This window comes from Pyrus communis, chromosome 1 (genome assembly GCF_963583255.1).
Source record: "Pyrus communis chromosome 1, drPyrComm1.1, whole genome shotgun sequence".
In the NCBI taxonomy this organism is placed as follows: domain Eukaryota; kingdom Viridiplantae; phylum Streptophyta; class Magnoliopsida; order Rosales; family Rosaceae; genus Pyrus; species Pyrus communis.
This window is the reverse complement of record NC_084803.1, coordinates 14,638,331-14,702,927: the sequence shown is the minus strand read 5'-3', so window position 1 is coordinate 14,702,927 and position 64,597 is coordinate 14,638,331. Positions and strand designations below refer to the sequence as shown.

The window sequence follows — 64,597 nt, the reverse complement described above, 5'->3', positions numbered from 1 at the left end:
AGTAGTACCTATTAGGATCCCGAACCCATCCAACACCAAATTTTCCCATTTTCATCTAGTTGCAGGTCTGTTGTTTCCGTTTTTGTCTCTTTTCTAATTGTTTGACACATGTCCCACCTATTAACTTAGAAATTAACACACTTTAAAAATCAAAATAATAAGAAAAACTAACAATAAAAGATCACATTAGCCGCATCCAACCCCACTCCCCGGTCCAACTTTCCTTCAACCACCATCACCGCCACCACCTCCTCATCCGTCTCCTCCTCTCCTTGATCACCCGTCAAACTTTAGTTTGATAATTGTGGCTTGTGGGCTTCAATTTTGATAGTTTTTCAATCTGATTTTTCTCCTTTTTAATGCATAAGATACATGAATAACCCATCTTCCAACTTTATCGTTCTGGGGGGAGGGGTACAGGGAATATTGTATCCATTCTCGGAATAAAAAATTTGGAGCAACAAGGACACAATGTTTGAATATTCAATGACAAGTAATATGGTGTAGCCTATAGGAGAGGATTGGTGTGGTGGATTGTAACTACGATAGGAGCTCCTGGGATGGCGGATGGAGGAGGACGAGAGTGGTGGCGGTGGCAGTGGCTATTGATGTTGCATAATCTATTCAATTCAACCAAATTTTAACCACTTAGTACTATGGTCTAATGATATTCACTTAGTACTATGGTCTAATGATATTCCTCTCGACTTGTGAGTGAAAGGTCTTAAGTTCAATCCTCGCCAAAGACGAGTTTGAACAACATTATTGCTAGCTCATTGTGAGGTTAAGCCCACCCATTCTCCCTTGCGTATATAATATCGTTTGCTCAAAAAATAAAAAATAAAAATCAACCAAATTTTGGATGCCAAATAACGAAAAATTACTAAATCTTCAAGCCATTTTTCTATCCATCCTAAGCATACAAAGCACACGATCTCTTCGTTCCCAGATGCCATGCCATGAACATGTTCATATGCGAATTATGAACGAATCCTACAACACTAACACTGTAAAACAAATAAAATACTTGAATAATTACTGCAAATCTTCGGTTCCAACATTCCGTGATTTTCTAGATCATTTTCTTGCAACCAAATGATAAACATTTATTGGTTCCAAATCGAGTTTTTTTCTTTATCCTGCTGTTGATTAAAATTTGCTTCTAACCGAGCATCGCTTAGATTCCTCGCCAATCGAAGGTAGTCAATCACTCTTACCCTCCTGGGATCCAATCTCTTGCAAGTAATGTTCTGCTTCCAAGGCTGCCATGCATCCTGCGCCATTACAGGAATGAAAGAAATCAAGTCTCAGAGATTGCAAAAACTAAACGTCTTATAATGCACTTAAAAACACAGTTTGAATATATGAAGAAGACTACATTTAATGTTCTCTGCGTGCTCATTTACACGCATGAAGAAATATAAAGTTGACCAAAATTATCTAGACGAGCTTGATAACGGTGCCAGGCAAAGTCATCAACTAAATAGTTTTATGCGAAAGGCCAGCCAAATCTCAGAAAACACAACAGGCAGGCAACCATCCATCCAACTCAACTTCATGCATCCTTATGAATTTATCTGGTTGTGTAAGCAAGCTTGCTGAATTGGAGAAAAAGTTGTGCAAATGCATCATTCCGTGTCCAAGCTCAATTCACCAAGCCTCGAAACAACCTTGAGTAACTTAGAAAGTCTTTGGAAATTAAAATTTGGCAAACCTTTACCTGGTGCACTTAGGTGAAGCTCAGCAAGGGGCAGGATGAAATCAAGTCCCCCGCATGGATAAACCTAACTTAGAAGGGTGGGTTCAGCTGAAGCTCGAAGTCAATCTATTTGTATATTTCCGACAGCTTCTTAGCTATTCAGCGTCAGGAAGCTGGCTATGAATAGCATAGCTCAAGATCCCCTACCCCTATAGTAGGAGTTTAATTCATGAAAAAAACTTAAGTAGGACACCCCAACCACTTCAAATGTACGGCATCTCTCATGAAAGCATGAAATCCCCCCATAGTTTGGTCCTCTAAACCAAACACTAGTTCTACTCAATATAAGAGTTACCCTAGTAAGATAGCCCTACTGAAGTTTGTTGTCATTGTGGTAACATCAAGCATGAGAAAAGAAAAATGAATAAACAAATAAGAGTTCATGAATAAACAAATAAGAGTTCAATGCAACACATAAAAGATAACTGATCATACTACCAAATAAAAGCAAAAATTTTCAGTAGTCATTTCAACCAGATAACGAAACAGATTTATGCACAAAAGTCAGCTGGCAAATGAGGAACAATGTTTAATCCAAATCTGTCCACACAAAGTTACCAATACATGTGTACAAGCAGAAATCACCGAAATGCCTCCAGTCCATCAGGGAAAGGGAAGAACAAATTGCATCCTGACAATTATCTAATAAATTGATAGAATAAGCAAATCACAAAATGCAAGGGAAAGGAAATGTGTAATTGCCAAAATGCCTTGCAAGAAGATTACTATCTATTCGAAATTTCAAACGATCAAGTGAAATGAATGTTTGAACGTGAATGACAGTTTGGCAACACGTAACATAGACTGTAAAACATGTCAATTTGAAGTTCAACCTCTCGGTAAGTGAGCATTTCCTTAGCATGTAGTGATTTTGTCTCTGTTAGCAATTCGATCTTAACATGCAACTCAATTAGTAGGGCTTCTTAATTGAAATACAAGCAACACAAAAGCTGATAAATCATAAACTAAACATTTCACAGAGCAATTTCAAATTGCATTTCAAAGTAGACATCTTTGTTTAGTACTTAGAAAAGGAAGAAGAGTTACCACTTCCGGCGGCAGTGATAGCCTGCCTGTACTTCTTGTCCTGAACATCTCCGGCGGCAAAAACCCCTTTTACGCTGGTCTGCGTAGTCCCCAGCTTCGTGGCAACATACCCATCAGCATGGAGCTCCAATTGCCCGTCCAAAAACTTGGTCGCCGGTTCGTGCCCAATTGCGAAAAACAGTCCCGAAACCTTCAAATCCGATACCTCCCCAGTCACCACGTTTTTCACCTTGAGCCCCGCCAGAGGCCCTTTCCCTTCGCCGTAAGCCTCCACCACCTCCGAGTTCCACACCACCCGGATTTTCGGGTTGCTCAGCGCCCGATTCTGCATAATTTTCGAAGCCCTAAACGTGTCCCTCCGGTGAATTATGTGCACTTCTGATCCGTACTTGGTCAGAAAATTCGCCTCCTCCATCGCCGAGTCACCACCTCCGATCACCGCCAGCGGCTTGTTACGAAATATCGGGGCGGCGCCGTCGCACACCGCGCAAGCCGAAATCCCGCGGTTCCAGTACTCCTCGGAGCCAGGAAATGGAAGGCGCTTGGCGACGGCTCCGGTGGCGACGACGACGGAATCGGCCAGGACGGTCCTTTCATCGGCGAAGATCTTGAACGGAGTGGTCGAGAAGTCGACCTTGTTGACCGTTTCAGTGAACACCTCAGTGCCGAAACGGATGGACTGCTTTCGGCACCGGTCCATGAGATCGTACCCAAGGATTCCGTCGGGAAAACCCGGAAAGTTCTCGACGTCGGTGGTGGTGGTGAGCTGGCCACCGGGGGCGATGTCGTTGGCCATCATGCCCTCAAACAGAATCGGCTTAAGCTCTGCCCGGGCGGCGTAGATGGCGGCGGTGTGCCCCGCCGGGCCGCTGCCGATTATGCAGACCTTGGTCCTTAGGGTATTGAGGCCGTCCATGGCAGAGGCTAGCTTCGGTGCTGTTGACGTGGAAGCGGAAGACGACGAAGGCGACGAGGAGAGAGAGGCGGCTGCGGCTACTCCAACTGCGCTGCAAGCTCTTCTCAGCAGGCTCAGCACCTCCTGTGGGTTTGAGCAAAATCTCATCTCTAAAAAACGACACGTCGTATTGCGCCCCAGTCAATGGAACGGGTCAAACAAAATAAACGAGACAAAAGAGAAACGTGTTTTATTTCAACAGCACGAGCCTTCTGCCGCAAAAAACAATTTGTGACGAGAAAAATCCGTTGCTATTAATAATTGGATATTGATTTTGTTTGTCGTTTATTTATAGACCAGTGCTTTGGAGGGGAATATGGAGACACGGTTACTTGGTAAGCAAGAATTGAGCGTCTTGTGAACAGGGCAAGTAACCTTTGTTCTTTGCTTTGCTACTTCACCAAAACACAAGCCCATACTCCAACTTATTGTTCTTCTAACAATTTCATACGGTTTAAGTGAGCATGAAAATGCGAGTTTAATTCTAAGAAGTTGGAATGATACACATACGGTGGGCGAGAAAAATTGAGTCACTTAAGAGTGAGTTCAATTGTAGAGTGGAATGAATGAGTCTCGTGAGTCTGAGATATACAGAATTATCGCTCTCAGACTTTTAAAATCACACCATTGCATCAGTAGTGTTTTCCTAAACCACAGGGCTCCATTCTTCATTTAATTTCACTTGTCGTTAGAGAACTATAGGCTTATGTTTTTGGTCCACTGGGCTCCATTCTTCATTTTTTTGGGTCGAAAACTCGGGATTTATTAGTGATAATCTTGTAATTAAAGCCCAAATGATACTATTTTGGGCCTCTGGGGACTGGAGTCCAATTCACAGATAACCGAGGCCTCTTTACCATTTTAAAACCAAAAAAAAGTGGTCAATTAGTGGGTTATTCAACATCAATTAGTGCTGTTAATATTGGACTTTTGCTTTAATCCTCGATTTAAACAATTAGATGGTGGGCAGGGGACACCCTTTTTCAAATATGAATCCCACAACTTTTCTTTTTCTCGTCTTAATTTCAACAAAGAAATTTCCTTTTGTTTTCTTTTTGCCCTGTTGTTTTTATTTTCTTCCGTCAGCAAAATACAGATAATATAAAAACATGTTAGGTGTTAATTGAATCTGCATTCAACCTACTATGAACCTTCCCAAAAGGTTGCCACCCACCATAGAATCTCACTACCAAATTAATCCTCAATAGAGGTGGTATTTCTTCGACATGAACACAATTAGAATCAGCCAGAACACGATACAAAATCGAGATAGAAAACAAAAAATAAAAATCTTCTAATTTTGACATTAATTTATCAAACTTTTTACACTAAATTCATGTCACCTCCAAAAAAAACCAAAACTCCTGACCAAGATCAGATGTACAGAGAGACCGAGAAAAAACAAAAGCAAGTTTCCGGCGCAAGCAAATAATATAAATATATATATATATATATATATATATATATGTTGTAGCACAAAGCATAACATAAAAAAAAAAACTAGGGGTTTTGATCAACAGAAACAGAAGACCTTTTGATGAACTCCAAACAGTCAGCAATGGCTTCTGCATAGAAAGAATTGGACCGTCCATATGATCTCAGTCTGCAGCAATCAGCTGATCCCGACCGTCCCTTCTTTTGTTTCATCTCTTTAGTGACCAAACTCCTTCTGCTACTGCTGCTGCTGCTGCTGTTCCTCTTGATACTACTAGGGCCATAATTAGTACCGGGACTACTAGTCCCAGGAATATTTCTTCCCATACTTTTCTTTAGACACTGCAGAGCTTGCCCATATGAACACCTTAAGAATCTGAACGAACACCTTAAGAATCTGAACAAACACACGAACCGGGCACGTAGGAGCCTGGAGACGGAAAATCTTCTATGGTTTAGCCGGAATCCTCTGTTTGGTCTGCTATTTCCGACTCTGTTGTAGCTCATGTGTCCCATGTTTGTCATTTGGTTTTGGGTTGGGGAGGGGGTTTGTGAAGTTTTTCCAGAAGCAATGTGAATATGTTTTGTGGTGTAGGGGTATATATATATATATAAATAAGGTTGAAGGACGACTTTTTGGATGGTGAGGGTGATGATTAAGGAGGAGGGGTTTGGTTTGGAGGGAAGGGCCTTGGAAATGTCGATGGAGTGCTTAGATTTTTGGACGGCACTGTCAAGTGGGTGGACTGTGGAATCACATCATTATTAAATACATAAAATGACACCGTCTGGCTTCATACCCGACAAGGAAATGACAAACGAGCTGTAACTATTTAAGATATTTTAGGCATCTGATTTGGTATGTCGGATTGAATTATAATGAATAACTCGTTATATTCAAAATATAGTGAAGTTTAAGGTGAATAGCTTTTTCTTTTTAGATGAATAGCTCGTGGATTATATACATTTGTTTAAGAGAAAGCTTAGTTTTGAATAATTGATATGAATGGAGGCCATAAGGGGGACAAAAGAAAGAGGAAATCCAAGTGTCCCTTTTCAAATTAGGTGAGTAAAGTAGCCAAATTATTAGACAAAGTTGATTCGATTCAGTGATCCGTGGGGACAAAGCCCTCGCAAACTGGTAATCTAATATAATCCTACGTTTTAGGGTGGTCTAAATTCTAACATTGTTTGACTTGTGAATTGGCTTTTTTGGTAGAGTGGTTAACTTTTTTTTATTAGGGTTTTGATAAATAATTAAGAGTAATAACATCTTTCAAGGATACATTAGGGTTTTGATAGACTTATGATTTGGCTTTTTGGTAGAGTGGTTAACTTTTTTATTGGGGTTTTGATAAATAAGAGTAATATATCTTTTAAGGATACATTAGGGTCATGATAGATGTATGAATTGGTTTTTTTTGGTAGAGTGATTAACTTTTTTACTAGGGTTTTAATAAATAAATAAGAGTAATAATATCTTCCAAGGATACATTAGGGTTTTTATAGACTTACGAACTTGCTTTTTTGGTAAAGTGATTAACTTTTTTAATTAGGGTTTTGATAAATAAGAGTAATAATATCTTTCAAGGATACATTAGGGTTTCGATGGACTTATGAATTGGCTTTTTTGGTAGAGTGATTCACTTTTTAATAGGGTTTTGATAAATAATAGTAACAGTATCTTTCAATTTTCAAACACAATAAAAAAAAAAAGTCACTAGCTAGGCTGCTTTAGTGAAATAAATATTAATCGTTAATCTCAGTTTTAGCATATTAAAATTGTTATTTATTTTATTAAATATTGTATAAATATTGAGGGAACTTTATTAAATCCATCCAAACAAATCTATCATAGACAAAACCAAGGAAAATTACAAACCGATAAATCAGTAGATGAGTAAAAGGTGAAAAGATGTGACAAAATAAATGACATTTTCCTTGTTGGTTATCAACTTTCTCAACGTTTTTTACGGACGTTGTCGTTATGGTAGGAAGAAGAGTGCCGGGGATGGCCAGCTCCGGCCACCGATGCAGAACTCACTCTATCATAAATGATTCGTGAGGAGATATTTTGCTTAATTTGTCAAACGTATGCATTATGGAGTCGTTAAAGTGTCTCACCAATCTTGTGTGTTCATGCAAGGTTCTAAACACGCTACCTAGGGCTTAAGTGGCTAGGCAGAGACCCAAGTGGATTAGGCGAATTTAAGTAATTTTATTATATATCATATAAATAAGTGCATGTTTATATTTGAAAATATATATATACTTGTATTAGAATAATAAAATGAAAAATAAAATGACATATAGGTTATAAAGTATCAGAATATATTGAAAACATATGAAACACCAGTCTTCATCCAAGTATTTAATATGTCTCTTACATTTTATTAAAAAAATAAATTATCAATTTTCTGTCTAAAGGAGAATCTCGACCTATGCGGATGCCTAGATGGACACCTAAGCAAGTTTAGGCATCATTTCTTAATTTTCAAATGTCTAAGTATTAAGTGAGTAGTGGCTAGCCGCTTAGAATCTAGGTGGGGTCTAGGCACAGTGTTTGACAAATTTTTTTAGAACAATGATTATGTGTATCCATCTTATGATGACACCCAAGATGACACCCAAGAACAATGATTATGTGTATCCATCTTATGATGACACCCAGAAACTTTCCCTGCAATTATCAAGTAACTAGGAGTCTACCACGCTAGTATTTGGAAGCCACCCACGTACATGTGTATTTTTTTTTTTTTGTCAAAATATATGCATTATGAACGGTGGATAGATTTTTCAATATATCCGAAATATGAACAGATAAATCTTGCATTGAAAAGTTTTCTTATCTCACACATTATCCGAGATATTCATTGTATCGATCACGATAAATCGGTGAGACTCAAATTTTTTCTGCACGGTTTGACTATCCCTCGCCGAATCGTAATGGGAACTAGTAGGTATGTGAATTTGCGTGATGTGCATGGGAAGTCAAGGCACGAGTTTTAATACAGAAGAAAGTCATTAGAAATTAGGAATTTAATCAAATCACGGTGAAATTGGAATGCAGATTGACATTTGCCACCATAAATTAATCCATTTGTTTATAATAAACGATATATAAACGTAACAATTCAAATGGTTAGAATTCGGTACAATTTTTTAGACACAGAGAGGGTTGTCGTGGCCCTCCCACAACGTTGGAACTTCTAACTTGTAAAAGGGTGGATGTTTGATCAACGTTCGCATCGAAAAATATATTTGTTGGTAACCCATCTTTCAGAAGATTAGAAGAAGCAAAACCCTAAAATATTATCCAGAGTGACGTGGCCGATGATGACGGATTCAAGTGGCAATCCTTAAACCACCATGACGGTAAGAACGTTCTTCCTTCCATTTGGAGGACTATTCCATGAGAAGGAAAAATGAAAACTAATAAAACAAGTACATGTGTTTTATTTGGTCACAATTTTTTAATTACGCGACAATTCTAACATTGAGAAGACTTGTTATGCATGATTATTCTTGAGTAATTTAATTTGGATATTTTCGGATTTTAATTAGGTTAGTGGGAAGACAAATAGAAAATTTACTCGATTAAAGATGTCTCAAATCTTATTGAAAACTACATGTCTAAATATCATTTAAGTAATGTTAGCTCAAGCTTATGTATGTTAATGAAGATTAACACCTTTTATATATATATATATATATATATATATATATATATATATATATAGAATTGCTTTAAGGCTTATTTTTAGCTATGGCTCTGAAATTCGATTTTAATTTCCCTTTACTCTTTATAACTAAAAAATTGCCACTTTACTCCCTGAAATTCAAGGTACGCTCCACTTTGCCTCCTGTAACTCAATTTTGATCCCATTTTGTCCCATGAAACTCGAAATTTGTCTTTTTAAAACTCAAAACCCGCTCAACATTGCCTTAGATCTGTTAATTCTTATGTAGGTTTGATTTAGGTGCGCTAGGCTAATCAATTTAATTTTTGTTTTCACCTCTTCAATTTTATATAAACTTAATATTCTCTAATTGTTGAATGTTAACGCATAATGGAGATTTATAATCAAATTTATTGCAGATATGATATAGTCTTAGTGGGTATTGGATTTCACATATGTTTTAGGAGTTGACTTATAAGTTTTAGGGTGAAGAGAGAGTCCACAAGTCAAAGTGGAGCGAATTTGGAGTTTCAAGGAGTAAAGTGGTGACTTTTGAGTAACAAAAAACAAAATGAGATCAAAATGGAGTTTCAGGGAGTGTAGTTAAAAATAATTAAAGATTCAAGTATCTATCAACGGTTAGTTTCATTCAACCAAATTTTTTTTTTTTTTAAAACCTGCGAATTATTTAAACTTAAAAAAAGGAAAAAAGCGCACAGCGCTGGCATCGAAGAGGAATGTGATATTTAAAAGTATGGTCTAGTGATAATCTTTTTTACTAGTAAGTAAGAGATTTTAAGTTCGATTTTCTTTAATGACAAATTTGAACTAAATTATTATGGTTGACCTCTGTGTAATTTAGCTCAAAGCTCCCACTTTTAGTGTGGATATAACGTTGTAGTGAAAAAAATGTAGAGAAAAAACAAAAATTGGCCAATAAGGGTCGCTTGTTCATTAGTCCAAGTTTGGGCCTTATAAGTTATACAGGGTTACATATTTTTCCCTGGGTTTCAAGAATCGTTTGAGTTCAATGAATCTGACCAGGCTTAGGGCCTGTCTTGGGCCTATGTTTCAAAAGTTGATGTCCGATTAAATTTTAGAAAAACTAATGAAAAATACTTGAAAACTTTGAATTTTGACAATAAGAATAAAATAAAGGGTAAAGTGAATAGTACCGGATTGACTTTTTAGTGTAAAAATATGATTTTTCGTTAAAATGAACAGTACCGTGGGCTTTTCGTTAAAACTTCCTTAAATTTTTGGAATGCTTCCATCATCGGTAAGTTGACTTGTCGTCTTTATTTGTTTAATGTAGTACTCAGATGCTCCCAATTTACTTACATACATAGAAGTACACTAGGTTAAGTGGTTAACAAATGTCTTACGGTTGACCAAGAACAAAGTCTTGTCACAATAAGTAACTTGTTTTTTAGGAAAGAAAATCTTAACCTTATAGAAGTACCAATGGACGGAGAAATGAAAGTTGACATACGTAACATTTATATAACGTTCATGTAACCTCACCTCATGTATAAGAATTAACTTTTAACTTAATAATTTGGACGAATGGAATATTATAATTAATTTGATGTACTAAAGTCTAAAGGACCAATTATGTAGCATTTATAACTTTAAGTCATGTACAAACATTTTCAAAATACGTAGAAAATGAATGATACTTTTGCTTCTTGATTTTCAAGCACGGGCTTTGGACTAAGTTGTTTTGCGTCATTTTTTGTATGATCTTATGTTATTTTGAATAAAACATCTTATCCTAGAAAAAAAATAGACACACAAAATATTATTGTACTTTAAATTATGAGTGAGATTTGCACGTCAACTCAAACATAATCCCTTTCTAAACTAGTAATATAATATTACATAAAAATATAAATATACATAACATTATAGTATTGACGGACAACGTGATCATAGAGATGCAAATGATGCATAATTGGATGTACAATACCAAATTCCAACTCAGCAAAGTTTGGACGTTTCACTTTTGCTTCAACTAGGGCGAGCACTGACGCGGCAATTAATTCTTTTATGACAAATTAGCTGTGAATAATTCAACGGATCCTGATTCTTTTGGTTAGGATTATAAAAATTTATAAATTATGTTTGTTTATCGTATATTGTGTAATCAGTTTTTATCAGTTATTATTTGTATTCAATTTTCAAATAAAATATTTAAAATAATTAATAACCGCACGATATACGATGAACGGACACGATTCACGAATCCCAAAATATCCGAATTCGTGAAAAATTGAAGGAGAAGTGACTGTTGCACTTCCCAAACAATGATTTAAATTAAAAAAAATTGACATATTAATCAAAATTAATTATGTGTATAAACTGGAGCAACAATTAGAAGTACACTGTGTATTACTATGTATTCTGCAAAATTCCCAGACGAATTCATGTATATAAATTCATAAACATGCACATTTAATTCGTATTTTTTTAGGGTTTGGTCAAAGATGTCAAGCAATTCAGATGCAGAGATTGCAGCAGTGGCTCCTGCTCCATCTGCATCTCAAGAAGTTGCAGAAGTATTAGCAGCAGCACCGCCGCCGGTCTCCAATTCGGCGTCTTCCGCTGTCGCCAACTCCGAATCCGAAAACAACCCATCACCGCTGGGGCCTAATCCGGAAACCCCAGTTGGTTGGCCGGCTGACGGAAAGCTCAGTCTCGAATGGGTCCGAAACCTCATGTCCGTTTTTGATTGGGCATCCAGAAATCTGGACCCGACCCAGTTGCCCGACGTGTTTCCCGTAGAGGTTTTCGATAGCTTGGTCCTCTGCGCATCCAAGATCCTCCACAAAGAGGCCAATTGTGTCGCTGTCGATCAGTTAGGCCCCGAATCTACCGTGGTGGTCGTCGGAGACCTTCACGGTCAGCTGCACGACCTCCTTTTTCTCTTAAATGATGCTGGGTTTCCATCAGAAAACCGATTTTTTGTCTTCAATGGCGATTACGTTGACAGAGGGGCTTGGGGTCTAGAAAGCTTCTTAATTTTATTAGCTTGGAAGGTGTTTTTGCCCAGAAGTGTTTATCTTTTAAGAGGAAATCATGAATCGAAATACTGCACTTCGGTTTACGGATTCGAGAAGGAAGTACTGACAAAGTATGGAGATAAAGGGAAGCATGTGTACCGAAAATGTCTTGGGTGCTTTGAAGGTCTTCCCTTAACCTCCATGGTTGGTAAATATGTATATACTGCTCATGGCGGGCTGTTTCGCAGCACACCGGCGACCCCCAAGAGATCGAAAGGAAAGAAGAATAGGAGGATAGCTTTCAATCCTGATCCCAGTAGTACATTGTCTCTTGGATCCTTTGAAGAATTAAATAAGGCTCGAAGATCGGTTCTTGATCCTCCATGGGAAGGTTCGAACTTGATTCCTGGTGATGTGCTGTGGTCGGATCCCTCCATGAAGCCCGGTCTTTCTCCGAATAAAGAGAGAGGCATTGGTCTGCTTTGGGGTCCTGACTGCACTGAGGATTTTCTCAAGAAGTTTCAACTCAAGGTAATAGCAAGATTGGGAATCTACATTTCTAGTCTTAGGCAATTGAGTGTTAGTTTACTTACACAGTACTTATGGAAAAATATTCATTTTAGGATATAATGTTGATACTTTGATTTTTAAGAGTATGTTTTTTCTTGTTTGCTTTATGGTGAATTGCTTCTTCTTCGTTGCTAAGTGATGCGTTCAATTGATAACGTAATACGACTGCAAAGCATTGCATGCTTCAATTGTAATCTAGAGACAAATCGAGACAAATCACGTTTCTTTTTTTGGAACAAAACTTTTAATTTAATTTTGGTACTGCTGTGTTCCAAGTGCAGTGATGGCTGGATAGCAATTAGCCAATAACTATTTTTCCTTTTGAGAATTTAAATTTAGGGTAACATTTTGTTTTCAAATATGGTGGCAAAGGGTCGACAACGCGTTAACTTAGCATTTACTAGCCATGTTAAGCTGGTTAGTCGAAATAATATCAGCCGGATGATCAATTTGCAACCCTAATATAGGGTTGATGACAAATAGGTTATTACCACCGAGTATTTTTGTATGTCCTAGTTACGTGATGACAGTTAAGGCTTGTGTATGAGTATGGAGGTGCTTATGGGTTTGTTGTTGGCTTTGATAATTTTTAACCACCTTGGCCTTGGCTCAATAGGTAGATGGTTGGTAGGGTTCGACTATGTCTTTCGTTAGAATTTTACTAGTTAAGAAAGAAAATACCTAGTTTTTAATTCTCTTTAAAAATGACTAGCAGCTGTAATGTTTCTAAACTGCTCAGAGGCTGTTGCACTTTATGTTTCTCTCCCACAATAAGCATGTGATGATTTCTTTCTACTCTCTTTTTACGTTTAGTTGTGTTATATTTGCATGACTAGCAATCATAGTCGAGATGCAATACTAAGATTTGGGTTATTCTATATTTGTTAAAACGACAGTTGATTATCAGATCGCATGAAGGTCCAGATGCGCGGGAAAAGCGGCCAGGTCTTGGTGGGATGGATAACGGTTACACCATAGATCACATTGTGGAGTCCGGGAAGCTGATTACTTTGTTTAGTGCTCCAGACTACCCACAATTCCAGGTTTGTGTAGCATTCTTTGAGATTGGTATTCACTAACTCGGTTTTTAGTGAATTCTTGGCATAACTGTTCATTTATTGGCTGTTGGCAGTATACGGTTTTCCTTTGCCAAATTGCGCTGCAAAGTTTACTTGATGCATGTATGATTGTGTTGATGGGCTTTTACATGTTTCCTTCTTATATCCATCCCCTTTTAAAGTAGATTGGGTGCTGTTAAACATGTCATTCAAAATGGTGCTTTTGTGCTTTTGTGTATGTCACACAGCACGTGAAATGTGCTTTTGCGTGTTGAAATGTATGGCAATTGATTATTCGTTTAACTGTTCCATCTCCATTGAGGTATGCTGCTATCCTTTCTTTACTCTTGATTGAGTCTTCGAGTTTATTATATTGTGCTTTCGTTGTCACTGGACATTAGAACCTGACTCGTACCAACACGCTAATGTTTTCATATCAATTAATATCACTTTTTTTTTTTTTTTTTTCCTCTGTCACTCAGGGGACAGAAGAGAGGTACAGAAATAAAGGGGCTTACATTGTTCTAGAACCCCCGAACTTCGATAATCCTGTATTTCATAGCTTTGAAGCAATCACTCCAAGACCAAAGGTAGTTTTTAGTTTCGCGTTGGAGTCGAATGTTCATGTTTAAAATATTTTCGTTCTTACTTGGAGCTTCCATTGCAGGCAAACCCCTTTTACAATTTCGAAGAAGTGATTGATTCCGACGAAGAGTTGGACTTGGCATCAATGGCGACTAGCCCGTGAAGGTCCTCGGTCACCTGTTTCCGTCTTTTGTATGATGTCAATCGCCAGTTTTACAACCCGTTCATGATTTTGCTGTGTTACTCAAATTTACGGAATGCATTTTCTTTTGCCTTACGAAATGCCCTTTCAGAATGTACAATTATCTTCAAATGGGGCAGTCTTATAGTAATCATTATTATTTTTTGGCTGTGACATTCATTGATCTGTTATTTATCTTCATCTTTCATCTTTAAAAACTTAGATATGATTGATCTGAAGAGCACAAATTCAACATAGCAGTCGAACATGCGCGCTCAACACGTATCTGAGTGCGTATCTTCCCGAAATAATGTTACATCTTCAAGAAAATGAATGAAGAAGAGGATTCCTAGCCATGTAACTGAACATGTTGGTAAATAAGTACAACGGTTAGGTTATAACCTGTACTGACCTAGTGGATTATAACCAACTAAACTAGCTAACTTGGCCTGATTACGGTTGCTAGAGTCTGTCTAATTTCTACAGAAGAGCCTGATGGTCAAGCATGGACAGGCATCATGAAATGCTACTGATCCGACTGCTCGAACGGAACACGAACAAACAACTGCCCGTGCAGGGTGACCACAGCTGATGTCTGGTGTGGATCAATTCTTGATGGTAAGGTGACAACCTGTTCACGAAGCCAAATACCATATCAATCACCTTTGCTGTTTAAAAATGTTTAAGCCTGTAACATGTCAAGAAAGCTAAAGTGAAAGATATGAAGTCCGATCTTTATGACCGTGGTTTTTTGACATTAGACAGCAGTTTTTTGACATTAGACAGCAGCCACAGAGAAAAAGAAACACACCTTTTTGAAAGCCGTGACACCCCATGGATTATCAGGATGCTCAGGTTCTCCACTTATAACCAGTCGTCCAGCTGGATCTGATTGAACACGCACCTGAGATTGATTTCCAAAAGAATAGGATAAGCAATGTAATTACCGAAACAGAAACCTAATATTTTACACATCAAACAAATATCAAGCAGGACTTCTCAACTCAATTTTAGATTCTAAAGCTTTTTTTCCCCTTTCATGAGTACAAAATCCAAAAACTGATAATAGATGCCTTGATATGCAAACATGTACGTACTCTACCAAGGCATAATTTAGCGACAGCTCTCAAAGAAACAGCCTAGAGAAGTTATCAGCAGGCTACTTGCCGGGTTCCTCCGTTCTCACATTTAAAAAAAAGGGAGATTGATGAAAGTTGGTTCATTTTTAAACAGCAATTTTTTTTTTATCTTTTCCCTTTTTCCCCAGCTCAAAGCAGTTAGTTGAGTGCAGCACAAATTGGCTGTGGTTTTGTGATCCTCCCAAAGGGGCCCAAATTTGTCTGAACATCTTTCAACTATGCTACTTCCTGTTTTTATAACGTGGCTTATGATTTACTGCCATTCCCACCTTAATAAGAACATAACAAAAGAAACGATTGCATCCATGTCTTCTAAAAGAATATACAAATGATCTCTATAAGAATGCAAAGAATCGTACGGTAGCAAAGCAAAAGGAAGGAGAGCGACGGATTCAGGAACATGTAAACTTACCTCCTCACGGAGAAGCCCTGGAACTAAAGCATAGACCTCAAAACAATCTTTCTGCAAAAATGACACATCTCATTATACTGGATGGTGCTCGAAAATTCCACAGATGCAAATTTCCTTGTGTTCAAACATGTATTGGATAAACTTACAGTTCTCTGCACATTGATCTTCACCCAATCCGCTGGAGGTCCAAGATCGACCACATCTACATCCAATCTACCCAAACGGACAAAAAAAAGCCAAGTTAACACTATGATAACATGTCGACTGTGTACTGTCACTGAAAAATTTCCTGATATATTGGATATAGACAAATGAAATAAAAATAGAACATTATCTCAACTGTAACTTAGATTCTTTAGTACGTGCAGCTTTTACCACATGCTCCACAAAAGGTGGCTTCTTTCTTTTAAGTGAACCTGAAGTCAACATACAAAATCTGAGGTGAGAAGTTATATACCAACTATATTATTACAAAAGACACCATATATACCAATTATATTATTACAAAGGACACCAGTTCCACTGAGAGGCCATACCAATGCTTTTAAGCTGTTTTTCACGCTTTTGCAAAGAAATAGCATTTTTATCCTAAAGAAACAGAAGAGATGGTAGTACTATATCAGAACCAACTTCTACATGGAGAGAATGAAAAAAAAAATAAAAATAAAAAATGAGGGCAAAAATCTTTATACTTTCCAGACCTTTATGATAGGGTCACTGACTTCACCACTCCCAGTGATACGTTGTGAGTGCCATCCCTGCATGGCACGTGCCGCGGCATCCCTTCTTGCTCGACCTGACCCTGCAGACTAATTACCACAAGCATGCATTAAGTGTTGGGGTCGTTGAAGAAACTCCTTGTTGAGCAACCAACTGCACCAATTTTCAAGGTTGACATGCCATGGTTCACTGTGTCGAAATTTTTCATGCGAATAACAATGAATGTATACGTTCTCGGCAGTACATGGATACCATTTTCATTCAATGAAACATTTTACCATGAGATGAACAAAATGGCATAAACACCATGCCACCGAATAGGGATAAAAATAAACGCCACAAAATCATCTAATACAGTAATACACAAAACATTACCAAAAGATCCCGGGTCATAAGATCACAACTTACCTGGTTATCAATATTCATAGGCTCTGGCAGGGAAGAGATTGGTGGTTCAGTACCAAATTTATGCCTTTCATAATCTAGGAGTGCCTGAAGTCACACAAGAACAACCAATAATGAATAACATATAAACATTATGTTATACTCCAAGGAAGATATTTAACAAATCACTGTTAAAAGGGGATTTGACATAATGGACTTATAAAAATACTGAGGCGACCACAAGTGACTCGAATAGAAGCTTTTATAATTAATTTCCAGCACAGGCCACTCAAGCACATATCCACATGGTCAACCACCAAGAAGATGGACAGACCCAGATTTGCTCAATCATAGGAGGCAATTGAGTCTACGATTATGGTTGCCCGATCCCATAATTCTTGATCCAGTATCAAATTTGAACAGGTGGGAAATTACAAACACATAGCAACTAATAACCTATGGAGAATCCATAAGAAAGATGCAGCTTGCAATCAAGTGTGTGCACACATACCTTCTCATAGAAACCTCGAAATGTCCATGAAACTGTAGTGCATGTCCTGCAGCAGAAATAGAAAAATAACTTAACTATCTTATAACACATAGTAAACATTATTGGACCTTTTTAATCCACTCCTCACACCACCCCTTTCCCACTTTCTAAGACAGCAAATCATGATGGGGTTAAATAGGAACTAAAGAAATTTCACACCTAGAAACACATTAACTTTACTTCAAGTTTTTATCATGCTTCATAGATCTACGTTTTATGTTCTTTTTAGCAAGGACTTTTTGCACAACAATATGGCAGACATAAACATCTCAAAGTTGACCCTTACGAATAACAAAGGAGAACCAAATGACCAACAACGTATTGCCAATGAAAGAAGTCCCCCAATTTCAGTGTTCATAGATTATATCTATTAGAGAATTAAGGAGGGTGGATTTTCTTCGTTCATGTCCACAAACTACAGCACTTCTAAAATTTCCACATCTCCAAGTAATGGAGCTTGCACTACGTAAATAATAATGGAGTTGAGCAGATGTTGTTCCTTACTTTGGAGGTCTAAACGCTTCTCCCACTTGCCGCCACAACTTATTTGAGGTCACCTTCAATAAGCAGCCAGATTATATATGAGCTTCCAACAAGAAAACACTATAATTCTGGAAATGAAAACTCATATTATATATAAGTGTCTAAACTATATGAATAAAAATGCAGACTCCACACCTTATCATAGCCACCCAATCTTGTCACACCTCTCCAAAGCCTTATCCCAGTAAAAAGTTGAAATGCATTAGCCAAAATAATTAACATTCATATAATTAGTAAACAATACAGAACCAGTAAAAATGATGAGAATAGACTTACTTAAGGCAATTCAAACCCTCTCCATAAAACTTAGGAGGTTTAAATTCCATGTTCCTCTCCTTAAAGAAATTTTCCACCTCCTTCATGAAAACTGATTGCTCCTCTTCTGTTCCAGAACCATTACCTTCATACATGTCACTGTCATCTAAAAGGAACATGCCCTTTGAGTTTGGGGTTCCATTACTTTTGGGTGTAGTAATATCATTTTCATCCACCTTATTCTTCAATTCTTCCCCGCTCCCAGAATCAGCCTTTATATCAGAAGATCCGGCATGAGCCGTAACAGGTTCCTTATGACTCACAGTTCCACTTTCTTCCACGGGATCACCAGATTCCTGCTCCGGCACTTGAGAAACTTCATTTTTAACACCAACAGTGGGTTTAGCAGTCTCTGCAAGACTTGTGGAAACCATGTTGCCATCCTCACAGCCATGACTATTACTTTGAGGCAAATCCTGGGCTTCAACACTCTTGGCACCAGCTACGGGTTCAGTATCTTGCTTGACTAACTGATCGCCATCATCCTTTAAGGATTCAGTATCTGGCTTGACTAATTGTTCGCCCTCCTCCTTTAAAGGTTCGATATCTAGCTTGACTAATTGTTCGTCCCCACCATTTATTGTGACTGATGGAGGAGGCAAATCCCTATCGGATTGCTGCGAAATGGACAGTGGTTCTACTTCTACATTAGTGTTATCATCAGCGGTCATCTCCACGTCTGTCTTATTGGGTAGAACTTCGCCATTTTCAGCAGGATTCGGGGTTTCCTGGACCGGTCCAGAATCTCCAGAATTCGGAGAATTATTCTGCTCGTTATGATCATTTTCTGGTTTCCCATTATTTGAAGCATCAACTGGCAATTCATGTCCAGTTTCCTCCTTCTCTTCGGTATCACTCATTTCTAAGTACAAAAGCAGTAAAATTTCTACTCATCCAACAAAAAATAAAACAGAAAAACTAAAAAATATAAATAAAAAAATTAGGGCAAGAAGCAAGAACAGAAAATCGTATAGCGGTAAACTAATCAGTCAAAAGTAAAATTTACGACTCTGCGCATCTGCCGCAAACGATTGTATCAAAAAAATTGAAATTTTAGGCGGCATCGTACAAAATCATATCTTTTTTCCCGTAAACTAGAAAAATATGAAGAAATTGGAGAAAGAAACAGGGGATCATAGGAGCTGCGTACCTGGGTTGGAATTGAAGAAGAAGGAGCTTCAAATTCGTACTATCAGAACGAAGAACCCTAATTCTTTTATTTTTCTATTATTTATTCAGCCGATTTTCTTTCTATTTATTTCTGATAAATCGGTCCAGAAATTCGATGCTTTTAATTTCTTCTCTCAGGTGAAAGTGACGCTTCGCGCTTCAAAGTATGACGCGAACGACGTCGTGCTTTTCGTTGTTCCTCAATTCTTACATATTGCGATTAATTAATTAAGAGTTTTAACGAAAAATTTACAGTAATGTTCATTTTAACGAAAAATCATATTTTTACACTAAAAAAAATCAATCATGATACTATTCACTTTACCCTTTATTTTTTCCTTATAATTAAAACTCAAAGTTTTCAAGCCCTTTTCATTAATTTTCTTTTTACTAAAATTATATTTTTGTTTTAGGCCTATTTGATTGAGCGATCTAGAGTTAGAGAGAGGGGTGCGGCAAGCTTTAGGGAGAAGAGAGATTGATTTAATTGTGAGATTTGTTTGATTCACCCTATTGTGCCTTTATTTATAGTAGAAATGGTAAAATATTTCCATTTAGAATTACAACATTTAATAGGTAATCTAATCCTAATGAGAATATATAATACTTTCCCAGATTCCCTAGGATTTACACAATCACATTTCTATTCTAAATATGACTGCAACAGTCTCCCTTGAGTGTGTAAATACTCAACAAACCATCGCCACGACCACGATGACCTTGGGCTCGTGGTTGGGCTTGCCGCCCATTGCCACGACCACGATGATTCTTTTGTCGCTTATGGCTGCTAGAATAGCTCGCATGCGCTTCAGGATCGACGTTCGAGCCAGTGGATCGAGTTTGATGGTTCTTCATCAAAAGCTGGTTCTGCTTTTCAGCAAGAAGTAAAACAGAGATCAAATCCGAAAACTTGGTGAATTTATGTGCCCTATATTGTTGTTGTAGGACAATAATGGTGGCATGGAAGGTCGAATAGGTATTCTCCAGGAGATCTGATTCAGTTAGTTCCACTTTGCAGAATTTCAACAAAGAACGGATTCTACAAACTTCAGAGTTGTATTCATTCACAGACTTAAAGTCTTGGAAGCGAAGATGCTGCTAGTCGTGTCTTGCTTCAGGCAAGTATATGTCTTTCTGGTGATCGAAACGATCGGCCAGAGCAAGCCAGAGGGTGCGTGGGTCCTCCTCAGTGAGATACTCAGTCTGTAGTGCATCATAGATGTGTCTTCGAATGAAGATCATTGCAATAGCCTTCTAAGCTTCGTCAACAGGTTTGTCAGCGATAGGTGCCTCGATGGTAGCTCTAATGTCATTTGCAGTGAGATGGAGTTTCACGTCTTGAACCCACTTCAGAAAGTTTCTTCCGGAGATTTCTATAGCAGAGAAATCGAGCTTGTTCAAGTTCGACATGTCCCTAAAACGGAGGGATAAAATGTGATTAGTTATATGGTAAGTCATAGACATATATCGTATAACATACAGGTTCTATAGACATGTAATGGTTTAATTTATGCATGAAAACTACGGGTTTCATGTGGTATGTTTTGAATGAAAACTTCAGGTTTCAAAGGCACTAAATTTGAAACTACAGGTTCAATTTAGTTTTATGAACAATTAGTTCATAATGAGAGGTTCCTGCAAAAAACACAGAATGCAATAATGGATTTGAGTTGTCTTTAGGAACTCAAGTGTGAGAGCTTCGTTACTACGAAAGTATGTGACGATTCAAAGTATAAAAATAAATTATTGAATCGTTAATGTCCAAAAGTGATCTTCTGGTCAATAATTTTGGATTCATTATCAGATTAATGGACTGCATGTCACTTTTAATTAATTCAATAAATCGGGCCATACAGGGTCAATTGTAGAAGTTAAATTATATTAAAATAATAATATTAGATCGAAAATAGAGCCCCAAAAATAATATGGGCTTAGTGTCGTGGGTAATAGGGCACGGGTTGGGTGCCTTAAATATAAGGCGAGGCCCAAAAAAAGACCTTGGGGTGGTCTGCAGACCACGGTGAAGGGAGGAAACCTCTGCCGCAAGTTTGGTTTCGAAATTTGACCGTGAGGGGGGCATGGAAACAAGCCCAGCACACGCTAGCTTGTGGGCGAGCACGCGGGAAAGCCCAGTGAAAGCTGGGACCTAGGTATTGGGCACGGGAAACTAAGCCCAGCGCATGGGCTGGCTGCTGATGATGCATGTCGTGACACAGGGGGCCCAACAAGCTAGACTTGTGGGCTGTGGACCAGAAACTAGGGCTGCAGGCCCGTGGTTGTGGAGCAGCAAGCCCTACAAGCGCTGCGCAGGTAGTCCAAGGGCATTAGGGTGATGCCATCCCATGGTGAGACAAAAAACATACCTAATTTTCGAACCTAGGGTTTCAGAAAAACCCAAATTTGCTTCTAATTTAATTTTATATTTTGACTCACAAATTCCACATAACAATTTAATTGTGCGATGCATGAAACGAATATATATATTGAAAAATATATGAACATATACAATATATCTATCGAAAGGAAAATATAAACATAGAGGGGTTCATGCATCATGGGGAATGTTTTCATGCTTCGTGGACGTTTCAAATATCTTCATTTATTTAAAGCGTACCTGATTAGTAGAAAACAAATAAGCCTTTGAATGTGGTGGATGATAGTCTCCTCCTATGATGCGTCAATTCCTCAGCTTCTGGCAAGAGCGTGCTGATAACCTGTTGTAGGTCTATTTGATTAAGCGATCTAGGGTTGGAGAGAGAGAGGGGCGCGGCAAGCTTTAGAGAGAAGAGAGATTGATTTAACTGTGAGGTGTGTTTGATTCACCCCATTGTGCCTTTATTTATAGTAGTGGAAAGGGTAAAACCTTTCCCTTTAGGATTACAACATTTAATAGGTAATCTAATCCTAATATGAATATATAATACTTTCCCAAATTCCCTAGGATTTACACAATCACATTCTTATTCAAAATATGACAGCAACAATTTTAACGATTTGTTCTCAATGAAAATATTTTTGATATGAATATATTTTATAAAAAATTCAAGTGAATTTTTTTTAATACATTGATATTTTTACACTAATGATATTTCGCTACTCCATTTGAAATTACTCCGAAGTTCCATCATTTTGTCACTTTTATACAAAGGATATTTCGCTTGGTCTACAATCAAAACATATAAAAAAAAATCGATCAAGTGCATATATATTATAAAATATCAGTAAATATAGAATAAAATATAATATAATATTGACTCAACGCACATCTTTTTTGCCGAGTGTGAAAAGGGTTCTAAGGAAGGATCCAACGGCACGAAACGTGGTAATCCCTGATACTCCTGAAGGTTTCGTCAAGTACCAAATCATCTGCCCTAAACCCCCGCCACACTCCACCACTCCCCCTCCTCTTCCCCCTCTCTTTCTCTCTCACTCACTCTGTTGGTTACTGCTCTGAACGTTCAATTCACGTGCCATCTCGCTCCTCCGCACTCCCGGGCGCTGCCAAAACATCTCCAGAGTGAAGATTTTTGTACCCATTTGCAATTTCTCCTTCTTCCTGCTCAAATGGATCGCCTCCAAGGTTCTAGCTTTCCCTTTAAAATCCAAAATTTCCATCAAAATTATGCATTTTTTTATATTTTCCCATTGGCCCAATTTTGTTCGTTGTAATTTATGATTGAATTGGTGATTTATAGCATTTTGGTTTTAATTTAAGCAAGAGAGAAAGAAAAATAAATTCATAGTTCCATGTGAAAAAATGGAGTTTGAACCGTTGAGCTTGGGTAATGATGATGTTCTTGAATTCGACATGATGGGTCTGGGTTACATTGACCAACCTGTTGACCATGATGACCTCCTTCATGATTCTCCTGCCACTGCTATTCCCACTCCTACTGGTTCCGATGTTGTCAGTAGCGTTGCTATTTTGGAGCATTACATCCCGGAAGGAGACAGTAGCCTTGAACCCTGTGAGGGGATGGAATTCGAATCCGAGGAGGCTGCCAAGGCCTTTTACAATTCCTATGCTCGCCGCATTGGCTTCAGTACTCGTGTCAGCATGTCTCGTCGCTCCAGGCGCGATGGCGCCATCATTCAGCGGTCTTTTGTTTGCGCCAAGGAGGGATTTCGTGTCAACAAGAATGGGAAGTCTGGGTCTGACTGCGAAGGGCGGGCCAAGCGCCCCCGAGCAGAGACCCGAGTTGGTTGTAAGGCCATGTTGGTAATAAAGGTTCACGACTCTGGGAGATGGGTTGTGTCTGCTTTTGTTAAGGAGCATAACCATGAGCTCGTTCCACCTGATAAGGTGCATTCCCTTCGCTCTCATCGTCATGTCTCGGGTTCTGCAAAGTCTTTGATTGATACCTTGCAGGGTGCTGGGATCGGCCCCAGGGGAATTATGTCTGCCCTCATCAAAGAATATGGTGGTATTAGGAATGTTGGCTTCACGGAGCGTGACTGCAGGAATTACATGAGGAGTTGTAAGCAAAGGACCCTTGGAGGCGACACTCAGCTGCTCTTGGATTACTTGAAGAACAGGCAAGCTAAGGACCCTGCATTCTTCTTTGCTGTGCAGGGAGATGAAGATCAGTGCATGGGCAATTTCTTCTGGGTTGATCCTAAGGCAAGGAATGACTATACTTACTTTGGTGACACTGTTACCTTTGACACAACTTACAGGTCAAACCGCTATCGGTTGCCTTTTGCACCTTTCACAGGGGTTAACCATCATGGACAGCCTGTATTTTTTGGATGTGCCCTCCTGATAAATGAATCTGAGGCATCGTTTCTGTGGCTTTTCAAAACATGGCTCAAGGCAATGTCTGGCCAGCCTCCACTGTCAATTACGACTGATCATGATCGGGTGATTACGATGGCCATTACCCAGGTTTTCCCCGAGACTCGACACCGCTTCTGCAAGTGGCACATATTTAAAGAATGCCAAGAGAAGTTGTCCTCTGTGCTTTGTGAGCATTCCAACTTTGAAGCAGAGCTTCATAAATGTGTCAACCTGAGTGAATCAATTGAAGAGTTTGAGTCTTGTTGGCTGTCCCTAACTGGTAAATATGATCTCGGGGAGCATAAATGGCTTCAATCGATGTATGCTGATCGGCAGCAGTGGGTCCCTGTGTACCTGAGGGGCACCTTCTTTGCAGAAATGTCGGTAACACAGTGCAGTGATAGCATGAACTCTTATTTTGATGGATATGTCAATGCATCAACAACTCTACAGCTGTTTGTTAAGCAGTATGAGAAAGCTGTTGAAAGTCGGTATGAGAAAGAAGTGAGGGCAGATTATGATACCATAAACACTGCTCCGGTTCTTAAGACCCCTTCGCCCATGGAGAAACAGGCAGCTGGGCTTTACACGAGGAAATTGTTTACGAAATTTCAAGAGGAGTTGGTTGAGACGTTAACATTTTTGGCAACCAAGGTTGAGGACGAGGAGGCAGGATCCATTTTTCAAGTTGCTAAATTTGGGGAGAGTCATAAAGCTTATACGGTTAGATTTAACGTTCATGAGATGAAAGCATTTTGTAGTTGCCAGATGTATGAGTTTTCTGGCCTTCTTTGCGCACACATCTTGACAGTTTTTAGGGTGACAAATGTTCTCACTCTGCCATCTCATTTCATTCTGAAGCGTTGGACGAGGAATGCCAAGAGTGGTGTCGTGTTGGAGGAACATGCCGGCGATTTGTTGAATAAGCCACAAGAATCTCTACCAGTGCGGTACAATAATCTGCGTCACGAGGCACTTAAATATGTTGACGAAGGGATTACAACTGCTGAAATTTATAATGTGGCAATGGATGCCCTTCAAGTGGCTGCAAATAAAGTTGCCACTGAAATGCAGAACGGCAGGAGAGCGGCCACAACAAATACAGCTGGAAGAGAAGATTGGTTTCGTTTGGGAAATCAATCAAACAATACCTTCGGTGATCATAAACGGGGTTTTGAAACTCTATCCGCGGTCAGTTTCCTTCTGTAACCACTTGAAACCTCTGACCTATATGATAACATTAGAGCTACATCTGTTACGTTTTCATTTTTCGATTCTTTGAGTTGATGGTTAATTTTGCGATTCAATTCGATATTGCAGGATCACCAGGACAAGAAAATGCAGAAACTAGAGCGTCAACTCGAGCGCGCACGACGGAAATGTGAGTCGTATAGAGCTAACTTGCTATCGGTTTTGAAAGATATTGAGGAGCAAAAGTTAGAGCTCTCTGTTAAAGTTGAAAACATTAAGTTGAGAATGAAAGAGTAGTGTTCAATGTTCTCTCTGTTCCCCGTGTCCCCGGCCAGTCTCCGGCATATAATACGCGGCGCACCTGGATATTATATGTGAACAAATTATGGTTAAAACCATGCACCGGTGATACCATTTTACTTATTTTACTACCACACAATAATTTTTGTGCGCAAGCAATTAGGATCAATGTCACATCAAGTAGGGACGAGTGTGACAAACAATTAATTGAAAAATGGAATAAGTGTCTTCACTACGGGCTTCGACCCTATATAAATTATAAACTACTAAATTGATTAATAAAGTATGAATTAATACAAACATAAATATGTTGCTCCAGATGAAGGTTTTGACTACTAGCTAAGACATCAAGAGCGATTTCACAATCTGACTTTATAGTTAATACAATGTGTAATCGCTAAATTTCCCAGAAAATGAATAGAAGAAAAAGAAGAAAAACTAACGAAAAATCTTCAAAAACTTTAGTTTTAATCAAAAGGAAAAAATAAAGGTGTAAATGAATAGTATCAGGAATGACTTTTCAAGGTAAAAATGTCCTTAACTTAAAAGTAAACAGTTCCAGAAGTGTTTCACTAAGATTTTCAAAAAAAAATAAAAAAATAAAAAAAACCCAGAGAAGAGGGAGCTGCATGTATAGGTGTACATAGTTAGAGTACGTACGAACTGTTCAAAGAATTTTCAATTGGAGATCAGCGTGTCCAACACGTGCCTTGTGCCGTTCGAAAAGATCCTGCAGTGCTGCAACAAACTCACCGTGCACTTCATTCACCTGTAAAAAGAAAATAGAAGCATGAACTCCGACATTTTAGCCATCACCGGTGTAGTAGGCCACGAAATTTTCAAACTTCAGTATATATAACTTCGTGGAGCTGCAGCAGCCAGTGACTCCCATCACCCCGATAAACTTCAGTTCATGGATTTCGCTTATGGGATGGAACTAAATCTATATCCAATAGGCTTTTGAATACATTAATAGCTCTTGACATGGGAGGCGTTCCTCAAGTCAACAAGTAATATATGCTATTGCTCTGTAGAAGATACAATATTTCACACGAATGGAGTTTCAATTGCAAAAGAAACTGAAGATGGAGATGGATGTGGTACGGAATAGGCATTGAACATTACAACTTTGGTTTTGAGAGACGTCTTGTTTTTTAAGGCAAGATTAGATGCATTAAATCAAGCATGATGCATGTGGAAGATGAAGTTCGGGGCAACAGAAAGAGTGCTAAAAAGTAAGTTGGAACTGTCCAAGCACAGTTTTCCCATGATTGAATCTTCAGAGAGAACCAAACACATACGTTATGCTCAGTTTTGGTGGAATCCATACCTCTTCCATGCTGGGTTGTGGAGTCTTCTTGACATCAATTGGTTTTCCGACCACCACGTGCATTGGATGACTGTAGGGTACAGGACTTCTGCATTCGAGAAGCATGATATGAACGATTAACAGTTGCCAAAAACCATAGCGTTGCTAACATTCAAACATCACAAATGTACAAATATACATAACTAATTCCTTGTTTGGTTAGAAAAAGAAACAAATCCTTCAATAGTAATATAACTTCTCAATCTAATTTCACCAGAATAGTTTTTCCTTTTGAGATTTAACAGACATACTTTCCAAAGCTAATTGCAAAGATAGAAGTTCTACAATTGCTATTAAGACGATGACGATATAGTATCTTCAACTCGAAATGCATACCCAAATAATCCCCAGAAGAAAACTGGGGTGAACTTGATAGCTCTAGCAAACTTCAAAATCAATTCCCCACTTGGTTTCCACCACTTGTAAACATTTGACTGCAACATGGATGGATCATAAGAAAAGAAATGGGAATATCATTCCATCTTTAGATGAAGCAAATGCATTAGAGATGAGAAAAGTATAATCAGCAATCCCAATAAATGGATGTGGTTTCACATAGAAATTGCAACAAACTAATCTTAATAGCTAGAAAACTGTTGACATCAATACATGTTTGGATCAGAAAAGCCAGCACACAGACGCAAAACAGATACCACGTGACTGGGCAGTAGATGACTTAATAGGTGGAAAAACTAGATTGAAAATGCCAAAAATGGCAATACCTGACCAAAGCAGAAAACTGGAACCAGGGGATTACCCAGCTCCATGGCTATGCGAACAAATCCTCTTCTCGACTTGAGGAATGCTATCTACAAAGTAAGAACGGATTAGCAATTAGAAACGGAATTACAATTGAGAAAACAGACACCAGCTGATTGTCAGATGAGTGCATATAGCAACAGATGACTAGATGAAAAAGTAGAGCAAAAGCACAAGAAAGATTTTATAGATGTAAACCTCACTGCCATGCTCCATATAAAATGTCTCCTGCACTCCACCAGGCACAATGATGCAACTATAACCAGCAGATAAGTGGGAGATAAAATTACTCCTTGTGGCCGGTGTAAGACCCAGCCATGTCCATACATGTCTCAGGAATGGTGTGTAGAACACCTAAACATAATTCCCAACACAGAATCAGCAAAAGTATAGAACATAGATAAGAGACTGTAGGGGAAAAGGTTGAGACATGAATTGAAGAAAGAGTGGTGCCAACTAAGCGAAGATGTCTTACCGCGCTACTCGCAAGGACCTTAATTTTGGGGAGAGGCAAGAACCCAGTAAGGTCAGCAAGTGCAACAACACCAATTGGCAAAACCGAATGTGGTTCATAACCAAAGACTGCATCAACCAAAGATAGCCAAAATGCCACTCCTATTATTAATTCATCACAGCTTCTAACGTGATATAAATACATTGGGAAACATGCAAAGGTTTGACCATTCACAAACTTTTACTAAAAAATAGAACTAGAGGGACACTAAACCGTGGTTTATGTCCATTTAGTGTACTTCGGTTTTATTTTTGATTAAAAGTTTGTAACCGGTTCTACTTCCATAAAAGAGGAGATACCATAAGAGCGATTAGGATCAAAGGCATTGATGTCCTCTGCGTACAGAGTCACGGGAAAATAAGCACAGGCATGCTTACATATGTACCTGAAAATCCAATCCAAACCAACATAAATTACTTTTATACGTGTCAGTTCCGCTTTGTGCAGGACGTCTTGTCTTTAACTAATCCGATACTGTAAATAAAAAGCCTAAGCTCTACACCCTAAAACCATCAACGTCACTAAATATTATCAAATTTGAAATTAATAAATTGCGCAAATGACGTCTCTCAAAAACCAGCAATCCAATTCCCAAAGAGCCCGAAAAGGGTGCAACTTTTACCTGGAAAGCGATCTTCCTAGTTTGCTCTTATCATCAACTGGGATGATCATAAACAATACAAGCAACCCAAGTACACTGGAAAATTTCAAAATTTCACCAAATAAATCAATAAATTAATGACAAAATTAAAAATTAAAAAAACCAAATTAGGGGAGAAAAAAAAGCCTAAGAAAGATGAACACTTACAGAAGGGCCTTGGAGAATGGAAGGAAGAAGATTGTGAAGAGAACCAGAGCCGCGTTGAAATGGATTGTACCCAGCCAAATACCCAGAGCCAGAACCATGTGCAAAACATTTGACCCGAATATTTCTCTGCCTTTGAAAACCGCCATCTTCTGAGATTCCTCCTCCTTCATCTCCACCATTTCTGCTTCTGCAACTTCTTCTTCTTGTCCTTTGGGAGCAATTTAATCCGACCCAACAAATTAAATTGTTAATAAAGATGGAGACTTGGGCGGGTTCGAGAAGATGTGGTCACTGTTGGCATCGGTGTCAGCTGTCACCGTCCCAGCTCCCTTCTCTCAAATGTTCTGGGTCTTTCTCTGTTACGCGCATCATTGCATCACTTTCTATCGGTGAGGCAAATAAAAGACCAAGAAAGTGAGCAAAACAGACTCGTCCACCAATTTTTTATTTAACAAATTTGGTACAACCATCTCCACCCTACGACAATGTTTCATGTTTACCGCTGCTGTTAAATAATACAGTGTCAATTTTATACGCCACGTTCTGCGGTTTAAATATGTTTTTGTTACAAATTGAATTTAAGATTTTTCAATTAACATTACTTAACAATAAAGAGTACTATTACTTGATCGTATTACTAAGTAGTAAATTTTATTTTCATTTTTAACCATGATGCAATTTCGCCGTTGAAACCAGCACTTATTTTTGTTTAGTCATTTGATTATTGTTCCAAACATTTATATATTTTTTATCCAAAAAATTGTGTTGGTATTTACTTGATCATAATTATAAAACACTAAATGATTTTTAATTTTAGTAAGTTTTTACAAGATGATCTTTCGAAGAGTATATGATAAATGAATAAATTGGATCATGTAATACACGATCGGGTAGACGAATTGAGTAGTTAACACTTTTATAAAAAGTGAGGTTTTTTTTTTTAAGTGCATTTTTGCTTAGCACATTTAAGTGGTAGTGATGCACCTTATTAATTACTGTTAGATGAGTTTAAATCTCGAGATTTGTTGTAGATAAATTAAATCAAAATCATCCAACGATAATCAATGATGTAGTGAGCATCACCATCACTTATGGATGATGAGCAAAATAATTCCACTTTTGGTTTACTTTCTTTATCTTCTTTATTGAATTTAGGGGTATGTGAATTTTTTATTTTCCACACATGTCTCTTAATTTCAGTCGTCGAATTTTGAAATTAAAGAAAATCAAAATCAAAAGTTAACAGCGAATTTATGAGAACTTAAAATAAATGTGTGAATAGCACCACCTTTGGATTAAATTTCAAAATGGCGTGAGTGATATGCCTATGTTAGTATTATAGTAAGAAAAATGTTGATAATATCATTAACTATAATTCATTACCAATCTTAGCCGAGATCCAACTTTCCATTCAAATTCTGTCATTTTTGCCTATACGTGCGATTGGTTAAATTTGAGAGAATTTGAATTAAAAATTCTATTTAGATTAGTTTAATCACATAATTATTATATTGAATTTTTTTTCTTAACTACAGACCTAACATACAACTTACAAGACATGTAGTTCTTAAAGCAAACAGGGAATTTGATGCAAAGCCGAACGCAATATCGTTTTTGAATTCATACAACAGATCTCATTTATTATGATAAAGCTTTAGGGTGGTGTCATCCTCATACCTATTTTTACCATCCATACATCTCTTGGTAATTTATGTCATTTGATATTCTTCAATTCATTTAATTCAACGATCAGAAAGTGAGAATATTGTGTAAAAAGTAAGAAAAAATGTGTGAATATTACTACCCAAACTTTATTGTTGTTGTTGGCGGTCAACTACATATCTAACACGTTACCACACCACAAAGATACTTTATGCAAATGGATAATGTTCTTTACACACTTATGTTTATTTTTTACATATCCTTATTAACATTTGGTTAATAATATTTTTTAATTTATTCGATCTAAAAATGTAAAATTAAAATACATATATTAATGAGTAAACATAAATATGTGAATAACATAATCAACCTTTTTCCAAAACATGACGAACATGCAGTCGACCAACGCTTGACCAACTTTTCACAACTGTACCAAATTCCCAACGGCAGTAATGACTACTATTCAACGAAAGACCATAGTTTTGCTTCACCCCGCACGGAACGTCCATTTTTCACATGTCATTGAGGTGGACAGTCTGTCATCTTATTTCTATATTCTTTCCGTATCCTTTTATTTGTATGATTACGATTAAACCACATCAATATTTTATATTCCTATTACTTATTGTTTTATTATTTTTATAAAAAATTAATATAAAATATTGACGTGGCTTAACCGTGACCACACATCACCAGAGGGCATGGAAAGTATGGAAATGGAAGGGCAAACAATCCACCTCTCATTCTGAAAGTGTGTTTGCTTCTGAAATTAGGCAAGTAAAAGATGCAGTTTACCACGCATTAATTACACGTGAACAACAACCAGTAGTGATTAGAGAGCAGTTATTTGTATGATCACGGTTAAACCACATCAATATTTTATATTCCTATTACTTTTTGTTTTATTATTTTTATAAAAAATTAATATAAAATATTGACATAGCTTAACCGTGACCACACATCACCATAGGGCATTGAAAGTATGGAAATGGAAGGGCAAACAATCCACCTCCCATTCTGAAAGTGTGTTTGCTTCTGAAATTAGGCAAGTAAAAGATACAGTTTACCACGCATTAATTACACGTGAACAACAACCAGTAGTGATTAGAGAGCAGTTACATAAATTTGTCACTGGACCCCTTTCCACCTAATCCTCCTTATAAAACAATCCAGGTGACCGGGCCCATGAAATTTGATCTAACGGTTAAAATTATTATAATTTTTAGAATGTGTCACTGTTTTTAGCCGTTAAATCAAATTTCAAAAGCCTAGATTGTTTGATGAGGAGAATTAGGTGGAAGGGATCCGGAGAGGATCCCTTTCCATATTTGTCCATATTTAATTTTTTTTTTTTTTTTTAAAGAGACCAGCTGGTGACTTTGTCATGCATTCCACTCTTCCGGAGGTTGGAAAGACTCACAAAGACATTTTAGTCTTTCCCTGGCCATCATCATGCGATTCACCAGCGTTAGGAATCGAACCCAAGACGTGCCGTGTGAAGTACGAGTTTGAAATTCATCACCAATTCAACGGCTAAAAAAAAATTCAAGGGCAAAATAATAAAATACATGTTTGGTGTGTATAATGAAGTTTGGTTGGTTGGTGTGTACAATGAAGCTTGGTTTGTTGAGTAGTGACTAGTAATTTTGGAAATTTTGCTGGGATTTAATTCTTTTTATGTTAAAACATTCATAAAATTAAAGTAAGATAACATAACTCAAAGTTACCAAAAAAATCTTACTAAAAAAAAATTGGGTTAAATTCATTCTACAACAATTTAATACATTTTAGGTCCTATAATTTAGGTCATGAGTAGGGCCGCCCTTGAAGGAGTGCAAGAGTTGCACACGCATAGGGCCACCAAAATTTTTAACATGATACAGTACCTATAGGTTATATATGTTGTTGTGCACTAGTATAACAAAGTTTTCTCTCAGCACAAGTGGTGTTTCTTTGTTCAGTTTCATGTGAGATTTGTGGTTCAAATCCCATCACCGCCTCCAGTCTTGGTGCTTTGTCTTTTAGGTGATCATAACCAGACTTATTTACTATTGGTACTTCTCTTCAAATTAAAAACCTTCTATATATTGTTACATAAAATTATATGCTGCTGTGGTTTACAACTCAAAATTAGAGTGTTAGATACGAATTTAGAAGTGACGGACAATTGAACATTGATCGGGAGAAGGATATAAACAGTATCAGAAGTTTCTGGCAACGATGAACGTTCGATGGTGGCAGTTGGTACATGCAAAAAGTTTAAGGTTTCATGACCCTGTTACGTTTTGGTATCTAATTTGGTTTGTATTGACTTTTTGGTTGAATTCTTTGCTTGGTGGAGAGATTTTTTTATTACTGAGTTGATTAGGATTTGGATTTACTTTCAATTAGGATTAGGATTCTCATTGTAACCAAAGTCCTATGCATTATAAATAGGACTTTAGGGTTAGTTTATTTTGTGTGCCGTCACCATTAATGTAGAGAGTTAACTCTCTGTTAGTTTTTGGAGTGGAGGTCACTGTTTGAAGTTATAATAAGTGTGGCAAATTCATAGCTTTGAGAAAGACTTCTCCATTTGTTTTGGATCCTCTACTCGTTTGGTTTAGAGTTTGCAAGTTGTGGAATTTGCGTTGTGAGAGTTAAACAATCTTTTGTAATCTCAATTTGTTTTATGAAATTTTTCTTCATGCTTTGCCCGTGCACATAGGTTTTATACACCGAATCACATAAATCTCTAGTCTTCTTTTGAGATTGTTTGTTTTAGCTTTCGCCTATGACTTTGATATTTGGTACTTTATTAGAATTTGCTTACATATACACATAAAAGTATAACACATGTAATGCAACTGGCAAACTCTTAATTTAGCGGCCACGAAGTAAAGAGATTAGAGGAAATTGATGAAAAGAGGGGGAGTTAGGGAGGAGATAAAGGGCTAAGAAAATTCCTATCGCACATCTGGCTCCACTTTTAGTCACTTTTCAATGTTAGAAGATGTCCCAAATTCGAACGGCTACTCTCTCCCCCATTTGGTTGAAAAAATTCAATATAAGCCCATCTCTTTATCCCACCCCCGTTTAGTAATGTCCTCTATTTTCTATTCATATTCTAGGATGTGTGATTGTAAGTGATAAATTTTTGATATTTTCTATAATTTTTTTCTTATTGTTTGGGGATAAATTGTAGGGTGCACTTTCGTCCACGATTATTGTGGCCTCTGGATACATACATAATATAGGTTGTCCATTATCTTATATTTATTTAAACTAAACAAAAAATAATTGCACACGAAATCAATTATTATCTTAATCCTGTTTATCAACAAAAACTTGTGACAGTGATCCTCTTATATTTATTTAAACTAAAAAATTAATAATTGCACACGAAACCAATTATTATCTTGATGGATTAACATGTGGCATCGACAATTAATTAATTAATGCGGAAAATAATATTTCAGGATGATTAATTAATTAACATCCCATTCTCCTCCGTCTAAACCATTCTCTCATCTGAATAATGGAAGCAACATTTTTCTTTCTTCTGCCCTTTTTGCAACAATTTGGCTTCCTCACATATGCTTCTGAAGATCCTTGCCCAATTTCCTCAGATGCTTCAATAGTGACGCAGCTTGAACTTGATGCATTTTCCACATCCATCTCATGGCTTATCTAAATTGGGGAGGATGAAAAATATTTCAAAGATATTACTAAATTCATAGCGAAAAAGAAGATATGAAAAAAATTCTACCAAAAAATATTCATTCCTGCTTACCTGCAAAACACGTTTCTCGAGCATAGCTACTCTCTCAACCAGTGTGCCTTTGTGATGTGCTTCTTCAATTGCAGATGACAAAGTCTTACGCTGATCATTTTCTGGTTCCAAGGAGGTAGGACAAGAAGAATGCTTGGCTGATAGGCAATGCTTGTGTTCCAAGAACTGCAGCTGTAAACCATGGAGATGGTGAATCTATGAGCATATGCGCAAGCTCATAAAATAAAACTATCAATGGGAAAAATAAAATGAAGAGACATTTTACCAAACGATCAAGTCGATCCAATCTTTGGAGAATCGGCATTGGTAAACTGATTTCTTCCTTTCTATTTTTATCCATGATCGAGATGTGGATGTAACTACATTGACTAAAGTATAAACAAATAGCAGATTCAAGCATGCATTTTTTCTTTTTTGTAGCTAAATTGTAAAAGTATAACGTTTTACAAGAAATTTGGGCTTATAATTCTGAAACTTTTAAGAGCATGGACAACGCTTCCATTTTAGAAGCAGCTTTTAAGGGCAGCCACCTTGCCATACGTTCACTCTGACTACTACAAGTTTTCTTCTAGAAATACATATTTTTTATTTATTTATTCTTATCTCATCATCTCTTATCTTCACAAGATTTTGCTTTCAATATATCTCTTTCCAATCTCTCTCTTCCTTGTCAGAAGTGATGGGTTGGCGTTTAACTCTAAGATCCTATTTGGTGGGCTGAATGGAATTGGATTTTATGGATATGATTGAATTGGTTAAGATTTAAGGATCAGTTAAGTTTTGTCAGATATGATTTGTAATTCAAGTGTAAAAATATGTTATATAACTAATTCTATTGTGGATTCATAATTCATCTTGTCCAACTCACATTTTGACACAACAAACAATAGATTGTTCATTTTAATTGGTCATAAGGGCTTGTTTAGAAGTGCTTTTAAAATGGTTGAAAATGGTGAAAAAGTTTCTTAAACCAATCTTTAGTTAAAATACAAGTGAATTATGGGAAAAAAAAACACTTTAAGTGCTTTTGGAACCCAACAACATTTTTTATAAAAGCAGTTTCCATTATTTTAAAAGCACGTCTAAATGAGTTATAAATCTTTGATTACATTCTATTTACATGATTGTGTTTAGTCCTATTACGATTACATGCATTTAATATAAACTGCAAGGAGAGAATACATTCTCTCTAACTAATATGATTATACTCACGTCTACAGGTTGCTCGTGGTTTTGTATATTCAATCATGCATAATTTTCCCGAGATGGAGAAGATTGATATAAGAAAAATTATTCTTATTTTATGGTTTGATCAAGAAATACCCTCGAGATTTGATGATTATTTCTTAAATGCATAAACATTGTCCTTGGAAAGTGAATATGGCTTGTTTCACATGCACGGACCCGCTATCGTTTTCCTTGGCGCATAATCAAATCTCTGCGGCAGCTTTGACATTATTTAGTTGCGCAAGGCCATGCTAATGTTATATGTGTCATTCTAATTTTATCGGATGTTCTTAAAAAGGCAGTTTACAGTTGTATTGAGTTTTTTCGAGTAAGTTTTTCATATAATTCAGACTTGTTACATCTTGCATGACAAGTTTATGCATGCACATTAAGCTATAATTAGGCTTATAACCCACGCTGTTGGTTGGGCTTTGGTTTGTTTGGCTGGTCCATTTTGCTTGTCTACGTACTTCGGTCTGCACAGTATATAAGTTTGTGTCCTTCTGGTAACTTTGTTGGACTTGTACTTAGAGATGGCAACAGTTCGGTTTGAAGACGAAAATACTATATCCATCCTCATAATCATGAAAACTAACCATATTCATAACCGCAAATTAACCATTGGGTATTATCCATAACCATACCCGCAGGGTAACGGATTCGTCATCGGTTAACGGTTATATCCATTTTCGTCAATAAAAAAAAAAATTCATTCAATTGACGCATGATAATTTAGTAAATATTAATTTCGTCATTAAATATTTGATGTATAAAATGATTTAATGAATGGATCTTGTGAAACATAAAAATTAAAGCTAAACGTTGATAATGTTGGTTTGATCTTTTGATATCTCCCATAAGTACCATTGAATTCTCATAGATTTTTATTCATATTAAAAATTTTGAACTTTTCCACAAAATGCAACTCACACAATGCAATTTTTGTATTCTCAAGATAATGGATTCGATGAATAATATATATATATATAATATTATAGATAATATATATTATTCGGTTCAGATTTGGGGATGAATATGGATTGGGAACCTCTATAACCATAACCGAAAAATAATCACGGTTTTTCCCCATACCCAAAATATACTTGAATTTTCATACCCAAATCCAATCCATTCGGGTGGTTATTCATGGTTATAATTGCCATCCCTACTTGTACTTTGGCTGTGCCCTGGATTAATATCCAGTTTACCAAAATTTTTTTTTTTTTTTAATTATTAAGAAGATGGAAAAGATTTGAAACTATTGCAATAATTTAGAGAGAAGAAATTCCGAACTCTGAATAGTTGGGTGAAAACTCAACACCCTATTTAGTGGGATATTAGGTCACATGCGAGGCTTATAAATAGAATGATTTCTTGTAATTAGGTTCAATGTTTACAAGATTTCATCACTAAACTTGTTACATCGCTTATTCGCATAATAAACAATACCCACTTGGAATTGTTTAAGAAATTTATTTATTTGTTCTATAATTTATTCTAAACTTGGTTACATTCATAATTTAACAAGAAAAAAAAGTTCAACCTCCATTTTCTATAAAATTCCGGACTTGCACAATAGAAACTTAACTACAACTGAAATGCCGAAAGTTCTTCTCAACTAGCACAATAATATATGCATAAATATATATTATGTGGTAAATTCTGGATACAAAAACTATCAGTCCTTTTCATTGGGACTTTCCTTTTCAAAAGGCCTGAGCAAGGCATAAGTGATTGCCATTGCTATCCACCCTCCAACTAAAACCCTAATAGCAGATGGCATCACCGGGGAGCCACCCATACGAGCTCCCACGCTGCCAAAGAGAGCCAGAGCTAGTGAAGCCACTACCACAACCACCGCCATTCTTATACTATTTTGAGGAATAAACATGGCTGAGAGTAAAGGCACAAGTGAGCCACACAGAAACGCCAAGGCTGATGCAGCTGCTGCCTTGTGTGGACTTGGCAATGACTCCTTCCCTTCACTAATTTGTGTGATCTCAATGGCAGTCATCTTCCTCGTTTTCTCCGGCTGCTCCGGCGGCTTGGATGCTGAATTTCCACATGGGAGTCCTGTTGAAGGAGTCAGTTCAACTGAAATGGTTAGGTTAGATTTTTCCTTCATCTCTTCAGTTTTGTAACTGCACTGTCTTAAAAGAGAAGTCCTTTCAATATCTCTTTGTGTTGATACCGAAACAAACTCCCCCACAGCCATGCTGCAAGCTCCAGCAACAGCTCCCGCTATGCCGGATAAGACCATCGTCCCACGATCTTCCTTCGCTGCCCCGACACCAAGCATCAAGGACGTGGTTGACAGTAACCCGTCGCTTGCTCCCAGGAGAGCAGCTCTGAGCCACTGAGCTCTCTGCACTTGCTCGGTCCTTGTGTTCGCGTATTTCTCATCATCAGTTACAGGAAGCTTGTGCTCAACTGGGGTTTCGAGTGTATGACGAGAAGTATCCATGGGAAAGAGATGGAAAAGTTTTACTGCAGAAATCGGATTTGGGGAGTGTGGCTTCCTCAATTTTCCACAAGCTCGGAGGAACACGTGGTGTTATAAATCAAATGTCTAGGCTCCCACATTTGATGAGCGAAAACGAACAAAAAAAACCTAGGTGGTTCCGTTGAAGATGACAAGGAACCCAAACGTTTAAACCTATGATTTTTGTCACATCTCATTGCTTTCTAAGGAAAGATTCTTACCTATGTTGCCACCTTCTCTTCTTTCATTTTATCTGCTGTGTCGTTTTTCATCTCTCCTAAGGTACCAAGTAACTTATTTTGCTCCATCTTAAAGGATATTCCATACTCTTAAGTGCTCGTTTCAACCGACAGGCTCACAAATCGTACTTCTTCTGTTCAACAGCAACAATTTTCCACAGAAAAAGTTTTGATAGATCTTTTCATGCTAGGGTATGTGCAGAGGCATATATACTTTCTCATACATGAGAATATGAGATGCATTTGTTTGAAGGTAACTACAACAAATGATATGTTTAATTGGTAGATTGTGTTCCTATGTCATAAAAAAAATAAAAATTCATCTGCAAACACTTATGCTGGTTTCTGTGGATTGCATATCAGGAGCTCACCGAGATATTCAATGCTGAAAACCGAAGAAAAAAGATGCATTAGGTTAAATTCTGAATTTTAAACTTTTAGCTATTCAAAGAACTTGATTTAGTAAAATGAGACGTCTACAACAGCGATGTGTGATCTGCATAGTTTATTTCACAAGTGTACTGTATGACTGGAATAACTAAAGCCACAGTAACCATCAGATACATCTAATGGTTTATATTACGACAACCAACGGGGACAAGATCAGCATATAGAATCATCAATCATGCCACTTTCCTGGAAAAAATTAGAAAACTAATGGAGAATCATCGGTATCATCTACCTTTGTGAGCTACTTCGGAGCTCTGAGATGGACCGTTATAAACAAAATCAAATAACTAAGACCATAACATAGGATTAAGAAAGAGAATCCAATATTTTTGTAGAGATAAGTCTATATGGTGGTTAACGCATTAAAGGTGCTGTTTCTTACCCTATAGATATCCATCCCTCTTGTCTTGTTCCTCTGCTTCCTTGTTAGCAGTTTGAACAGATTTGAACCACAGGAATGCCTGCATTCAACATCCACGTTACAAAGCCAAGGGGATTGAGTTCATATCATCCACACACACAATCATCCGTACCCAAGATTATTGATCCGTTGAAATGAAATTTTTTATGGTTTAGCATAGCACAATAGTTAAACAGAATGATAGGTTCATGATAGAGGATCAGTAAATGAATAGATCAAACCTTGAAACTGAATTAAGAAGATCAAAAGAAACAGAACAACTTACAGAAGTGGGAATGCCAGTAAATGCAAAAAATCCAAGGACTGGAGCATAAAATATGCTGTCTGAACCCAAGATTCCGAAGACGGGCTTTTCGTTCACATACTCAAAAACAGAACCTATCTGCAATTCAACATTATTTTTCCTGTTATACACCACATCAAAGGGACATATACAGTTTCAAAAGGACCAGGCGAGGGAGCTTACTGCAGCAATTGCAGTGATCGCTGAGGCAAGTAGATAAACAAAAAAAGGAACCTCAAATCCCTCTTGTGCATCATCTTTCTTGCCTTCATCCTGTGCCCAAGGAGGAGGCTCGTCTGAATCCGGTTTAGCCCACGAGGGGATTTTCTCATCAGACTTGCTTGATTTCGCGGAACCTTTGGTGACAGCAGAAATGGAAAACCTACGAGAGGACTTCCTTGTTAGAAAGCATTGATGGGTTTGGTTTCTATTTGAAAGAGTTTGATCCCGGATTCTGTGTCCAGCACCCAAGAACAGTTTGGGTAACGGATTAACATTCATACAGCCATGGTTTACATTAAAATTGCACGCAAACAAGAAGCTTGCAGCCATAGTTTATTCCTCTTCCTCGTTCTGCTCTTTCTGTTACTGAAGATATTAAAAAGCATAATATAGTTAGCAGCAAAACAATACTAATTCTAAGGCGGTTTTCCAAAAATTAAGATTGCTAAGCTCTTGTGCCATCTTCAACTTCGGATAACACATAGCGGCTATATATTTTGCATGATCAGTAGTCCAAGCTTGTGAGTGACACCAGTAAAACTCAGACCTATGTTCTACTGTGGTTCTGAGTCTAAGTTTTTGCAGAAGTAGGGATTTTCGCACTCCCCCTACTTTTTTTACGGATACAATTGAATATATCAAAGAAGAATCAACGAACAAAAATAAAAGAGGAGTGCAGAAGGAGAAATTGGGGGTGTGAAATCACTACTCTTTTGCTAACAAGCTCCACAAATTCAATCAATTTTAGATGACCAAACCACCCAAAAAGGTGGACATTGCCTTTCTAGCTTTACCAAAATCCAAAAACTTTGATGAAAATCGAACCAATTGAGTGACTTAGATGCATCTTAATCATTCATTAGATTAGAAGATTATCCATGGAATGATGAGGCCAAATCTTTAATAACACAAAATTCATCAAATTGTTCTTTTCTCCTTGACAATGCGATATTCTAAACTACTCTAATGTACATCGAAAGGGAATTGAACTCAGTGCAAGAGAAATGAGAATTTTTTTTTATCTTTTTTCAATTAAAAAAGGGGGAAAGATTAGAGCTTTTAATTATTCTATTGACTATAATAGGAGTGGGTTAGTCAGTCCAGTACAAGTACTAAAGAAAGCTTCTTCCCAAGTGACTGAAATCTGAACAGAAAGTCATGCAACTTATGAAGACAAGAACTTTTCTGCACTAACGTGAATTTTAGCACATCAAAATTCATTGATTATGTTTACAATTAAGCTGACCTGAATTTTGAGCAGATGCAATTTGCAATGAATTCAAAACCCAATTGAAATTTCACTAGTGATGATTTAATAGAAAGAAAAAATAATAATTACTGAAAGAATTACAGAAAATTAAGCAGAATATATGCGAGGTGAGGGAGGAGCGTAGAGAGCTTACCTTCTTGCTGGTGTTCTGTTTTATTTGCACCAGATGCTCTCTCTCTCTCATTCTTTATTTATTTTTATTTTAATTATCTAGCATGGTCACGTGCCTCCCTCAGTCTCATGTTTCATTTTTTTTTTTTTTTTAATTAGTTGGATTCCTTCTAATTTTCAATCAATAAAATTTATTCCCTATTAAGTCAAATCAAATAGATATCATGATTTTTTTTTTTGGGGAGGGGGGGGGGTTGGTTTGTGTTTTAAATTGGGTATATTAACCAAGCAAAGATGCCTAAAGTACAACAGAAGCCCACACGAGACAAACAACCAAAAAACAAAGCCGGAAGTGCAAGGGGAGAAAACCCGACACTAAAGGGAACAACAAGTGTCACCCCTTGCACGACCAAACAAAATTAATGTGGGTAAGGTAGACCAACATGGTGAAGTACATGAACAAGTGAAGATGGGGGTCGATTGACCCAAGTAAAGTTGCACATCTCCACAGAGCTTCCCAACGCCAAACGGTCAGCCGCCAGGTTGGCTGATCTTGGAACCTAAGACCATCGACAGTCATGGAAGGAAGCACCAAGTTTCTTGCACTGTGTTTAGATTGGAAACACCTCCCACCTGCCATTTGTGAGTGTACCCGTTAAACATGAGATGGAGCTCAATGAATCAGATTCTACAACCACACTGTGAATATCCATGGAATGACCCAACTCACAACCCCTTAAAATGGCGATAGCCTCAGCAGCCGTAGCAGTAGGGGCCTAAATAGGAATATTTCGAGCAGCAATGAAAGCATCCACAGAGTCTTTCACCACCAACCCAACAAAACCACCATGCGAAGTAGCAACCTAACTCGCATCAACATTAATTTTAACGGTGGGATGGCATGGCATCTGCCATCTTTCTTGCGATTAATGAGCATGAGTTCTATGATTTATACTACCCTACCCTATAGTACCCGAATGACTGCACAAAGATGCACTAAAAGCCTTGACGTTGGTTGAGATAGCTAGCATCATTTGTGAAGGACGATTGGTTGCTGCTGAAAGAGGAAACAACTGGCTTTCCATATATACAAACAAGAAAACACAACCCAAGTGAAAAATAGGTCATTATCAGCGTTCGAATGTTCAAAGGCCGTGATAGTGCCCATCAACCAATTCAACCATGTAGTGATTTCAGCCTTATTAACTCTATAATTGAGGATGCCCCCAAACCAAATAGTTGCCACCCATAGACAAAGGAGAAAAAGGTGTTACACCGATTCCTCCTGCGATTTGCAAATGGGACATAGAAAGGAGGAGGCAAAATGACGTTTGTAAAGAGACTGTATAGTGGGTAGGGCATTGTGCATCATTTTCCATATAAAGCACCAAAGCTTAGGAGGTTATTTGAGTTGCCAAATGAGTTTCCACAGCCGTTCCGGAATGGAAGAAGATGAGGAGGAGCTGAAATTAGTATGTGGTAATGCCCCGGAACACAACCAATGGTAACCCAATTTGACTGAATAAGAGCATGTCTTAGTAAGATGCCATATTAACCGGTTCGGGAGCTCAGGGTCACCTGGGTAGATTGCCGAGATAGCTGCATACTCCTCTGGCGGAATAATTGGTCTTAAGAACTCAATATCCCATTCACCACTTTCCTGATTAATTAAAGAAGCTACCTTTGTGTTACGACTGACTGGCACCGACGCAGTTGAAGTGGAGTGTTCGAACTGGATGAAAGGCAGCCACCGATCACCCCAGATCTGAATGGCCTTCCTACTCATGAATTTCTAGTGAGTTGCCCGTAATAAAAATCACGTCCAATAAGTAAACTAGACCACACCCATGACGCTAACCCACCCAGTTTCACACTGAAAAAAGAACAGTGGGGGAAATAACAGGCTTTCAATACCTTTGCCCACAGTGAATCTGGCTCGTGGATGAGCCTCCAACATTGTTTCGCTAGGAAAGCATCATTAAAATCCATAAAGTTCCGAAACCCAAGCCCCCCTTTCATCGTCGGCAGCCCTAGAGTAGCCTTAAAGACCCAATGAACGTGTTTCTTCTCCATGTCCTGTCCCCACCAAAAATTGGTAATCAGAGTGTCTTCCTTGCAAATGATATCTGAAAATTTGAAAAGATTCATCGGATAAGCCAAAATTGCTTGAACCACCACCTTGATCATAACCTCACGACCTGCCTGTGATAGGGTAACTTTTTTCCATCGCTAGAGTTTCCCCAAAATCCTCTCCTTTACATAGGTCAAACCTTTCCGCTTAGTCCTTCCCTACATAGCTGGCACGCTAAGATAAGTTCCGGGATCATTTACTATTAGCATACCCATGATGCGGCCAAGATCATCCGACAAGGCCCTCGAGACATTAGCTCCGAAAAAAACACTAGATTTATGAAAATTGACCTATTATCCGGATGCTGAACAGTACTATTGTATTAGCTTTACTAAATTTTGATAGTTCTCCACCTCAGCTTTTAAAAAGAACAGTGTATCATCAGAAAAGAAAATATAAGAAATAACAGGTCCATGAGGATTAAGTTGAACCCTTGAAATCAATCGCTCATCCCACGCCTGCAAAATTAATAAGGAAATGACCTCACTAACAATGAGGAACATATATGGGGATAGGGGATCACCTTACCAGAGACCACATGAATGAGAGAACTTCCGACCAGGCTGGCCATTCATCAGAATAACAAAATCAACCGACAAAAGACAACCAAATATCAACTGGCACCACCATTGATTGAACCTTATCCTTTCCATGAACGCCAGTAGAAAATCACATTCAACTCTATCATAAGCCTTATGCATATCCAATTTAACCCCAAGTTCAAATTTACCTTTTGTTCTCCGTGTCTTCAGATAATGGAAGAACTCGTGTGCAATGCCAATGTTATCTTGAATCTGCCTTCTGTGAACGAGATATCAGCTCCGGCAGCAATGGTTGAAGACGATTGGCTAGGACCTTGGATAAATTTTTATAAGAGTAGTTACATAGGCTTATGGGTCGGAACTGGGCAATAGACTCTAGATTTGGAACTTTAGGAATGAGCACAACATGTGTGGAATTGATGCGGTGTAAATAGGGAGACCCCTACATAAAACCTTGAACTATACCATTAACATCAGCCATAAGATTATCCCAAAAAGGCTGGTAGAAAACACCTTGGAAACCATCGAGACCCGGGGCTTTTAATTTGCCCATTTGAAAAACAGCGTCCTTAATATCCTCTAGAGAAACCGGTACAAGGAGTGAAGCATTCATATCCTCCATCACCTTCGGCTGAATACAATCAAGAATGGTTCCTCACTATCAATCCCTATCCGACGTAAATAGATATTATGGATTTTGACACCAAACTAAGTATGATTCACCAGTTCGTCAAATTAAACTTTCATTATAATACACACTATGATAATCCACTATCATCCATGATTTTTGCACTCCAAAATATGGATCTAATTGCGATTAGTTTATTGTTGATGAATAAGAAAAACTTGAGTATAACCAGCTCTATATTGTTATAAAATTTATAGTTTAAGTGTGATTGTTTAAATTCTAGATTAGATTTGATTCTAGTTAGTCTTTCATGAACTTGTATTCCTTGGGGATGAATGATTTTTTCTTTCCCTTATTACTATAAATAAAGGCACTACGTGGAGGGGGAAATAACACATCCTCTACACAACCCTACAAACACATATCTTTCTCTGCACCGGCCCCATTTTCCTGTCAGATAACATAGGCTACAACACACTCCTACCGCTGCGCTTAGGAATCTGACGTGGAAGTTTTCTGCATCAAACCAATTCATTCAATATCATCGCGCAATCATGTTCTTCCCAAACAACGGTTTTTATCTCGCTATTTTTGCAACCCTGATAACATGAACAATCACCATAATGCATGACCCAACTTTACGTTTTTCAAATTTTAGATTTTACATAAATTGTGTATACAGTATATCCATAATTGTTGAATTATGTGAATTTGATATTGCCATGAATTACATCAAATATATGTCCATGCATTAAATTATTGAATTGAATATGCATGCAACTTAATTTTGTAATCTGAAAAAAAATTAAAAAAATTTGGGTTCTTCGAACCCGTGACCCCGAGCAAACATAGAGCATCAACCTCCACTGAAACCCGACGCATATGGCGTTCAACCCAGAAAACCCAACTCATCTCCAGAAAGACCACGACATTGTTGTGCAATTTTCTGGCAAAATCCAACATGGTGTTGTGATTTTTGAACCAATATCATTCAAATTCCAGAAGAATTCCATCGAATTTGGATGAAATTCCAATTTGAATTTCATGGGTTTCCTTTTTCCTTCCCCTCGATGTCGAGGTACCCCTTCCGTCACTAGGAATTTGCTCATCGTCGAACCCATGGCCCTGCACCGAGAACCATCTTCCAAAACACAGCTGCCTGAAGTAGCGGCACCAGTCTTCTTCCTCGACGAGTGCACCCAGCTCTGGCTGGGATATTTTCAGCTGAAACCCAAGCCCAAATTGGGCTGGGCCTCTCAGCCAGTGGAAAAACAAATAAAGGATTTTTTTTTGTGACTGGGCTCGCCTGATGAGGCCCAAGCCATGGCTTGTCCCTCAACGTGACACTAGCTTGTGTCCTTACGTCTGCGTCACACTAAATTTCAGCCCGAAGTTGGAACACCAGTACACTGCATCGCAAAGCACCGGAGTGCGCCTCCGAGTAAGCTTATAGCCACAGTTTGCTTCTTGCCGTACCTAATCAGTGCCCATATGGGCCTCTCGTTTTTGGGCCTATTGCTGCAGCCTGTTTGCTGCTACTGGGCTTGCAGCCCAAATACTAATTGGGGCATGATCAGCACGTGCTTACCCCAGCCCAATTTTGGGCATGGACCAAGGTTCTAAAAGACGTTAGGCGCTAGTTGGGTAGTGGGTTGGGGCCTAGGGCCTAGGCGAACTAGGCGGATTTAATTAAATTTATAATATCTTATAAATAAGTGTTTGTTCGTATCTAAAAAATACATAATTTCATTTGGAATTATAAATTAATCAAATTCAAACATTAAATAGTTTTTTTTTTTAAGCAAGAGTTTTAGCATTATAAGTACATAATAAAAATACATATGGTGTGATCTTTAAAAAAAAAAAAAGGAATAATAAAACATTACAACAAAAAAAATTGAAAAGTAATAACAGGGTTAAAAGTGGAAAAGGAAAAGGATATAAAAAGTAGTAAAAAAAAATGGTGGGGACCATTTCAAATAAAACGTGCAGGCTGCAACTATAGAAAAAAAGATGGTGGGACCATCTTAATTGAAATCGTGAATTAAAGTTAGGTTTGGGAACACAATCGTCTTCTTCATGGTGCCAACTTTGCAACAAAAAAAAAATTGTAGATTTCGCTGTTTTAGTGTCTTCACATAAGCCTAATTAGTCTCCACTCAGCTCTGCCTAGCCCTGCCCAGACTTGCATATCTCCGCCTAGTCCCATCTAATCCCATCCCGCGTTTGCCTAATCTGCTCTCCGATTTTGTAGCCGATTAGGAGTAAATCGGGGTGGTTGGCTGCCGTCCAACACCTAGGCACCACCTAAGCTAATTTTTAGAACACTGGCCTAGACCTGACGATACACATTTGCTCAGCTCACCCGTGGGCTTTAGCCCATGTTTTTGGGCCTCGAGCTTAATTGTTTATTTTTTGACAATTTGGGTTTTATATTTTTTTACCCACACTTTAAATTTGGCCTGAAGTCCAAATGATTAATTCAATTATAATTATAGACCTAAAGTTCTGTTTGTATATTTTCGTGTTGTATATTTCTGTATATATATATTTACGTTTGTTTGCAAGAACATATGAACTTGAAGTTCATAATTATTTCAAAACTAAAGTTTCTAGAAACATGCCTTGTTTGAAAACCTGAAGTTTTCCTTAAAAACATCACCCATGAAAACCTGAAGATTTTTCATGCGAATTTAAACCAATACATGTCTATTAGAACCTGAATGTTCTACTCCTACATGAATGGATTGATATTTTTCTCCATTACACTAATCACATCTTGTCCTTTATTTTGTGATAGGAACATGTCAAATTTGAACAAACTTGACTTCACCGCTTTGGAGGTCTCTGGAATGAACTACCTCAAATGGGTCCATAATGTGAAGCTCCACCTCATTGCAAAGAATTTAGTCCCATCATTGAAGATGTGACGGACAACCCAGTTGACGAAGCTAAGAAAGCCACTGCAATGATCTTCATCCAAAGACATATTCATGATGCACTGCAAACTGAGTACCTTGCCGAGAAGGATCCACGAGCATTATAGGTCGCTTTGGCTGATCTTTTTTTATCACAAAAGGACATCTTCTTGCCTGAAGCAAGACATGACTGGCAGCATTTACGCTTCCAAGACTTTAAGTCTATGAATGAATATAATTCTGAAGTTTGTCGAATCCGATCACTTCTCAAGTTTTGTAAAGAAATTTTGACCGAATAGGATATCCTGGAGAAGACCTATTCAACCTTCTCTGCTACTAATATTGTCCTGCAACAACAATATAGAGCTCAGAAGTTCACTAAGTTCTCGGATTTGATCTCTGTATTACTTCTCGCTGAAAAGCAGAATCAGCTGTTGATGAAGAATCATCAAGCTCAACATACTGGGGTGACTGTTGTGCCTGAAGCACACTATAGCACGAACCAATGTCCAAAACACCAAAAGAGGCGTAGTAAGGGCTGCTAGAAGCCACCCCGTCAAGGTCAACAAAGCCAAGGCCCATCTAAAGAATGAAATAAAGCCCAGAAACGCCCTAACCTCGTTCCCAAAGCCCCAAACTTCAAGAATAAAGGTAAAGCACTTGAAACCATGGATGCGAACATGTGCTATCGCTGTGGTTCAAAGGATCATTGGTCTTATGTTGCCGAACTCCTCAGAAGGTTGTAGTTGAATATCATTCTCGTCGTAAAAAGTTTGAATCCAACTTTGTGCAAGTGGATGAACCATAGAATACCAAGATGGAGGTTTCTGACTTTCAAGAGGCCGTTACACCTATGGAAGATTAGAATCTTAAACATAAACTATTTTCTAGTTGAAATTTTGACAATGGGGCCGAATTCCACCTAGTGGTCGAACCTCCCTTGTGTTTTTTGGTTAATTTTGAACAATTTTCCTTTATGTTTGGATTATTTGTTGGCGATTTGTTTTGGACATTATGTTTTAATTAATTACCATCATTGAATACTTAAAATTATTTTGAATGGATATTTCTTTTTAGAACTTTTATGCATGTGACCGATTCAAATTAATTTTTATTCTAGGTATGACTAGTAGGGAAGTTAGTTGTCTGATGGTTAGTGCAACCATGCACACCATTTTACGTGAATGCATCTATTTCACTAGCTTCATACCTAAGAATGCACCTCTGACAACCTGATTGAAGGATACGGTAAGACATGTACAATTTTGACCATTGATACGGCACTTTATTCTCCACGTTCCGAAAGAACGTTGTTGAGTTTCAAGGACATAAGAGATAATAATTATCATGCTGAAACCTATGTAGAAACTGGAGTTGAATTTTTGTGCATAACTTCCTACAAATATGGCCAAAAGCATATTCTAGAGAAGAAGAAGCATATCCTGAGTGGTCTGTATAATACAACATTACGCCTCATAGAAAGCCACTATGTGGCCGGCCCTACCTCTGTAATTGCGCATGAAATTACACTTTGGCATGATCATTTGGGACACCCTGGACAAACAGCGATGCTCCGTATCCTCAAATCATCACACGGGCATCCACTAACCCGAAGTTTAGGTTCGATTCAAGGAATTACATGTCAAACATGTTCTATGGGAAAGCTTATTATTAAGCCTTCTTATGACAAGATTCGTTTGAATCCTCTTATTTTTCTACAAAGGATTCAGGGGGACATTTATGGACAGATTCACCCTCTATGCGGACCATTTAGATATTTTATGGTTTTGGTTGACGCCTCCACACGTTGGTCACACGTATGCTTGTTGTCCATAAGAAATGCTGCATTCTTCAAATTGTTGGCTCATGTTATTAACCTTAGGGGCTCACCACCCTGATTATCCGATCAAATCTATTCGATTGGATAATGCTAGAGAATTCACATCTAAAACTCTTAATGACTATTGCATGTTGGTTTGGGTTGAAGTTGAACATCTGGTACCCCATATTTACACCCAGAACGACCTGGCAAAGGCATTCATTACGTGTTTACAAATGATTGCTCGACTTTGGTTATACACACCACACTTCCGATCGCTGCTTAGGGCCATGCAATATTGCACGCAGCCATATTGGTTCGCCTAAGGCCTGTTGCAACCTAACCATATAGCACTCTTCAGTTGGTTACCAGATACGAACCTGACATATAGCATCTGCGCGTTTTTTGGTTGTGCGGTCGATGTGTCAATTTCGCTGCCCTTACGTACAAAAATAGGGCTTCAACGAAGGATAGGAATCTATGTTAGATCTGATTCTCCTTCAATCATTCGTTACTTAGAACCTTTGACAAACGATTTGTTTACCACTCGTTTCGTGGATTGTCACTTCTATGAGACAGTTTTCCCGTCGTTAGGGGGAGATAAGAACGTCAACGTTCCTAAAGAACGACGCGAATTATAGTGGACGACTCCCACTTTCTCTCATTTAGATCCCCGTATCGTTAAGTCTAAAACTGAAGTGCATCGCATATTAGATCTTCAGAGCATAGCTCAGAGCATGCCAAATGCTTTCACCGATCTAGTGTGAGTGACAAGATCACATATTTCAGCTGCGAATGTGCCTGTAAAGATAGATATACCAAAGGTACGACGAATTTCCCTCTTGGAGGCCCAGAACGCCAACTTTGGTGATCCACGTACATTAACGGCTAGCCAATCATATGCCCCTACACATAAGGGTGACAGACATCTTGGTTTAAAGGATTTACATCCCCAGAAGAGGAAACCCATAGCACAAACACCTGAAGAGCCTACCGTGAATCCAACTGTTGCTTACTCATTTTATCCAACTCATAAGGAAATTTAAGATTACTGAAGTATCCTTGAAGAAACGAATCCACCTTCCGAGAATTGTATGATTTTAGGTCTATTATGCTAGCTTAAATGATGTGTGGTGTAGAAATGAAATGATCCTCGACGATGCATTAGCATATGCAGTAGCTATTGAGATCATATTGAGGGATGACATTGAACCCTGTTCTGTTGATGAATGTCGAGGTCGATTGGTCAAACTGGAAACAAGTAATCCAAGTTAAACTTGATTCACTTGTGAAACGTAAGGTGTTTGGACCTGTAACTCTTACTTCACCACATGTGAAGCCTATTGGCTACAAGTAGGTTTTCGTTTAGAAGCGTAATAAGAAGAACGAAATTGTGCGTTACAAAACTCGTCTTGTTGCACAAGGCTTCTCACAACGCCCTAGGATTAACTATGACAAAACTTATTCACCCATTATGGATGTGATTACTTTTCACTACCTTATCAATTTGGTAGTTTCTGAAAAACTGAGTATGCAGCTGATGGACGTAGTAACTACGTATCTCTATGGGGATCTTGATACGGAAATTTCTATGAAAGTTCCCGAATGACTTACATTAACTGGATCAAATATTTCCAAACCTCGGAACACGCTTTCAATTCGGCTAAGGCGTTCACTCTACGGTTTGAAAGAATGTGGTATAACCGTCTGAGTGAGTATTTAACTAGTTAGGAATATATGAACAACAAACTATGCCCTTGTGTGTTCATTAGGAAGTCACATTCCGGTTTTGCGATAGTTGCAGTATATATCTATGACATAAACCTTATCAGAACTCCTGAAGAGCTCGCGAGAATTACCGCGCACCTGAAGTCAGATGTTGAGATCTAGGAAAGACTTGATATTGTTTCAATCTCGAGATAGAGCACCGTTCGGATGGAATCTTAGTACATCAATCAAACTACACCCAGAATGTGTTGTGCCACTTTAATCAGGATAAAGTGAAGCCTTATAGTACTCATATGGTCGTTCGATCGCTAAATGCAAAACAAGATCCCTTTCGTCTGAAGGAGGATGATGAAGAGATTTTGGAGCTTGAAGTTCCTTATCTAAGTGTGATAGATGCTTTATTGTACTTAGCTCAATGCATTAGACCTGACATCTCTTTCACTGTTAATCTTTTGGCAAGATATAGTAATGCACCAACACGCAGACTCTAGACTGGTGTTAAAGACATTTTCTGCTACCTTAAGGGTACTACGGATTTAAGCTTGTTCTATCCCTACGGATCCTCGAGTGCCGCACCCTTTTATCTCAAGTCGATTCTTGCCTTGTTGGTTATGCCGACGCATGATACTTGTCTGATCCGCACAAGGCGTGCTCTCAAACGGGTTATGTCTTTTCCTTTTGAGGCACCGCAATCTTTTGGAGGTCAACTAAACAGACCTTAGTTGCCACTTCGTCTAACCTTGCTGAAATTCTTACCGTACATGAAGCAACTCGGGAATGCTTTTGGTTGAGAGCAATTGTGCGCCATATTCGAAGCTCCTGCGATCTTTACCCAGTCGTTGATGTCCCAGTGACGATCTACAAACAGCTCAAGAAGAGTTACATCAAATGAAAGAACACCAAGCATATTGCGCCGAAGTTATTCTTCTTACATCAACAACAAAAGTATCAGAAGATTGAAATCACGCAAATCCATTCACAATACAATATGGACAACCTCTTCACCAAATCAATACCAAAGGCGATGTTTCAGAAGCTTGTTCATGGAATTGGTACGCGTAAACTTTCTAAGTTGTAACATTGCTAGTTCTCTCCTCAGGGGGAGTATCCTAAAGTATACTTGTTTGATCTTAATGTACTCTTTTTCTTACGATTAGGAGCATTTTTCCCACTAGGTTTTAATGAGGCACCCACCTTGGGTTGATCATATCCCTGATAACGTCCCGTAGATGTTTCATTTGACTTTGCATTACTCACGCATTTTTCATTAGACTATGGGTTTTGTCCCTACTTGGGTTTTTACCATAGCCATAAGGTTTTTTAGTGAGACTTACTTCATTATGCAAGTTCATAACTTATTGAGAATAGTGTGTTCCTAGAATCAGTGTCGACGAGTCGACTTCCTCAACCTCTACATGATGCCGAATCTACTTGAGTATTTACACACTCAAATGGGAGTGTTATAAACTTTCTAGTTTAAGTGTGATTGTGTAAATTTTAGATTAGATTTGATTCTAGTTATTCTTTCCTATACGAACTTATACTCCTTGGGGATGAATGATTTCTTCTCTCCTTTAGTACTATAAATAAAGGCACTATGTAGGGGAGAATAACACATCATCTACACATAATTCTACACAACCCTACAAACACTTCTCTCTCTCCAATCTCTCTCTGCTGCCGGCCCCCTTCCCATGTCAGATGAAATAGGCTATAACACATATCACGTTTTTTTTAATTTTCTCACTATTCTATAAGAAAATTCTATTTTGCTCGAAATATGTTTTCGATTACATATCAAAATCTAGCATGAATTAGTCCTCCACTTTTGCAAATATGATATCTTTTGTTTGGTGGAGAGAAAATGAATTAGGGTACGATAATGCTAGGGAGACCAAATTTGTAAATCAAATGATGTGTCACTAATAAGAAACAAGCATGTTAATTGACACCTAATTAATAATCCAATCATCTATTACCATGTCATTTGTGTGACATCCCATATCGTCCAGGGAAGTGATCCTTAAATGTATATTCTCATCCTTACCTAGCACGAGGCCTATTGGGAGCTCACTGGCTTCGGGTTCCATAGGAACTCCGAAGTTAAGTGAGAAAGGGGCTAGAGCAATCCCATGATGGGTGACCTACTGGGAAGTTGCTCGTGAATTCCCAGAAACAAAACCGTGAGGGCGTGGTCGGGGCCTAAAGCGGACAATATCGTGCTACGGTGGTGGAGCGGGCCCAGGAAGGGGTTCGCCCCGGGCCGGGATGTGACAATTGGTATCAGAGCCTAACCATGGTCGCATGTGTGTCGACGAGGACGTCGGGCCCCTAAGGGGGGTGGATTGTGACATCCCACATCGCACAGGGAAGTGATCCTTAAATGTATATTCTCATCCTTACCTAGCACGAGGCCTATTGGGAGCTCACTGGCTTCGGGTTCCGTAGGAACTCCGAAGTTAAGCGAAAAGGGGGCTAGAGCAATCCTATGATGGGTGACCCATTGGGAAGTTGCTCGTGAGTTCCCAGAAACAAAACCGTGAGGGCGTGGTCGGGGCCCAAAGCGGACAATATCGTGCTACGGTGGTGGAGCGAGCCCGGGAAGGGATCCGCCCCGGGCCGGGATGTGACAATTTGGTTTAAAAAATTTGTTCTCTCTAGCATTATCCAGTAGAGTATTAAAGCAACACACAATAGGAAAGATTAACATAATTGCTTGCCTTATTAGTGAATTGACAATTCATCTTTATCAACTTGTGAGATTGGATGCCTTCCAAGTCTTATTGCTTGGGAGAAAATGGAAGAGGATCTTCTCCAAATCTCTTCTTCCTAATCCATCAAATAAGTAGATCTGTGCCATTGAAATTTAATCTAACGACTACAAGCAGGGGCCCACTTTAAAAATTATAATAACTTCATCCGTTGGATCAAATTTCAAAAACACAGATCCACTGATTTGGTGGATTAGGAAGAAGAGATCAGGAGAGAATTCCTTTCCGGAGAAAACATCATTAGCAATGATTGTGCATACGATATCAAGTTATCATTTGACAATTATATAATATATATTCATCATAACCATAATTAATGGTGATCTTAATCACCATCATTACCAAACTCACGGTAAAGTGTTACCTTTACTCGATTTGGCATGCTTCTGGTAGATTTTTTTATCGTTGCAAATCAATAATTATAATACGTGGTTACTTTTCAACTTCAAGATTAACTTTGTATGAGCTGTTAGTTCGGTAGAGCTTATAACTTTAAGCCTCGATTATGATTATCATTCGTTTCAGTTTGGTCTAAGTTGTGAACGTGGTTGAGGATAGAAAGTTGCATTCTGCGTGTTTTTTCCTTTTACCTTTTTATCTCTCTCCTCGTATGATTTATCAAGAGACGAGAAAGTTATTGATGTAGTTGAGTTTAGTAAGTAATATTGAGTAGGTAGATACATCTTTGTGTGCAAATCACCCTCATCAGCTCAGCCACTGCGTCCAATACTTTGCTTGGTAGATGAGCTTTCAAGAAGCTCATAGTGATGTATTGACCCTCCAAAGGAATGAATAGTTCCTATCATGGCAGTCTTTAATTTGGTGGAAGAAGTTCTAAATTTCGATCACATAAACGATAGTTGCTGATAAAGGAAAATGATAAAAATTATACTAATTAACGATGATTATATGATCTTATTATTTGTTAATGGTATCGGTTGAGTTTCCTTAATTCAAGGCTAATTGTCTAGTCATGTCCATATAATTCTGCAAATAAAAAAGAATTATTAAATCATTATTTGGGGATTAAATTATAATTTCCCCCCTTTTTAGGTACTCTGTTTAATTGGCTTAATTTATTCTGCAGTTTATAGATTCCTTCAATCCTTTTCTCAGCAGAAAAGAAGCTTCAGAAGCAGAACATTGCAGCATATGCACGTTAATCTACATATTCCACCATTATTTTTTTAATTAACGAGTTAAAGAACTACCATCACAAGTTTACATCGTGAACTGAACCCCATTAACTTAATTATGAAAAATAAATAAATAAATAAATATACATATATATATATATATTGGGCAAAGCAAATTCTATATTTGGGGTGAAAACCCCATAATTGTTGTGTAAATTATATAGTAATTATTTAAAGGGCCACGGGTGTACAAATCTTAAAGATAAGATAATTATGGAATCCATGAGGAAGTTGGTTACGATGATGATGGAAAGAGCCAAATAGGCCTAAGTAATCATACTTGGTCATGATTCACATTCTATTAGAATGTGCAACTGTAGTAAGTGGTGGATTGTCTTGGTGATTAGGTTTTTTTTGTTCAGCTCATATTGTTTCGAGTTCAAATCCACTTCCTCTCTTAGTGTAAATTAGTGTCGTTTATCGCTTAAACTAAAAAAAAAAGTGCAATCGTAGAAGTTAGATCCACTTTATAACTTATTATGGTTAATTTTGATAGTGATCCTTACACTCATACGCATGTTTCACTTTGGTGCTTCAGTTAAGGTGTTAAATATTAGAATCCCTCAATTGTATTGCATGTCCTATTCCTTCCGTCTATTAAAGGGTAAAATTGTCAATTCAAGTGCGACACGTGAGGCAATTGATATAATAAAATTGAAGGTTAAAGTGAAACACGAATACAAGTTCTTGAGAATATTAGACTAACCCAAACTAACCTAAATTTCAAGAAGAGGAAGTCAAACTCAGGTACATATGAAAAACACATTACTTTAACAATGTAGCTACGCTCATATCTACATATTTTTACTGATTGATTAATTGAGTAGCACATCACATTTTGTACAAAAAAAATGGATCATTGACATCATAGACTTTAGTAGCTGAGCATGTCTACAAAAAAGATATGTCTAATCAATATAAACGGTAAGTAATCGATATGGTCTCATCAATCTAGACAATGTGATGATGATGATGGAGTGAGTTGCTTGAGCGAGTGCTACCTCAACTGTTATGTTTGCCGGCTTTTTATTCTTTCGCTTTTTCAACGGTCCGGGTTTCAGGGTTTCACTTTTTGAGGTTGGTTCTCTCTGGCTTTCCCACCGCTCACCCACTCACTCACACTCTCACCCCTGCCACTAATCTTGCCTTCAAGTTTTATCATCATCGGCGGTTGCTTTGTAACTGGGTAATTTTACGCAAAAGCAATCATTCCCTCTGTAAATAAAAAGAGCAGACTAGTCCCTCCTTATAAAAAGCCATCTTCTTCTTCTTCTTCCTCCCTCTCTTATCCAACTGTTTGGCTCCCTCTTCATATTTTTCTCTCTTTTGGGAAAGGAAATAAAAAAAGTGGGGCACTTGAGAAAATGGGGTCTTTTTGTTGTAGTGGGAGAATCAGCAGCATTCTTCTTCTGTTCTTATGTGTTCTTGCTGCTGAAATTAGCATTTGCCTTTCATCCAAGGTAAATTAAATTCTGGGATTCTTTAATTCTATGTTTTTCTTCTGTTTTGGTAGTTTTCAGTGATTTATTTTTCCTGGGTTTTTAGGTGTATGTTGTTTATATGGGAAGCAAAAATGGTGAGGATCCAGATGAGATTTTGACACAAAACCATGAAATGCTTGCTTCTGTGCACACTGGAAGGTCAGTTTTTTCAGAAAGTCCTTTCCTTTTTTCTTTCATTTAAATAAAAATCATGTGTGTGTGTCTATATATGTATGTGTATTTTACTGATTTGGGTTTGCTTGTTCATCTCTGATTGTGTTGGTGAATTGCATCCATGGTGTTTGAACAGCATGGAGGAAGCTCAGGCATCTCACATTTACAGTTACAGACATGGCTTCAGAGGCTTTGCTGCCAAGTTAACCGACCTCCAAGCTTTCCAAATTTCCAGTAAGTTCCCCAATCCACCTCTACGAATTATAATGTGAATAAAAATCCTTGACTTTGTGATTAAAAACATGGTAAATTGAATTCACAGAGATGCCAGGAGTTGTTTCGGTTTTCCCCAATTCGAAAAGAAGCTTGCACACCACTCATTCCTGGGATTTCATGGGCCTTTTGGGTGAAGAAACTATGGAGATTTCTGGGTATTCTACCAAGAACCAAGTTAATGTCATTGTTGGTTTCATTGATACTGGTAAGCACTGAGCTCTGAGCACTTTTTTTTTTTTTTTTTTACGATTATATTTACCAATTTACTCTTGCTTTTGTGCATCTAGATCTATAACACAATCTCTATTCAGTAAAATATGGTTGTTCAGTCAACTATCATTGATTCATGGCCCATTTGTTGACTTAAGTCCCTGTTTTGTTTATATTATAAGGCGTCTTATCTCCTTTCACATGACTCATGTGGCATGAACATGCCCCATCATTTTTGCTTTCTGTACACATGAATGCTTTTGGCCTGATTGAAGCTATTTATGACACTAATTGTTTAAAGGGAAATAAATATTTCCGTCAATAATATTATTATTCACTGTCATGAGCAGGAATTTGGCCTGAATCTCCAAGTTTTGATGATGCCAACATGCCTCCGGTGCCAGCTAGATGGAAGGGGCGTTGTCAATCAGGAGAAAAATTCACTGCTTCAACTTGCAACAGGTTGTTTCGTGGTTTGAATGGATTGTTTAGTTTGTTTCATGGACATTTACGATTGGTAATCTCAAATGGTTAAAAACTTTTTTCCATAGGAAAGTGATTGGCGCTCGATACTATAATTCTGGTTATGTAGCTGAGGAAGAGTCAACAACCAGAGTGTCATTCAGATCACCAAGGGACAGCTCCGGTCATGGCAGTCACACAGCCTCTATAGCTGCTGGTCGGTATGTGTCAAACATGACTTATAAGGGATTGGCAGCTGGAGGGGCAAGAGGAGGTGCACCAATGGCTAGGATTGCAGTGTACAAGACATGCTGGAACTCTGGTTGTTATGACGTTGACCTACTAGCGGCCTTTGATGATGCAATCAGAGACGGGGTTGATATCATGTCTCTGTCTCTTGGTCCTGATGCTCCTCAGGGAGACTATTTCAGTGATGCCATTTCTGTCGGATCATTTCATGCTGTTAGGCATGGAATTTTAGTGGTTGCTTCTTCTGGAAATGAAGGAAACCCGGGTTCTGCAACAAATTTAGCCCCATGGATGCTCACTGTTGCAGCAAGTTCAACAGATAGGGATTTCACTTCTGATATCATACTAGAAAATGGTGCTAATTTCACGGTAATTCTATCTACTTTATATTTGAGAGATTTGTGATTATTTTTACAAGCTTATAAGTTCTGAATGCTTGATTAGGGTGAAAGTCTCAGTCTCTTTGAAATGAAAGCCTCAGCAAGAATTATTTCCGCCTCTGAAGCCAATGCAGGGTATTTTACTCCTTATCAATCCAGGTGAATCAAAAGGTACTTGGAAGTGAGTTCTGCTTAGATGTCGATGCATAGTGTGCTTAAGTCACACTTTCTCTACTACAATTTGTGTTGCAGTTACTGTTTAGAAAGTTCCTTGAATAGAACCAAGGCCAGAGGGAAGGTTCTGGTCTGTCGACATGCTGAGAGTTCAACAGAGTCAAAGCTCACTAAAAGTATGCTAGTGAAAAAAGCTGGTGGTGTCGGGATGGTTCTCATTGATGACGCAGATAAGGATATTGCTGTCCCATTTGTCATCCCTTCAGCTATTGTTGAACAGAGGATAGGGCATCATATTTTATCTTATATTAAACGCACACGGTTAGTCTGATAAACTAAAACATGAAGGTTCAAATTTTCTGTATTTGAGTTTTATGTTTAACTGATTCGACCATTGTGAACAGGAAACCCATGTCTCGAATTTTGCCCGCAAAGACTATACTGGGACTGAAACCTGCACCTCGTGTTACTGCGTTTTCTTCAAAAGGCCCCAATTCTTTGACACCGGAGATTTTGAAGGTAAATTATAACTGATGATCAGAAATCACAATGTATAGGCTTTGTAATCCATTATGTTATAGAAAACCTTATAACTATTTTGCTTTGTAGCCCGATGTCACAGCTCCTGGACTGAATATACTAGCATCTTGGTCCCCAGCAGCAGGGAATAAGCAGTTCAACATTCTTTCTGGTACTTCCATGGCTTGCCCACATGTAACAGGAATCGCCGCCTTGATCAAAGCTGTTTATCCATCATGGTCCCCAGCAGCTATTAGATCTGCAATCATGACTACAGGTATGATTTCATTAGCTGAAACTACACTAAACTTGCAGTTGGTTTAATTCTCAAACAGAAAGTTTTCAAGTTATCCCACTTTGTGCCTAAGATTGTACCGAGGAATCTGACAACAAATGAAATTCCAGCTACTCTTCTGGATAAGAACCACAAACCCATCCTGGTGGACCCTGAAGGAAGAAGGGGTAACGCATTCGATTATGGCTCAGGCTTTGTGAACCCGAAAAGAGTCCTTGACCCTGGTCTTGTCTACGACGTGCATTCAGCAGACTACGTAGAATTCCTTTGTTCAGTTGGTTATGACGAGAAAGCAGTCCATCAAATCACACAAGACAACAGTACATGTAAGCAGGCATTTCGAACAGCATCTGACCTGAATTATCCATCTATCACAGTGCCGTATCTTGTAGGTAACTTCTCGGTAACTAGAACAGTGACCAATGTTGGTAAGCCAAAGAGTATATATAAAGCTGTGGTATCCTCACCCGTTGGAATCAATGTTACTATTGTCCCAAATCGATTAATCTTCAATAGGTTTGGCCAGAAGATACAGTTCACTGTAAACTTCAAGGTGGCTGCTCCACCATCGAAGGGATATGCATTCGGGTTCTTTTCATGGGTAAGTGGACGATCAAGAGTTACCAGCCCCCTGGTTGTCCGAGTTGCACATTCGAACTCAGGGCTGCTGAGATAACAACCCACAACCCGCCCCGAAAATTAGATTAGGACCTTTGTTATCCTTGCAGATAATAGAAACCGTACACAGTAAGAAACCAATGCAGAATTATTATCAGATTATCTGTAATTTTTGTGGGTGATATGAGATTATTTGTTAAACCAAGTATATCAAGGAAATATTTATTTGTTATTTTCTCCCTTCACTCTGGATTATAGCACAATTTCTTTGTTTTCGCTTCCTCCGGCATTTTCTGTATCCAACGGAGAGTCTGCTATCATGTTTCGGTTCTGTGAAATGTGGAACATAAATTTTTGCATTCGACGAATGAAATTTCTCTGACTAACAACATTAACACCAAACAAATACCGGCAGACAGTTGTAAACATATATCATTCATCTTTTCGAACATCGAAGTATGCCAAAGAAGTTTAACATTTAACACCACTCTTTAATCTTTGAGATCATACAGCATTACAATTTACAAGTGTGCAAATCAACCACAAAAACCGGTAATGATATCAAGAGATAAACTACGACAAATGCAATTCCGAAGGATCAACGAGGCCTTCTAACACAACAAGCTTGTCCAAAAGTGCATTCTTCTCGTCCTCAAGGGTCTTGACCTCATCTTCAACCGCTCTTAGATCGCTCCCCAATGCAAAGCTCTCTTCCTCCAGCAGCAAATACTTGAGCCTCAGTGCACGGTACCCGCTTCCAGATGGGGAGGAGTCAGGCAACGAATCTGAGCTCAACCTCTCGGGCTGCTGCTGGAAGGATGGAGAAACATCGTTCTTCATGTTTCTTTTGGTTCCTTTCTGCCCTGCTTTTACCGGAGGTGGAGAAGCCCCATTCGCATCATTCCCTTGTTGCAAAAACAAGGGGCGCTTCTTGGTTGAGGGTTTCTTTTTCTTCAGCTTAGGAGTTGAAAACTCATCGGCCAGTGACATCTTCGGATCCTGCATTTATCACTAGATGCTGCAATAGTTGAATATCAGATTACCCGATGAACAAGACTACAAAATAATAAGAATATTATTAAACAAATTAGAATGTCAAAATGGCTATAAAACCTCAAGATGCTACATTGTGACGAACTTATTCTACATAGCTACGAAGCATTATAGTTATAGAGAACAAACTTAACCCTAGTACTACCAGGCTAGGCCCAAACTAAACTTATAAGAAAACCCAAATAATATAATACCTAAAATACTAATATTTTTCAACACCCCCCATCAAACGGTATACGACATGGGTTTGCAAACAAGCAGAGCGGACTTGCTCCGTTAGGCGGACAAGCGAACTGAACTTGACTTGACCTGATTGGACTCAATTAGCGAACTGGCAAACTTGACTTGACTTGCAAAGTGATTCCGATTCTTACATGTTAATGTTGACAGTATGGAAAGAAATCACATGAGAGCTCCCCGTCACCAAATGGACGAGATTTTCATATCTCCGTTGTACCAACAAACGAACAACGTCAACAAATTCTGGCAACTATCACTCGAGTGGTCAACACTCCAAGCACTCGAATAGCGGTCACAAAACAATTCCAAACAGGCCAACAACTCATGTGGACCTAAAAACAAACTTAACCATTTTTTCCCTTTGACCGTGTGGGCCTAAAGCAACATCAAACAAATTTTTTTATTTCCTTTCTCTTTTTGCCTTTTTTTTCCCTTTCCTTGCTCCTTATTTTCTCTTTGTTTACTTCATGGTCCCAAACTAATCAAACAAGAAACACCATACCAATAGTCAGATCAACAAGGCACAGCAGATGCAACTTGGCAGCAAGAAAAATTAGCAGCAACAGAAGAAACAGGCAGCAGCGGTGGTGGTTTGGTTGCAGCAGCAAGAGACGCAGATCGTGAGGATGGTGGTGGTGTGTAGCAGGTCTGATGTGGGCGAGAGCAGCTGGCAGACAGGTGTGCGGTGGCGGGATGGATCTGGGTTGCAGTTTGCATCGGTACGGCTTCAAGAGGGTGTGATGCGAGTCTGGTATAACTGAACAGGTGTGGCAGATCTGATGCGGGTCAAGATTCGAGTGGTGCAAGCATGGCGGGTTCGTGCAGGCGTGACCGGTCTACAAGGGACAGGAATCACATAACATTATTTGTCAACAGAAATGCTGACAAACCGGCAATATGCGAATTGCAGCAGTGGGGTTCTAGTCTTCAGCGACGCGGTACCCGTGGCTTGGTGACTCAACTTCAGAGTTCTAGCAATTTCAATCTTTTTTTTTTTTTTACATATAACAAAACCCTAACTACTACAAGACTGACAAACCAACAAAACATGCCATGACGAACTGATATGCAGCGGACAAACGGATGAACAAATTGATACCTACCCAGAACAGATTAAATTCCGACGAATCGAATTTGCTCTGATACCAAGTTGAATATCAAATTACCCGATGAACAAGACTACACAAAATAATAAGAATATTATTAAACAAATTAGAATGCCGAAACGGCTATAAAACCTCAAGAGGCTACATTGTGACAAACTTATTCTACATAGCTACGAAGCATTATATTTATAGAGAACAAACCTAACCCTAATACTACCAAGCTAGGCCCAAACTAAACTTATAAGAAAACCCAAATAATATAATACCTAAAATACTAATATTTTTTAACAGCAATCACCAGTACACAAAGGATGAATGCATTAGAACCCCTAGCAAATCCTCATTGGTCCCCAAAATCCTTCACAATTGAAAATTCAAATGCCAAAGGTTTCAACTTCAAATCACACCCTCAAAGCCTATAGTTTAACTCTGCGGAATTCCCAAATTTAACTAACTCCATGCAATTATACGAAAAACCCTAACCCTAAAAACCCAATTCAAGACATTAATCTTCATGCATATCTACAATAAAGCTACAATCTTTCTTCCCAGAAAAAGTAAAATCAACAAAAAACTGAATGAACCCTAAAATTCGAAGTCCATCGACTTAATACATCAAATTTGGGAATTCAAATTCGAATTCGTTTCCAGCTGCGAAAAGTAACTGATTGAAGAATTGCAATCAACGGAAGAGAAATAAGATTCCAACTAGGGGGTGGAGGAGGAAGTACCTGAAGACGAAGCTGTGAACTTGGGGGGTTTTCGGCACCGTTTTGCGTTTGGAGCGATTGCGTTTTGGGGCTTTGTTGTTTTTGCTATATAATGCTATCTGTGATCTGTGGGCGACTGTTTGACTCCACTATTGGGGTCGCCATGATTAAAGAAAGTCATGGTTTCTCTGGCTGGGAAGTCCTTTTCTTACTTGGATTGGATTTCTCTCGTTATTTTTTCGTTTTTCTTTTTATTTTCCAAAACCTCGTTTAATCCAATTATTTAGAAAAATTGGTTGTCCATGTATTTAACTAGTAAATATACTATTTAGTACTATGATTTAGTAATTTTAAGTTCGATTCTTGTCAAAAACAAATTTAAATCATATTATCACTAGTCTATCGTGCAATTAAGCTTACTTCTCTAAATAATATCAATTGTTAAAAAAAATATATATGGTAAATGTCGGGATCTTGGTCAGCAAAATCATTATCAACAACTGTTTAAATGAAAACTCTAGGATGCTCTATGATGCTCCAAAATATTATCATCACGTAGAGTTAGATTTGTTAATGTTGTACAAACAAAAACTCATTAACTATTTCAAGCTGTTCTAAAAAAATTATTTTATGGATTAGATCTTGATACAAGTTATCGGCACTTTGAAAACACGTATCATTTATTATTTTCTTAAAATTGAAAAAATAATACTTTTAAAATAAAGTCAAACGTCTTTTCATTTTGTCAAAGGCCAATATAAATTGAACCTGACTTCTCTACCCTTCTAGTTTCCACACACTTTCATCCCTTCTTATTTAAGTCACGTCAACATTTTATATCACTATTGTTTTTTGTCTTATTATCTCTATAAAAAAATCAATATAAAATGTTGACGTGGCTTAATTGTAACCGTACAAAATATGAGGGGATGGGAGTATATGGGAACTAGGAAGGCAGAGAAACTGGGTCCATATACATTTTAAAAGGGTCATGAGTTACGCGTGCAAATTCTTAAATAAGATTAATTACCTTAATCGGCTAAAAATTTGTTTGCATTAAGACCCCATTTGGTATTGAATTTTTTCACTAAAAATTGCTTAATTTTAAAGTTAAGCAGTAAAAAAATATTTGGTAATAATAAAATATCCTGCTTATTTTAAAAGCAATGGATTCTAGATAGCAGCTTTTAAAAGCAGTTTGTATGTTGCTTTTAAAAGCTGCTTTAATAAAAAGCAGAGTTGGGTCTTTAATAATTATTTTCAATTGTTGTAATACCTTCATTAATTTTTTTTAAAGGACATTGTTTAGCCTTCCACACACATTTTATCCCTTAGAGAATAAGGTAAGTATTACCACCTACCACTACAAATACTAACTTTACACTATTACCGCCATTACAACCACTATTTTTTTTCATCACCATTGCCATAACCACAACCTCCACCACTGTCATCACTACCCTCATTGACCATAACCACAACCTCCACCACTATCATTACTACCATCATTGTCACCACCATCACTATCGTTGCCGCCACTGCCACCATTGCTACCA

The 64,597-nt window shown here is 38.0% G+C and overlaps 9 protein-coding genes across 15 annotated transcripts; 3 read left to right on the top strand and 6 right to left on the bottom strand.

The window, feature by feature from the left end:
- Positions 1–880: 880 nt before the first annotated feature.
- LOC137740944 (thioredoxin reductase NTRB-like) lies at positions 881–3,884 on the bottom strand. The gene is made up of 2 exons (XM_068480751.1): positions 2,807–3,884; positions 881–1,274 (listed from the first exon to the last, which is right to left on the bottom strand). Exons 1-2 carry the CDS (start codon positions 3,867–3,869, stop codon positions 1,204–1,206), a joined length of 1,134 nt encoding a protein of 377 aa, XP_068336852.1. The 5' UTR covers positions 3,870–3,884; the 3' UTR covers positions 881–1,203.
- Positions 3,885–11,251: 7,367 nt separating this feature from the next.
- Positions 11,252–14,451, top strand: LOC137733999 (serine/threonine-protein phosphatase 7-like). Its single transcript, XM_068473231.1, has 4 exons — positions 11,252–12,408; positions 13,344–13,490; positions 13,988–14,095; positions 14,173–14,451. The coding sequence occupies exons 1-4, from the start codon at positions 11,362–11,364 to the stop codon at positions 14,251–14,253; spliced, it is 1,383 nt and encodes a 460-aa protein (XP_068329332.1). The 5' UTR covers positions 11,252–11,361; the 3' UTR covers positions 14,254–14,451.
- A 30-nt stretch (positions 14,452–14,481) lies between these two features.
- LOC137733990 (AT-rich interactive domain-containing protein 6-like) lies at positions 14,482–19,661 on the bottom strand. The gene is made up of 13 exons (XM_068473219.1): positions 19,485–19,661; positions 18,296–19,196; positions 18,155–18,194; positions 17,981–18,033; positions 17,438–17,483; positions 16,951–17,034; positions 16,524–16,631; positions 16,359–16,410; positions 16,163–16,238; positions 15,969–16,035; positions 15,823–15,873; positions 15,083–15,175; positions 14,482–14,902 (listed from the first exon to the last, which is right to left on the bottom strand). Exons 2-13 carry the CDS (start codon positions 19,192–19,194, stop codon positions 14,798–14,800), a joined length of 1,674 nt encoding a protein of 557 aa, XP_068329320.1. The 5' UTR covers positions 19,195–19,196; positions 19,485–19,661; the 3' UTR covers positions 14,482–14,797.
- A 3,230-nt stretch (positions 19,662–22,891) lies between these two features.
- Positions 22,892–25,832, top strand: LOC137711249 (protein FAR1-RELATED SEQUENCE 5-like). Of its 2 annotated transcripts, XM_068450489.1 has the most exons (3): positions 22,892–25,004; positions 25,143–25,472; positions 25,602–25,832. In XM_068450489.1, the coding sequence occupies exons 1-3, from the start codon at positions 23,262–23,264 to the stop codon at positions 25,767–25,769; spliced, it is 2,241 nt and encodes a 746-aa protein (XP_068306590.1). In that variant the 5' UTR covers positions 22,892–23,261; the 3' UTR covers positions 25,770–25,832. The 2 variants fall into 2 exon arrangements, with proteins under 2 accessions (XP_068306590.1, XP_068306584.1); XM_068450483.1 differs by having other exon boundaries at positions 22,892–25,472.
- LOC137711262 (diacylglycerol O-acyltransferase 2D-like) lies at positions 25,653–29,623 on the bottom strand. 2 transcript variants are annotated; one of them, XM_068450502.1, is made up of 10 exons: positions 29,223–29,623; positions 29,037–29,111; positions 28,714–28,799; positions 28,376–28,482; positions 28,099–28,254; positions 27,864–27,950; positions 27,478–27,575; positions 27,103–27,190; positions 26,433–26,541; positions 25,653–25,833 (listed from the first exon to the last, which is right to left on the bottom strand). In XM_068450502.1, exons 1-9 carry the CDS (start codon positions 29,399–29,401, stop codon positions 26,440–26,442), a joined length of 978 nt encoding a protein of 325 aa, XP_068306603.1. In that variant the 5' UTR covers positions 29,402–29,623; the 3' UTR covers positions 25,653–25,833; positions 26,433–26,439. The 2 variants fall into 2 exon arrangements, with proteins under 2 accessions (XP_068306603.1, XP_068306598.1); XM_068450497.1 differs by lacking the exon at positions 25,653–25,833 and having other exon boundaries at positions 26,290–26,541.
- Positions 29,624–37,452: 7,829 nt separating this feature from the next.
- LOC137747201 (vacuolar iron transporter homolog 4-like) lies at positions 37,453–38,569 on the bottom strand. The gene has a single exon (XM_068487264.1). It carries the CDS (start codon positions 38,345–38,347, stop codon positions 37,562–37,564), a length of 786 nt encoding a protein of 261 aa, XP_068343365.1. The 5' UTR covers positions 38,348–38,569; the 3' UTR covers positions 37,453–37,561.
- Positions 38,570–38,705: 136 nt separating this feature from the next.
- On the bottom strand, positions 38,706–41,426 carry LOC137747208 (uncharacterized). The gene is made up of 5 exons (XM_068487277.1): positions 41,384–41,426; positions 39,942–40,346; positions 39,741–39,857; positions 39,437–39,515; positions 38,706–38,989 (listed from the first exon to the last, which is right to left on the bottom strand). The coding sequence occupies exons 2-4, from the start codon at positions 40,308–40,310 to the stop codon at positions 39,438–39,440; spliced, it is 564 nt and encodes a 187-aa protein (XP_068343378.1). The 5' UTR covers positions 40,311–40,346; positions 41,384–41,426; the 3' UTR covers positions 38,706–38,989; position 39,437.
- A 14,704-nt stretch (positions 41,427–56,130) lies between these two features.
- LOC137749531 (subtilisin-like serine-protease S) lies at positions 56,131–60,169 on the top strand. The gene is made up of 11 exons (XM_068489643.1): positions 56,131–56,554; positions 56,640–56,734; positions 56,886–56,983; positions 57,072–57,230; positions 57,586–57,697; positions 57,787–58,315; positions 58,391–58,485; positions 58,579–58,821; positions 58,905–59,019; positions 59,110–59,296; positions 59,425–60,169. Exons 1-11 carry the CDS (start codon positions 56,459–56,461, stop codon positions 59,988–59,990), a joined length of 2,295 nt encoding a protein of 764 aa, XP_068345744.1. The 5' UTR covers positions 56,131–56,458; the 3' UTR covers positions 59,991–60,169.
- A 180-nt stretch (positions 60,170–60,349) lies between these two features.
- On the bottom strand, positions 60,350–63,249 carry LOC137749542 (uncharacterized). Of its 5 annotated transcripts, none has more exons than XM_068489675.1 (3): positions 63,063–63,249; positions 61,728–62,061; positions 60,350–60,950 (listed from the first exon to the last, which is right to left on the bottom strand). In XM_068489675.1, the coding sequence occupies exon 3, from the start codon at positions 60,935–60,937 to the stop codon at positions 60,506–60,508; it is 432 nt and encodes a 143-aa protein (XP_068345776.1). In that variant the 5' UTR covers positions 60,938–60,950; positions 61,728–62,061; positions 63,063–63,249; the 3' UTR covers positions 60,350–60,505. The 5 variants fall into 5 exon arrangements, with proteins under 5 accessions (XP_068345776.1, XP_068345769.1, XP_068345761.1 ...); XM_068489668.1 differs by having other exon boundaries at positions 60,350–60,943; positions 63,063–63,248; XM_068489660.1 differs by lacking the exon at positions 61,728–62,061 and having other exon boundaries at positions 63,063–63,247.
- Positions 63,250–64,597: the final 1,348 nt, after the last annotated feature.

What these genes read in the sequence shown, in the direction of transcription:
- LOC137740944 (XM_068480751.1), bottom strand. Translation starts at nt 3,869, where the DNA reads ATGAGATTTTGCTCAAACCCACAGGAGGTGCTGAGCCTGCTGAGAAGA. An exon ending in TATCACTGCCGCCGGAAGTG is followed by an intron (nt 1,275 to 2,806) that starts GTAACTCTTCTT and finishes GTAATGGCGCAG; the next exon opens with GATGCATGGCAGCCTTGGAA.
- LOC137733999 (XM_068473231.1), top strand. Translation starts at nt 11,362, where the DNA reads ATGTCAAGCAATTCAGATGCAGAGATTGCAGCAGTGGCTCCTGCTCCA. An exon ending in TCAAGAAGTTTCAACTCAAG is followed by an intron (nt 12,409 to 13,343) that starts GTAATAGCAAGA and finishes TTAAAACGACAG; the next exon opens with TTGATTATCAGATCGCATGA. An exon ending in CAATCACTCCAAGACCAAAG is followed by an intron (nt 14,096 to 14,172) that starts GTAGTTTTTAGT and finishes CTTCCATTGCAG; the next exon opens with GCAAACCCCTTTTACAATTT.
- LOC137733990 (XM_068473219.1), bottom strand. Translation starts at nt 19,194, where the DNA reads ATGAGTGATACCGAAGAGAAGGAGGAAACTGGACATGAATTGCCAGTT. An exon ending in GAAGCGTTTAGACCTCCAAA is followed by an intron (nt 17,484 to 17,980) that starts GTAAGGAACAAC and finishes TTTCTGCTGCAG; the next exon opens with GACATGCACTACAGTTTCAT. An exon ending in CAGGGCTTCTCCGTGAGGAG is followed by an intron (nt 15,176 to 15,822) that starts GTAAGTTTACAT and finishes AATCAATCTCAG; the next exon opens with GTGCGTGTTCAATCAGATCC.
- LOC137711249 (XM_068450483.1), top strand. Translation starts at nt 23,262, where the DNA reads ATGGAGTTTGAACCGTTGAGCTTGGGTAATGATGATGTTCTTGAATTC. An exon ending in GTTTTGAAACTCTATCCGCG is followed by an intron (nt 25,473 to 25,601) that starts GTCAGTTTCCTT and finishes TCGATATTGCAG; the next exon opens with GATCACCAGGACAAGAAAAT.
- LOC137711262 (XM_068450502.1), bottom strand. Translation starts at nt 29,401, where the DNA reads ATGGTGGAGATGAAGGAGGAGGAATCTCAGAAGATGGCGGTTTTCAAA. An exon ending in AGGTCCTTGCGAGTAGCGCG is followed by an intron (nt 28,255 to 28,375) that starts GTAAGACATCTT and finishes AATTATGTTTAG; the next exon opens with GTGTTCTACACACCATTCCT. An exon ending in CAGTTTTCTGCTTTGGTCAG is followed by an intron (nt 27,576 to 27,863) that starts GTATTGCCATTT and finishes TCCATGTTGCAG; the next exon opens with TCAAATGTTTACAAGTGGTG.
- LOC137747201 (XM_068487264.1), bottom strand. Translation starts at nt 38,347, where the DNA reads ATGGATACTTCTCGTCATACACTCGAAACCCCAGTTGAGCACAAGCTT.
- LOC137747208 (XM_068487277.1), bottom strand. Translation starts at nt 40,310, where the DNA reads ATGGCTGCAAGCTTCTTGTTTGCGTGCAATTTTAATGTAAACCATGGC. An exon ending in CGATCACTGCAATTGCTGCA is followed by an intron (nt 39,858 to 39,941) that starts GTAAGCTCCCTC and finishes GTTGAATTGCAG; the next exon opens with ATAGGTTCTGTTTTTGAGTA. An exon ending in TTACTGGCATTCCCACTTCT is followed by an intron (nt 39,516 to 39,740) that starts GTAAGTTGTTCT and finishes TGTTGAATGCAG; the next exon opens with GCATTCCTGTGGTTCAAATC.
- LOC137749531 (XM_068489643.1), top strand. Translation starts at nt 56,459, where the DNA reads ATGGGGTCTTTTTGTTGTAGTGGGAGAATCAGCAGCATTCTTCTTCTG. An exon ending in CCAAGCTTTCCAAATTTCCA is followed by an intron (nt 56,984 to 57,071) that starts GTAAGTTCCCCA and finishes TTGAATTCACAG; the next exon opens with AGATGCCAGGAGTTGTTTCG. An exon ending in TGTTGGTTTCATTGATACTG is followed by an intron (nt 57,231 to 57,585) that starts GTAAGCACTGAG and finishes TGTCATGAGCAG; the next exon opens with GAATTTGGCCTGAATCTCCA.
- LOC137749542 (XM_068489675.1), bottom strand. Translation starts at nt 60,937, where the DNA reads ATGCAGGATCCGAAGATGTCACTGGCCGATGAGTTTTCAACTCCTAAG.